At 45.9% G+C, this 72089-nt stretch overlaps 2 protein-coding genes across 2 annotated transcripts; one reads left to right on the plus strand and one right to left on the minus strand.

The window, feature by feature from the left end:
• Window positions 1-8766: 8766 nt before the first annotated feature.
• On the plus strand, window positions 8767-12540 carry LOC142563257 (juvenile hormone acid O-methyltransferase-like). The gene is made up of 3 exons (XM_075673810.1): window positions 8767-8818; window positions 9145-9671; window positions 12331-12540. Exons 1-3 carry the CDS (start codon window positions 8767-8769, stop codon window positions 12538-12540), a joined length of 789 nt encoding a protein of 262 aa, XP_075529925.1.
• Window positions 12541-27910: 15370 nt separating this feature from the next.
• On the minus strand, window positions 27911-57846 carry LOC142564080 (A disintegrin and metalloproteinase with thrombospondin motifs like). Its single transcript, XM_075674922.1, has 9 exons — window positions 57721-57846; window positions 55772-55843; window positions 53846-54006; window positions 40360-40412; window positions 34961-35069; window positions 33649-33816; window positions 33212-33347; window positions 30511-30693; window positions 27911-28147 (listed from the first exon to the last, which is right to left on the minus strand). The coding sequence occupies exons 1-9, from the start codon at window positions 57733-57735 to the stop codon at window positions 28061-28063; spliced, it is 984 nt and encodes a 327-aa protein (XP_075531037.1). The 5' UTR covers window positions 57736-57846; the 3' UTR covers window positions 27911-28060.
• Between the last annotated feature and the right edge of the window lie 14243 nt (window positions 57847-72089).

Below are 72089 nucleotides of genomic sequence, written 5' to 3' on the forward strand. Positions count from 1 at the left end.
TATACAGAAAATAACTAAGCGATGGTAGTGCTATAGTAAAGGCATCGAGCACTACTTGAGCTGATTAGAAAAGGGCTTGCCTCAGGCTACGTTCGGTAGAGCGCTTCCAGGTGCAAACACTTCACCATATTGCAGTCGATCGGTTCTGACAGGCACCTGAAGAGCGTGTATCACCCATAGAAAGCGTCATGTCGCATCCTCATGCTAATGCCCGAGGTAGGTTTTCGATTGAAGCTAAGTATTATGGAGCTTTCCCACCACTGTAAAAAAAATCTTGCCGCAAAACAATAATTGTCGTACATCTTGCTTGTTCTTATTATTTTTAAAAACTCGGCCCCTGTAACTTTCATGTTCAAAAGTGTGCAGGGCTATTTTGAACGCGAGAACTGCGCAGAATTACGGGGATTCCTTTAGCACATAAACGCAATCTTGTGCAAGCGAAGTCATACTAGTCCAAGCGGAGTGTAGTAAACTCGTTTTTTTCGCCACAGTGATATCAGCACTCTCGTACGCTTAAAAAAAACGATTGTTACTGAGTTTTGTGTTCTACACTTAAACGAACCTTCCGATATATAAACGGAACACATATTTAAATTGTTTCGAGTTGTCTTTAAGCGCAGTCCACGGTCTAATTGATGTGAATGTTGACAACTTTGCATCAAATAAATTTATTGCAGGTCTGTAAAGCGCAGACGCTGTGGCATCAAAATCAGGCCAATTTATTTGTGGCATTACAGCTTATGAGAAATTCTTACGTTAACTGTCGAGGCTCTCTGAAATGTCCTACACGCATATTGGTGTGTGTATCTCGAAACCAGGGCCATGCCGAGAAGTCTGTCCGAGTGGTCTTGCCTAGCGTACGCACCGGCTTGCAATTCGTAAATTGATTGTGCCGTAATTAGTTTAGAACTAAATTAGCAATGCTTTTTGTCAATTAGTCAATTAGCGACTATGCATCCCGATTTCTTGCTGATGCGATGTCCGCCACTTGGAGTAACTCAGCTGAAAGATTACAATTATGCTACCTGTCAGGACAGGCTTCTAGAATTTTGCGTGCAGTATGAAAAGGACGCCATATTATAGTCCAACTTGCTGCCTCGTCATAGCTCTGGAACGTCCTACAACCGACACAAAAGAAACGAGAGGGAAACCTAAGGATCAGTCACAGTTTGGAACCCTTTTATTAGGTCAGCGATGATCAAGTCTAGGCACAGATTACAGGTATCGGGGTCATCCATTTGCATCAAATATAAACTTGAGTGCGTCGTAGTCTTCTCACGAGACACTGAGAAACGTTACTATGACGACGGTGCGACGTTTTCAAACACTTCTGCGAGACGTTTTCTTACCTGCAAGGGATGCATTGGCTCCACACATATCTAATTTCTCACATGGCATTCCCCCTACTTAGGATAAATTTGATAACGGCGCAACTTGTAGTTATGTCCGGGCAACTAACTTCTATGGCACTCGTAAAGCACGCGCATGACCTTTCAGAGCGCTTGCATACGTAATTTATGGCAGAGTTGGCATCTAACACACCAACGTACAACTTCCTACACGCCTTGTCCATAACCTGGCCCTTACCTTCAACGAAACATAAGAAAGGTTCATAGTTAAGTTCGCCGAAGGCACCCCGAAATCGTAGTACCAACTTTGTATAACGAATGAAAATACCGAAAAAAACGAGGCTTCAGTATTGTGTTGCAGCGCTCCTTTTTATTCATAGTACATCACATTTATAGTACACATTTATAGCGCACCCTTTGTGAGATTTTTCCTATTTAAAAAAAAATTAAAACAACTTGCCTCGCATAGGTCACCGAGAAGACCGGGGAAAACCGACTAAGCGCATCGTAGAACGCATGATAATTGAAATAAAAGGGAATATTCAGCATTTCTTTTCAAAGCACCATATTGACCTACACACTTCAAACCTTTGGTACATGTCACCGATAAAATGAGAGTGAAGAAAGTGGCCCACAAGTGCAGTAACACACTGCGGCATAATTTATTTATTTATTTATTTATTTATTTATTTATTTATTTATTTATTTATTTCCTTAAAGGTCTCTGTTGAGACATTACAGGAGGGAGTGGAGAGTTGGTGACAAAGGTAGATACTACAAATTATAAAGGGATATTTCCGATGAGTCGCTTGAATGCAAGTGGGTCGATGGTAGTGGCAACTTCGGCGGGCAGGCCATTCCAGTCTCGTGTTGTGCGCAGAAAAAAATTATTGCTGAAAAGTAATGGTATGGGCTTGTGGGGGATATACTGTGTTAGAGTGACTGGTGCGGGCACGGGCAATGCGATGAGCTCTCTTGATGTACGGGTTGTCAAAAGGCAAAGAGTGAAAAAATTTATGAAAAAGGTTAAGACGTGCTATTCTACGGCGTGAGCTAGAGAGGGTAGGTTTATTTGGGCTTTTAGTGCTGAGATGGCTGAATTGGGGCTACTAATAAGTTGACAGGGTAAATCGTGTCGCGCGGTTCTGAACCGACTCGAGGGCATTAATAAGGTTATTGGGGGGGGGGGTCAAAAATAGCATCGCCATACTCCAGCTTGGGCCGCACAAAGGTTAGAAAACCAAGTTGTTTAATAGGGGGAGGAGCGAGGAAAAGGTTACGGCGTAGATAACCTAGAGTACGATTAGCAGAATTTATTATGTGGTTAACATGACAGGTCCAAGTTAAGTCACGCGAGGTATACACACCAAGATATTTGAATGAATCAGTTGTTGCAATCTGCGTGTTATTGATGCTATAATTAGGGATATCGTAATTACGACGACGATGAATAGACATTAACACGGTTTTAGCTACATTTAATGACATGAGCCAAGTGGTACACCAGTTTTGTATGCGCGATAGGTCATTTTGTAACGCCGAATGGTCGCTGGGTTTAGTAACTGCTCGGTAAACCACACAAACATCAGCGAAGAGTCAGATATGAGAAGAAATATTACAAGGTAGGTCATTGATGTATATTAAGAAAAGAAGGGGACCAAGTACGGTACCTTGAGGTATGCCTGAAAGTACGGGCGTTAAGGATGAAGAGTGCGAGTTAGCGTATACGAACTCCTGACGATTAGTTAAAAACTCTCGAATCTAGCTTAGAACACAAGGATGAATGTTAAGACGCGATACCTTTATTAAAAGACGATCATGACGAACCCTATCGAATGCTTTTTCAAAATCTAAAAATATTGTGTCAGTCGGGATGTTACGATCTAGGTTGAAATGCAAGTCGTGCAAGAAAAGAGCAAGTTGAGTGTCACAGGAATAATTTTTGCGGAAACCGTGTTGACTTGGGTGAAAAAAATTGACGGATGTTAGGAAGTTAGCAATATGGGAGTATAAAATATGTTCCATTATTTTACAAGACACGGTTGTTATGGAAATAGGGCGGTAGTTACTCGGTGATAACCGGCTTCCTTTCTGGAAGACTGGGATGAACTTGCCCACCTGCCAGTCATGTGGAATTGAAGCGCTGTTAAGCCATTCCTGGAATATGAGTGATAAAAACAGGCTGCACACATGTTTAGTATTTTTTGGTACTTTGGCATTGATACCGTCTACTCCTGTAGATGACGAGTTCTTCAATGATTGAATTAATCTGACAATGCCGATGGGATCGAATGTAATATTTTGCATGAGCGGATATGCGAAGTATGGTGGATCGGGCAAGCCATCAAGTAATTCCATTAGTAAAAACGGAAATAAATGTGTTAAGAAGATCTACAACCTCAGTCTCAGGGACCGGAAGTCCCGAGCTATTGATAAGTTATATCTTATTCCGTTGAGTAGGATTAATAGTTTTCCAAAATCGCTTCGGGTTAGTTTGTAGCGTAGCCGGCAAAGTGGTAGAAAGAAACTTGTGTTTAGTTTGAGAGGTTAACTTGTCATATTCTTTCTCGACTACGTAATACTTCTGCCATGTGCAAGAAGAATTAGATCGTTTGGCTTATCGAAACAGCCGTTTTTTTTTCTTATTATTTAGTCGTTTGAGGGATCCGTTAAACCATGGTGATGTTGTTCTTTCTGTTATTGTAATGGTGGGGATGTAAAGACGTATAAGGCGATGCATCTCTGCTTTGAAAAGCAGCCAGATCGACTCGAGAGAATTCAGTTGAAAGTTAGCGACGAACGTATCGAAGTACGCAGATAATTCTCGGTTCATGCTGACATAGTCCCCTTTATCATACAGTGTAAGTGTTTTTCGATTTTTTTTGTTTCTTTAGTACGTTGCAATGAAACGAAATATGTACTGTCAGGTGGTCGCTCAGACCGCGCAATAAGGTGACAGGGGTAAAGTTGTCAGGGTGAGTTGTTAATACAAGATCTAAAACGTTGGACGAGTGAGCAGTAACGCGTGTTGAGTCAGTGACGAGCTGCGTTAAGCTAAATGTTATACACGTATTTAAGAAGTCGCTAGCGGGACTGCTTTTAGATAATGTAGAGGCGGGATCGTTCCAATCAATAGTTGTAAAATTAAAATCGCCAAACAGAAAGACAGGACTGTTAGGATATGTTTTTGTTAACGTATTTAAGGCTTCATGAAGTGAAGGCATGAAAAAACTGTCTGTACTAGGAGACCGATAGCAAATACCTATCAGAATGTGCGGGTGTGCAGCAATGGATCGAATCCAAATCATTTCCAGTCATGAAGAGAGGTTCACAAGTGAACAATATAAGTTACGCTTAGTGGCTATTAATACACCCCCACCGCGTGAGTTATCGGGTCTATCTTTCCGAAAAATGCCAGAATGTGAGAGGTAAGGGAGAATTTCGGTATCATCGATTGGTTTTTGAAGCCATGTTTCTGTAAGTAGTAAGACATCGCGAGAAGATGAGCCTATTGGACTGCACAGCGCATCACGCTTGGGAACAACACGTCGAATGTTAGCGAGCAGGAATGACAAAGGCTGACACCTCTGTGGACGCGGTGTACAATTTGGTCTCAATGATGGCTAAAGGCGTTTCTCAATGACCTGGTTAGTAGTGTGGTCGAAGTAGTAGGTTTTTTCACCTACTATACACTTTTCATGTCGCAACTTGTACCGCAGTTTATGGGCCCTTCCAAACTCGACGAGGCGTTTCTGGCCAAGGCGCTTGCTTGAGGCGAGATCTTGTGCAAGGGCATAGTACGAGTCTTTGAATTTACGAGCCGAAGAAAGGACAAGATTTTTGCTTTTAAAGTGAGCGAACCTCACAATTATAGGCCTGCACTTTCCAGTTTGGAAAGACCCAATGCGATGTGCACGCGCAATATCACGCGGTTCTATTTGTACATCTAAATATTGTTTACAATGTGCTATAATGATTTTCTCAGAGTCAGACCATGATTCTTTTGGTTTATCGGCGATGTTGTAAAAAACAAGGTCATTTCTTCTAGATCTATTTTCAGCATCGTTTATCCGGGCAGACAGTGCACCTATCTGGGTCGTATTTTCAGTACTTATATCATAAAGTTTGCATAATTCAATTTGCATGTCGTCGATACCAGCACAGGCTGTCTAAATTTTGTCTAGCCGTGCTTTATTTCACTGAACGTTTTATCCTGATCAACCGTTAAAGAACCCCAGGTGGACAAAATTTCCGGAGTCCTCCACTACGGCGTGCCTCATAATCAGAAAGTGGTTTTGGCACGTAAAACCCCAAATATTATTATTATTATCCTGATCAACTAGTTTTTTTTTTAATAGACTTCAGCTGTTCAAGCATTACCGTCTGCCCAGATTGCAGTTCTTTCAATACATTAGGAATCTCTATGTCGGGGCCGGGGTTAGATTCGATATCGCCAGCTAGCATGAGAAGTTTTAACAGCATATGCGTACATTTACACACAATAGAACAAGAGCGCCGTGGGCACGGCAGCACAAAAAGTGCACGGTGGCTACTAGGCTTTGCGTAAAGGCAATAAGAGTTCGTTACCTGCACCTGGAAGAAGCGTGGAACGTTAGCACGGGCCATCGCTAGCTTGCTGCCGGGCCCACAGAGTTACAGAGTTACAAAAAGGGATGAGGTGCGCAAGAAAGGCTGGAATACGTTTCGATAGGTAGGCTTAACTTCGTAGAAGGCGGGATTGTCATCTTGTCATGCTTATCGAAGGTCTCAAGCACTTGACAAGCAGGGCGAGAAACTTGCGGTGTAGTTCATTCAGTCCGACGCAGTTTCGGAATCGGCGGTTAATTGTCGCGCTGGCGGGTGCCGGTCAAAGGTGTCAGTGGCAGGATCTCACCGGTCGGTTTTTCGTCGGGTGACCCTCTACCTGGGACATTCATTATCCACTTGGCGAGGATGCTATTTTGTACAAGCCGCTGCGGCGCGGGCCTCGAGTATGAGCGCCTGCGCACCTCGTGGTAATCCCGAACGAAATGATACACAAGGGCTGCCCCCGAGCTCCGTCAAGTGACAAAGGTAGTGCTTCTCCGAAGACGCCTTTCCCCTCACAAACCACTGCTGAACTTATAAGCATATTGCTAGCCTCCCGGCTCAACCAGCTTCCGGAAGCACTTCACATAAAGAACAGTACAGCTGGGATTGAACTCCAGATCATGAATACTTACGTGCGATATGCGATCATACCTAGTGCTTGCGATGGTTCACGAACCTGCTTGTCCCAAGCCTCTCGAGTGTTGTGCGTCTAGTCGCGCAACAACAACAACAAATGCGGAAATGTGGAAGTTAAGACGTACACCTAAATCTGGATGCCAAAGTCCTCGCTCGCTGGCTCCACGATAGATGGCGCCACAGCAGAAACAGAGGCGTGTTCAATGCGCATAGCACGTACATCTCACTAGGGCAACTTCGTCAACTTGCACCTGAAGTAGTGCCTGAAAAAGAAATGCAGGTGCGTCAGTGGAACTTTGTACAAGGAAGACATGAAGTTGCTAAGGTAAGTGCGAGTTGCGCTTTAGTTTGCTTTTCTCCAACTGCACACCTTTCCTCTTGAAGAATTTCAAAGGTTTCTCTTTGCAGATTGGCGTTGCTTTTACGTCGACGCTGATTTCATAAACATTCTGTGCTTGCCTTATATTGTGAATATTGAGGCACTGGTGCAAACCACTTAGGTAGCCTCCTTTCTGTTATCCAAAATACACATAACAAAACAAGTGTCGACAACCCATTAACTAGACAGACAACAAAAGGAAGTGTTACATTTCAATGATAATTTCAATTTCTGGAACACCGTACAGACATCTTTCGCAACCCGAATAGCGGTTTGGCACAGCAAGAAAGACGAAAAAACAATAAAATAGACTTGGCGACGCTACCCTAACTTTCCTACTCTAACTCAACAAGACGTCACCGAGTTTGACAACACCATAGCTGAATAATTCCAAATCAATAAGCGCGGATCGCAGCTTATTTTAAAAGGCGCAAACCAGCAGAATCTATGAAGTTACTACCCGCAAAAGAGCATCCAAGACAAGCAAACCTATCCTAATTGTAGGTATGTTGCCCCGAGCTATCCTCGTTGCGGTCTCATCGGTAAATTTATAAAGAAGAAGGACAAATTGCCCATCATTTTCTTGTAACCATGTTCATTCAAAGAGACTGCAGGTTGATCCTAAACGGGGCAATAAAAAGACTGCGTGGAAGCAGGACGAAGTTTTCAGAGAAACGCCCAGAAGTACAGGATATCTAGCCGAAATACAGGACAATTTTTTGTCTTAATAGCTACAGTTATCACCCATGCTTATCACCGGCATCTATCGCTAGGCTATGCGGTAATTTAGAAACTATGCCTATACAGCTAAAGAGAGACCTCCCGGCAGACAAGGTGCCGTATTTGCATAAGTAAAACGCCATTTTTTTTTATATTTCATGCCTCAGAATGTGGCTCACTTTATATTCAGGTGCGTGACTGTATATTTCCAATGCAAAAATATGTAGTTTTTCTGAAAGAAAAAAAGAAAGAAAGAAAGCACTCTGTCTCGTTATAATAGTGGTGGCGGTATTTACATGCAAATACAGCGATGTTCTTCCAACAAATGAGTACGCCTTCTTTAGTCTATGAGATTATCATGTAGGAGATTGCCATGTATTATGGGATTATAACCTTTTACGTAGGTTAGTATATGCAGTTATTATAGGTATTTCAGCTTTTCTGACTGGTTCGCTGTTCGCAATTTTTCTTCCGTTAATCTTAACCATGAGAAACATAATGCTGCATGGCGCGCCTTGTGGTCAATTGCAGGTTACGATTGGCTACATGCTCTTCTTCTTCAGTGCTTAAGTCAACGTTGACAGTTGTATTGAATTTCTCCTTCAAGTAATGCAGTCGTATCGGCTGCTAAACGAAAGTGACCATGCATTCAGAAGCAGCGCCGCAAATCGAAAAATATTGGAGGGTGATTCAATGTGAAGTTGAAGTGAAAAAGAAGCAACGCTGCCTTCCTTCGTGAGTTGGAGGTAAGAATGGGTCGTATGGACAGTACAATTTGTTATCAAAACCACGTAGGAGCAACAATGTTTGATCGACGTCAACTAGACCTTGAATATTTTTCCAAGGTTTTAATCCTCTAGCGTTCTCGGGCCACCCAATGCACTTTCCGGGGTCCAACTATGCATGCTTGTGTGTATGTTTCGCGTAATCCAGGTTTTTATCTATGCAATGTCCCGCCTACCTGGCTCACGACGTTGTCCGCGGTCCAATGTTATAGCACTGGCCTGCTGCGATGAAGGAACAGGGTGCAAAATCAACCATCGGGCCAGCTTGGGTCTATGAGCATGTTGCAATGTGTGTATATGTGCCGCTATGCCACGGGCCTCCTTCACGCCCTCCTGGGCCACAGTGGATGCGGGACTGGGTGGGTACCGCTGTACGAAGAAACTATTTGACGCCGAATTTAGAGCACCGGGTATCTACCAAGTGGCCTGCGCTGGTCTTCACTAACTTCTTTGATATCAGCTAGGGTCAATAGGTATGTATCTGCCAGTATGTGTGTGCCTCTCTTCAATCAACGTCCTTGAGAACATTTTGGATAATTACGTATGCGCCACTGCGAATACGCCCCTATAAAATAAAGATAAATACCATTTTCAAAACAAACTAATTGGCAAGACCGATACAAAGAGACATCGTTAAACATCGTTAACAGCCACATCTATGCTTTCTTTTTGCACGTACCCCAAGGTGGCGCCTGCAACGTCATCACTTTCGCGCCTCACCAATATAACGAAGACAAGCGCATCCCCAGGGAACACACCAGGTTGATGCTTGACTTTTGCCAGAAGGTGTTCCAGCGCGAACCGGACGAGACGCAGCAGTTCCTGGACATTGGCTGCGGCATCGGAGACCTGACGCGAGAGGAGCTGCTTCCTCGATGCCTGCCGTGCCGTCGCATCGTCGCCGTCGACTTGTCGGCCGAGATGGTGGAGCACGCCACTCGACACTATCAACACGACAGGCTTGAGTTCAGGCAGTTGGACATCGAGAGCGACGAAGACGTGGCCGAGTTCATCGAGGAGCACGGTCTCTTTGACAGGGTGTACTCGTTTCACGCTCTCATCTGGGTGCGAGACCAAGCTAAGGCGCTGAAGAACGTGGCCAGGCTTCTGAAGCCTCGCGGAGAGTGTCTTCTGATTTTCCACGCGTCTCTGCGCTCGTTCGACATCAGCCGCAACCTCCTTAAGATGGAGCGTTGGAATAAGTATTCTCACGTGAGTGTTGGACGTCAGCGGTGTTAAGAGTCTAGTTAAGTCGGCTTAGCTGCATAAACCATAAAATAGTAATATTCTTACGGAAAACCGACGCTTGGTAAGATGTTTCCCCGTGGGGAATCTATACAGCCTACAGGGGCGCTCGCAGTAGTGCACATAGCACTGCAATTCATTCTTCAGCGTAGATGTCAGGAAGATTACGCATTCGACAGTTGTGCAGTATCTTTGACAGTACTGCCATGTTTGAGATTTTGTAACAAGATTTAGGGAATGTTGTGCATATATAACAACATTTCTTCGTATTTGTTGACAGGTGGCTCCTTAGGTAGCAGCACGACCGAAGAATGAGTGACACATTAGAGACTTCAAAATCGTAATAGTTGCCTCGAAATTGGCTTTTTAAAAGGCGCGGAATTAGTCACGAGCTACATGTCAGCCGTCGAAATCGGCATTACTGGGCGTGGGGTTCATGACCACGATGAAGAAACGTTGGTCGCCACCAGGATGAAAGCAGGCGTAGTGTTTTCGTCAAGCGGCTGTGTCTCCACCGGCAGAGTTCCCACGCCACGCTTCACTGGGTTGCGGGAAACGCGCTTCCTAGGGATTTCACGACATGCGTTTTTAATTCATGTTCTCTACGAAACCAATTAACGCTGCTGGGCCTGGAGTTTTACTGTATAGGTTCGTTTGGCGGATGCTCGCGAGAGTAACAGTAGATTGAATTTCGAAAACCTATTGCAATATTTTGCATGCTCTGAGAACGCAGCAGGTGAATAATAAATATGATGGATTGCAGTAAAGTGTAACCTGTCGGAGTTTGAAGGGCTGGTTGAATAGCGAGAATCTAAGAGCCCCGGTCTCTTTCTCACCGATTTCGAGGAATTTGGTTCTGCATCGAGCTATCACTTGTACCATGAAAAAGCGGCGTGGTATTTGAACTGCCTTAATGTAACGCAGTTGTAATCGCCATGTAAGCATGATAAACCGCATGTCGCAAGATTTGGTTCTCCTTCACGAGCTTCAAACACAAAAGAATTTTCCGGCATACCATAAACCAAGCGCGTTTTCGGGACAATAGAATCGGGTAAACCATGTACTTTTGATCGGCGTGAGATTGGAAGCGTCATAATTTGAAGGCGAAAGCAGAATTTAGGCTATTGTAATCCGCTGTTTTGTAAACGTATAAATAAAAGCCCACTGCAAACGGTTGATAAGTTCACTATTTATTCCTCCCATGCACGGACACGATAGACGAATGTGAAATGCATAGGTGGTTGCATAACGCAACTTTAGCTTATTTTATAGTGTTTCGAAATACCAAGTTAGCTAAAAACTGATGCGACACGCTTAGTAACGCCTTTATCGGCTTCGTAGCCAAATTTGTAGAAAGTTTAGCGACCCCTTTGAGTGCAGCGACACGCTAAATGTTGTTGGCAAGACAGATAAAGTTATGGGCTTTGACGTGCTAAAACAACTTTCTGATTATGAGGTAGTTATTACTAGTTTAGTTTTGTTAGTTTATTATTAGTTTCTGATTACGCCGTAGTGGAGGACCCCGGACGTGCACCTAAATCTAAGTACACGGGTGTTTTCGCATTTCGCTCCCATCGTAATGCGGTCCCCATGGCCGGGAGCGATCCCTCGACCTCGTGCTTAGCAGTAAAACACCATTGCCACTGAGCAACAACGGTGGGTGGCAAGACTGACGTCTTTGACTATATCAGACGACGTGAAAGACAAACATTCCGTTACAGTTGACAACAGTGCTGCAACCTATTGCAACCAGCCGCCGAGACATTCATAAAGAAAAGAAATCTTAACAAATCTATTCTCAAGCCTTGGCGGAACTAAGGCGCAATACATGTATGGATTATTGGAGATAAAAAAATTACTCCTCTATTGCTTTCTCTTGGTGGAACATGTTTTTGAAGCCGTATTTTTTTTCCTTGGGGCAAAGTGTAGATTGGTGCAAGTGAAAGTTTTGGTCCAGTGGTAGTTTTTTAAGGTTTTAACGACATTTGGAGCATTCTTGTGACGTATGAATTCAAGCGCATGTTGTGATATATGAATCGTATAGGCCAGGAAACATGAAACTTGTTATCCTGAGTCTTTCAGTCTATATATTTTTTGCAAATCCTAATTAACAAACGTTTACTTAAAGTAAGTCCACACTCGAAATGCATGATGTCAGGGAGAATATGCCAGAAGTCCGTGGTGGAATCTTCAGCCATCCTTTGTCCTATCGGCATTTCTTCCGGCTCCCGAAGACTTCTTTTACGGTGCGGACAAATGCAATTTTCGTACGACAAACTTAGTTTACCAGTACAGCTAAATATAACTCTTTAGCGTTCATTTGCCTCAATTAAAATGAGCGAGAACAGTATACTTTGCGAAAGTACTCTGCATAGTATTATTTTGCTCCGATAACTGTTGTCTATTTGCATATGCACGGGTGTGTCGTTTGCTCCCCACGTGTTATCATGTGAAGCAGGGGCCCTTTTCAGACTCATAAATGAGTATCCTTATACAGCACCTAGTAAAACAGTATCTTCATTCCATCCTCCTTTTCGGGAAGAGAGCATACGGCGGTCAAAGTGAAGGAAGATTTGAAACAACGCCATAAGCCCACGTTTCCTGACACTTTCCTCTCACTGTCCAGTTGGGCAACCAGATGGTACCGAAGACGCAAGACATGAACGGCGACGAGCGCATTGAATACATCTCCAGGATCCTGGCAGAAGCTGGACTCTCACCGAGTATATTGGAGCTTCCAGTGAGCACGGTTTTCGACAACATGAGCATCGAAATCGTGGCTGGTATGTTCCTACGCCATGGGCTGCACTGTGGCAGAATAGCAGAACTTGCCTAACCTATGCGTAGTAGCGTTCGGCGAAGTCTCATGCTCGCTTCTCTGCTGCTTCATGACTGAAATACCGTTTTCTTCGGTACATGTGGTGCGTAAGCAAACTTTAGCTAACATATTCCTACTCTTCCTGCACTTACTACGCAACCGCGGTGAGCATATATATATGTATATATATTTCAGATGGTAGCGTCTACTCGTAATCGAGAAGGCAGGTGACGCAGAGCAGGAACAGCTGTTTGCCCGAACGGCTCACACTCCTGCTAAGCGCTGTCTGGCCCACTGGTTGCGCACGCAAGCCTAACCTTTTGTGGCATCAAAAGGGGTAGTCCACTGATCGTTTTGTCCCCTCATTTTCCATCCGTACACTTTCATCCTTTCGTTTACATGTATCACATGGGTGAATAACAGGAACCAAGGCTTAGGATAGGTACCACGGCAGATAAAGAATATACGCAACACCTAAATGAATGGAATATAAAAAAAAAGCTCCGGTAACCTAAATGCTCTGGAAGGCGCCTTATTTCACGGTTTCTAGTACGCAGGTGTTTTTGTTACTTTTGTCCTTGAGAGCGAAAAACAGCATTTTATTTTAAGAAAGAAAAGGACAGCTGAACTAAGAGTTCATTTTTACCGCAAGTCTGTCAGCGCGTGTGTTGTTACTGGTGCACCCTTAGAATAAGTTAGACGCGGACATTCTCCGCAAGCTCACGGACTAGAATCTGAAATTACAATGTGTGTGTAAAAAGAGAAAAGAATTCAGAAGTTTCGCAGCCAAAAGTCTTTTATGTTACATATGCGACGTGCGCAATAATCTCTAGGAAAGGATAAGTTTTATATATGTATTCTCATATAAAACGTAAATAATTGATGGAAAGAATATTTCATAACATTTGAAAAGACAAAATTGTTATATGTGTTCTGATGTCAGTATATGAGATTTCTGGATACGCCTAACAAGTGAAATATCAAATTTTTTTTCACAGGAAGAACTATTGTGTTGAGTATACGATAACGTATATTGATTACACCGGCAAATCATCTCCGACTGTTCGGGAAATTCCGCCCAATGACTATATATATGTATATAGTAAACAAGAGGTGAAAGTCAGGGAGGTTAACTAGATTTAGCACCTGATTGGCTAATATGCGCAGGGGGATGAGGTAAAGGGAGGACAGATGAGAAAACGAGCCAAGATAAAAAAGGCGAATGCATCAGTTCGCACTCACATATAGTTTTTGGACCAGTACCGCTTTTAATAGACCACTAGGCCCTTTAAAGCAGTTAGGGCTGACGTCGGCTGGGATGCAGAGTCCAATAAGTTGGACCTTGCAAGATACGCAGGGTCCAACGGTTGTCGCTCACGTCTAGCACATTGCGTAGGACTTTTCTTTGGGACTTGAAAGCACGACAACAAGTCTCTTAGTACCCATAAACTCCCCATTTCGGACTTGTGGCTATTCCAATGAGGTTGGAGTACGCATTACTGAAAGATACTCAAAGCCATAGACGGCCAAGAAGCGTTACCTCCTGTCCTGCCGCCTAAGCCATGTGGATGATGGAGCTTGAAGTGAGGATTCTGGGAAAAAAGGTGCTCGTTTTAAATGTCCTGCCTGTGCTATTGCGCCAATGACTAGATTGCGTTATCTGCTGCCAGCGGTGTTCTAAACTTCTGTGTGGTTTAAAAAATACGTATGGAATAGTAGCATTAAAGGGGTGGAGACATGAAAATTTTCGTTCATGCGTTCTTCGATTCAAGCGTTGCGTAATGCTTCAGGAAGCACGATACACACCGCGGATTTCCTATATACCCGGTAAATAATTTCATAATAGCATTATTATTTCGAGCAATTTCGGTTTCGGTTTCTGGGCTCTGGATGATGCTATGACGTCGTAGGAGAGGAAACGCAACACGGCTTGGTCACGTGGGTCACAAAAAACAGTGACGTAAAGCTATGCTGTGTCGTCCGCTCGCACATACGCATGCTCTGCCAGCAGAGGTAAACAACTGGCGACTCAAAGTGCATGTCGAGATTAGTAAAATTATTTCGAAGAGCGACTGCAACGGTATGAAAATATTGCTCCTTGTGAGAGTCGGTAATTCGCGAAGCGCCGTCAGCTTTAGCTTTGAAGTGAACCGGAAAAGGCCTAGCGACGATATCAGCGCCGCCGAACGAGACTGCCGTCGGTGCTAGAGTGACCATTCCTCGGTCGCTGATTGACCGCTTCGCCGTACGGCTGCAGCACAAATGGTTCCCGGTCCCATCCTCTCTACGGCAAGGAAATCTCGCCCTTCGTGAGAAAAACCGCAGTTGCCGTGCCCGTAACGTGGACGGGCCTTTACACGTTGAGAAACGCCAAGCGAACGAGAGACCGCTCCGAGCTGCCGACCTATGCGACCCGCAGATGCTACGTCGACTGCTCTCGGGTACAGCGCTGTGCATGTCTGTGTTAGCCAGGGGCCAGGGTTAGCTCAGTTACAGTGTTCTAGAAGCCTGTAGCACAGGGAAAGGATTTTTAGAACGACAGAAAGCTGATCTAGTTGGTAAGAATTCATAACGCAAAGGGAGGGTAAGGCGTTCAAACACGGACACAAGAGGAGAAAAGTGGACACGAATGGGGGGGGGCGCATGTAGTAGTCCCTTTCGGAGCCGGCCGGCTAATGTTACACTCAATGTGGGCAACTCGCCGCACGCCGCTTGCCGTTCGCAGCCCGCCGTGCGGTGTTCGTGTTGTCCACTTCTCTCCTCTTGTGTCCGTGCCTGCACGCCTTACCCCTTCTTTGCATTAAGAAAGGATTTCTGTATGCCTGTAGCTCGGTCATAGTGGAGGCTATCTATGCTCGGTTGTTTGGTTTAGCAGGCTCTGTAATCGGCATTTCATCGCTACTGATCATACGTCGCGTTCTTGCGCTAGTGTGATATGACGTCAATATTTTCGTTCCTCCGCTGTGACGTCATTACAGCCGCATAGCGGTAGGTCTCGACCACGAGAAGGAGCTTTTAGCGACTTTTTGGAGCTGAATTAAAATTATTTTGAAACGTTTGCAGCGTCCAATACCTCGTTGTAGGTGTCCTCGCATACAGAAGCAGCCTGCAACAGGCCTTTTATAGCCCCAAAATTTGGTGTCTCATAGCCTTTAATGCAAAATTCTGCGTTAAGAACCTGAATGGACGGGTTACGACAAGGCGCAAAAAAGACGTTCTCTTATAATAAAACTAAAGAAAAACTTCGTAACCGTTAGTGAGAATTGACGCAGAACCTAGGAATTCGACAGCCAACGTGGCACCTCGACACAGCCTCAGAGACTGGGGAGAGCCCGCAGCACGCCGGTGCTCTCGGAAGCGCTGTACTCGGATCTGCTTTACAGTGTACACGCGCAAAGTATCGTCTGCTAAAATGAAAGTTAGAGCCTGTTGGTAGATAATTAGAAACTTGCTACCCGAGCAGCTTAGCCACGATTGCTTCAGCAGCAGCCTATACTACTCATTTTTGACATCCACTTTAGCCTAAACTAAGCTTCGTTCCAGTTTGTCCTTAAGCAGAAGCTTCTGCTCGGGGCCAACTACAATGCCACCAGTTCCGATACACGTTCAACGCATAGATGCCGCTCTAAAGCAAACCCCAGACAGACTTGAATTAAATTTGTTGGATTTGCGCGAAAAAGATAAGTTCTCCCATGACATCAAGAAAGTCGCGAACAGACAAGGGGTAAAGGCCGTAGTCACAGCTCCACACAAGTTATAACGAATTGGTTCAATCCTCCCCACACAGAAGAAGGCAGAATGCTCAAAGAAGCAGTCAAAAGTTCCTCGGAATGTGTCTCCAGGCTTCTCTCCCCTGTTCTTTTATCATTTGGGATAATGTTACATAGGGTGAACAGCGGGATGCATTAATGATCGCACTCAAGAGCAAAGAAGGCTGTAAGAATCAACGATGATGGACGTTGCATTCCGAGAGCTGTTGCTTCTTGCCGCATTTCAGCCGATTGAAGTTCATGGCAGGACCACGCAATAAACGAGGAAAAGCATTTATTGAAGGTTTCTTGATCACGAAAATTATTCACAACTGTGAAAGCGCGCACTTCAATTTTTCTTTCAGATATGGAAGTTGCCTTTTTCGATGGTGAAGTAGAGAAGCTTTTTGTGCCCTGTAGGTTATTATCACCATCTGCTTCTTGTTTTTATTGGTGTCGGTTGTTATTGTTGTTGTAAGCATCACCACCATTTTTTTTTCGTTTTGAGGTTATTATTGCTAACGCTTATTTTTGTATGTTTCTTGTTTTTTATGTGTGTTTCTTTTGAGCAATGGGCGTGGGAGGTGCTGTGAAAGAAAAAGCTGTGTAACCTGTGAAAGAAAAAGTTGGGCACAGATCTTGTGTTACTCTGCTGTGAAAATGATTGTATGGGTTTCTGCACTTCCTGCACTTTCTGCACTTTCTCTATATAATGGCTTTCTTTCGTTACATACAATACACATATTCCAGTGTGTGCTCTGTCCTATCCTTCCTTCAGCTCTTCTTGTATTTTGCGGAGTGCGTTACTTTTTTCTGCAATAAACTAACTACAGTCCGCACCAAAGTAATTTAGTCAAATTTCTTTATCCATTGTTTTTAGGCAATAGGCAGAACTTTGGAAGCGAGCTTTGCCTCAAGCTGCCTAAAGCTTTGTTTAGAACTAGCACAGACAGTCCTCGTCTGATGTGAAAAATATGTGTACATCCTTTCTGCCATGTGAATCCAACGGGGCGATGAGACTTAGTCTTGTGCAATTGTTCCACCTGCCGTCTGTGTGGCGGTCTTAGGTTATCCGTAAAGTGTACAGGCGTTACATTAAAGTCATGAAATAGCTTTGTTCATATACCTTTATAAATTAACTGCAAGATTTTCTTTCTTTTGTATCTTTGTATATCGCAGAGAAATATGCCTCGATGACTCCGTTAGCGACGGTAGTGTCCGAGGACGAGAAACCGCAGTTACTCGCAGACGTTGCGTGGGAGACGATGAGAATGCACCATCTGGACATCAACCGCACTCGCTACCGGATTTACGTCATCAAGGCGTCGAAAATGAAAAATAGAGCTGCAACCTCAACAGCTGTTCGAAAGACGGCAAAAACCCCTATTTAGTTCGTCCTTACACAGTGCGACCAATTGAAAATAAAGGTGGAAGTCAGTTCGAGTAGGTGTTTTCTGGCCATGAGAATGCAGGTTTAATTTTTCAAATTGTGTCTGCGATGTTTCTCTGGGGATGGGAACTAGGGCGCTCAACGGAGCTAGGTACGCTTTGCACGACCTAGGCACCCCTAGGGCGAAGAGTACCTATATCAGCAGTTGTCCTTGGTGACACGCGGGGATGCTACAGTCGACCGGCTGTACGGGCGGGCGAAAGTAAATGCACGCTTAGGTTATTGTCGACCACCTGGGCTTTTTTAACGTGGACCTAAATCTACGTACACGGACGTCTTTTTTTTTTGTTGTTGTTGTTGTTGTAGCACTTGACTCCGTCAGAGCTCAGCCCCTAAGGAAGGGATCAAACACCCAACGTCAAGCTCGGCGGCACAACGCCATAGCTACTAAGATACCGCGGCCAGTAGAGAAAGTGAGGAAGAGGTCTAGAAATAGGCAAAAAGAAACACACAGCTTGTGCAGCACAACATCGCTATGCTAGTTATAAAGAAGGTGCATCCTATAAATTTTGTTCGTGTTCAGGAAACAAGGTTCAATACCGTGTGCCGTATCCTGTGCCGACTAAAGGGGGGGGGGAGTCAGTAGTAGGGCCAGCGTTTTAAATGTTTCGAGAGCTTTCTGAGTCGACTTCTTCTGAAACAACGAAGGCTTCACAAGCGCTAGTGTTCGTTCTGGTGCACCGACTCTATCTGTTGGATCCGACTGGTTTTACCAGAGGTATCTGTAGACGGAATCTGATCTGCTGCATTACCCGCTATGTCGCATCCTGTTGTCCAGGTCCAAGGTAGGTTCCCCATAATGTCATTTTTCGTGGAATGTGGCTTTTATGGAATGTAGCTTATCTTAAAAGGGGGACATTTTTACACCAGCATAATCTATGAAGTTAACAGACACAGAAATGCATTGATAAACGTAAAACTATCCTAAAAGTAGATACGCTGCCCTGAGCTACCGTCGCTGCGGTGTTATCGCAAAGTTTAAAGAAAGAATGAACTGCCAATCATTTTCTTCTAACCCTTTTCATTGAAAATTATGAGATTACAGGGGATCCTAATGGGAAATTGAAAGTCCTAGGTGAAAGCTGGATGAAGTTTCCAGAGAAACATGCAAAAGTACGAGATATATTTGCCGCAATACAGCACAATTTTATTGCCTCAATAGCTACAGTTATCTGCAACGGTGATCACCATAAAGTAGCGCTGGACTACATGGTAGTGCACAAACGCTTTTTATACAGCTAAAGCGGCTCCTGCCGGCAGGTAATTTGCCGTATTTGCATGAGTAAATCGCGAGTTTCCTTCTTTGTATATTTGGACTTTAGTATAAAATGCTTGACATGTAAAATTGCAACGCACAAATATTCTGTTTTTCCGAAAGACAGAAAGTATCCCGTCGTATTATATTTGTGGTCGCGGTATTTACGCACAAATACGGCAATACTCATCCAATAAGTGAGTACCAACTTTTTTGTCACGCCTTTCTGTGTTCGCCTCTGAAAACCAGCAACTCCCATATACTTTTCGTATTGTGGCTTTATTACCTTTTTAGTAAGTTGTCATATACTGTTGTGGATAAGGCGTACGACACAACGTGGCGTTACGGGATCTTGAGAGACTTGTCGGGAATGGGCATCCGTGGTAATATGCTAAACCTAATAGAAAGCCATTTATCCAATCGTACCTTCCAGGTAAAATTCAGCAATGTACTGTCACGTTCTTTTACACAAGAAACTGGTGTCCCCCAGGGAGGCGTGCTCAGTTGCACGCTCTTTATGGTGAAGATGAACACGCTTCGTGCTTCATTACCACCGGCCATCTTTTATTCTGTCTACGCGGACGACATTCAAATAGCTTTCAAATCCTGTAACCTCGCAGTGTGCGAGAGGCAAGTAAAGCATGGCTTGAACAAAGTGCCAATCCGGGCAGAGAAAAATGGATTTAAAATCAATCCTAACAAACGTTATTGTGTTCTACAAGAAATAGAGGCCTGGTCCCGGATGCTTGCTTAGAACTGTGTGGACAACAAATACCTAACAAAGAGAACAAAATCCTCGATATTATACTTCACTAGAGAAACATTCATCCCACACATTAAATATCTGAAAGCAAAATGTCTAAAAACAATGAACATAATAAAACTTCTATCCCAGACTACATGGGGTAGTGACAGGAAGTCTCTAATGAATCCCTACAAGAGCGTAATTCAGTCACGATTGGGTTATGGTGCCGTAGTGTGTAACTCTGCCGCCCCTAGCGCGCGAAGGATACTGGATCCTATCCACCATCTAGATATCCGCTTAGCCAATGGCGCTTTCAGAACAAGCCCGATCGAAAGCTTATATGCCGAATCGAATGAGTGGTGCGCCACCTACAGAGATCTTACATCAGCTTTCCATATTTCCTTAAATTGCACTCTAATCTTGAACATCCATGTTTTAAAACCATTACCGATATGACGTGTGCTACACTTTTCCGCAATTGTCCCTTTATAAGACAGCCTTTCTCGCTGCGTGTGAAGGAGCTTAGCGATTAGGGAAGCAACTTTAGGGAAGCAACTTAGGGAAGAAATCCAAAAAATAATTTGGAACCCTGTCTTTGAATGTGTAGACGCTAACAAAGCCTACAACATTCTCATTTCTATCCTTACTGAAGCCTACAGAACCTGCTTTAGATTCAAAATGGTAAAGAAATCCAGGAAGATACGCAAGCCCTGGCTCACAGATGAATGTCTCAATATGATAAGAAAAAAATATACGTTGTATTCCGCATTTCTGCAAACAAAAAATCGTGCAGACTTTCTTGCTTATAAAAAACACAGAAACCTGGTGACAAAGTTTTTACGGAATGCTAAAAACAGCTATTTTGAAAACCTCTTGGGTAAACCGGGCGCTCGTGGTAATGAAATCTGGCGCGAATTGAACAAATTATTACAAAGGGGAAGCCGCCACAATGAAGGACTTGAAATAATAATTGATAATGAAGCATTTAAAGGGCAAAATTTGGCGAACAAGTTTAATGAATATTTCATAAATCTGGTTGATAGCGTCCATGATGACACTGCCACGAGCTTCCTGGAAATACAGACTACGAACAGTGCTTTTTTTGAGCCGGTATCTCCGGAGGAAATATTCTTAGTATTTTCATCACTAAAAAACAGTAAAGCGCGTGATATAGATGGACTTCAAATAGGACCTATTAAGTTTGTACTCGATCTCCTAGTACCAGTTTTCACCCATCTGTTTAATACTTGTTTGTCTACAGGTGTTTTTCCAGACAAAATGAAGCTCGCAAAGGTTTTGGTGTTGCATAAGTCTGGAGACAGAAACAATTTATCCAATTACAGACCAGTGGCAATATTGCCTGTTATTTCGAAAGGTCTGGAAAAAGTTATTTGTAATAGAGTGACAACGTTTTGTAATAGGTTTTCGATTATAACGTCTCAGCAATACGGTTTTCGAAAGCAGGTGTCAACCGAACTGGCTCTATTGTCGCAAAAAGAGTACATACTTAATGGATTTGAGGAAAGGAAGTTAACCCTTGGCATATTTGTCGATTTTTCGAAGGCGTTCGACAGGATTAATCATACCACTTTATTATGCAAATTAGCACATTATGGGTTTCGTGGAATACCTTTAGAATTACTAAAATCATATCTCGAACAAAGAAAACAGTTCATCGCTATTTCAGGCGAATATTCATCTTTGCTTCCTGTGAAGGCTGGGGTTCCGCAGGGCAGTATACTGGGACCGATCTTATTCAATCTTTATGTTAATGATTTAATAAGCATTAGTGATCAAGCATATTTTGTCATCTATGCAGATGATACCAGCATTTTCTTTCAGTCCAAGGATATTAAGGAACTCGCAAGCTTAGCAAATACTACCCTTGATAGATTGTTTCAATGGAGCACAGTAAATTCCTTAAAAATAAACGCAGCGAAAACCAAATGTATTTTATTTGCGCCGGTGCAAAAGCAAATAAATCGTTGCTTGGATATCTATTTTGACAAATCTAAAATTGAGCTTGCGAAACAGGTTAAAACACTAGGAGTCGTCTTTAACGAAAATTTAACTTGGGACGCTCATGTTGACCTTGTAGCTAAAAAGTTGGCGAGGGCATGTGGAATGATTTGCAGAATGCGACAGGTGATTCCACCGAAACTCAAGCTTCTTCTATATAATGCCTTATTCCTCCCGCATATAAACTACTGTAACCTTGTTTGGGGGACAACATCTCAAACAAACATTCACAAATTACTTGTAATACAGAAAAAAGTTATTCGCCATATCACAAATGCCCCATACAATTCCCATACGCGGGATTTGTTTCAGTCGCTTAATGTCCTTCCTGTCAAGCATGCGTACATATTTAACCTGTTCTTAAAATACAAGAGCAGCTTAAGACGCACAAATGAGCATTTTCTACGAATGAGCTGCCTCAAAAAATCATTGCAGCTGCCGTACAGCGTAAGGCAAAGAGAAATATGGGATTTGCCATTTTCCCGAACCCAAAATGGTTTTAACAGGTTACAATATCGTGTACCATTCCTGCTAAATAGCCTTGAAAACAGGCATATAGTCCCGAGGGCCATCACTAGAAAACAATGGAAAGAATTTTTAATGGCAAACGACGGTCTTCAACTTTAAAAAAGAAAAGAAAGGGGAAAAAGGCGAAGGGAAAAATGTAATGTAAACGTTTTCTATTGCAGGTCACTTGTTTTCGTATTACCTTTGTATGATTCTTTTATTGTCTGTACGACCTGAGTGAAAATGGTCTAAATTGGACCAGAAGTGCGTATTTTTTTTTCCTTCCATTTCCTCTATGTTTTCAGACATGTTGGCCTGTACGTGGGATGCTATTGTACGTGAATACATTTGTCATACATTCCTTTTCCTGCATATGTTTTCAGACATGTTGGCCTGTACGAGGGATGCTATTGTACGCGAATACATTTCTCTTGCTTTTTTTCTGTGAGATGCAACACATATATGTAAACAATATGTATTTACAATGAGTGTAAAAACCATTTCGCTGCCAGTCAAACAGGGGCAAGGGCCTCGTCAAGCTGCTTGTAGCAGCTTTTTTGCTCTTGTCCTAGCATTCTTTTTTTTTCATACGCGGAAGAATGCTGAATAAAGATTTGATTTGATTTGATTTTGATTTGAAATGCATGTCCCACTCCTCGAGCATCGTCTAATGCGCCTAACCAAGCTATTACCTCCTTGGGACTCTCAGGTGACAGAATGTGACGTATGCTTTCTGAAAGTTTCAAAGCATGCTCCAGAGGTCGAAATCCGAATGCATTTCCAAGAACTTCAGTACAAGCACTCGTGCACAGAGTTCTACACAGACACTTCCAAGTCACATGCCGGAGTGTCCTATGCAGCTCTCGGTCCATCCTTCTCGGAATCCGATGTACTACATCTAGAAACAAACATCATTACGGCAGAGGCCTACGCTATATTGTCGGCTGTAAAGGATATAAAGAAATCAAAACTCCAAAAAGCCGTTATATATACAGACACCCTAAGTGTGGTGAAGGCCTTAATGTCATTCTGTAAGCACAAAATTCCTGTAATTAATGAACTCTATTCCGTCCTGTGTAAAGCATATATATCTAATCAACATGTGATTATATGCTGGGTGCCTGGCCATAGGGGCATCGAAGGTAAATGTGACCAGATGGCCACATCAATTTCACTGCATGCAGTTAATCCTACTGCTTCAGTCCTTGTCGCAGACGTGAAGCCATTCTTAAGAAGGAAACAACCAAACCACTGGCAACGCATGTGGGACGCAGAAATAAATTACAAACTGCAAGTGATAAAGCCACAGTTGGGTTCTTGGCCCTCTGTAACAAAATCATGGTGAACGGATGTCCTATTCTGTCGTATCAGCATAGGATACACATTTGGCAATCATAACTTTTTACTCCCTAGAAATGATCCTCCAACCTGAGGTAGGTGCGGGGAGGGGCTGACCGTCCTCCACGTCCTCCTGGAGTGTGAGAAAGCCAAGTCTGAGAGAAAGAAACATTGTTCCCTAGCATACAGGCAGCACATCCCCTTCGTCCTGTAATGTTACTCGGCCCAGAACCGCTCTTTGACACCAACGCAGTCCTAGGTGGTGGTGGTGGTGCTGAATTGTAGCAACAGGCGGGTTTAGCCTGGCGAACAAGGCCGGCAATTGCTCCGCCCGAGCGTCTCGCACAATACCGCTGAAGGATTTAACCATATGTCCATCAAACCGGTCTCTCTTAAGAAATCGATGAGGAGACGTGATGCGATGAGTCCTAGGTTTCCTGAAAGATGTTGTATTATATGTTATTAGCCCGACACATTCGTAGCATCTCCTCACTTCAGAGGATGCCGCTGTGATAGCTGTTTCGTGTAGCACATGCCTCTAGGCCCTTGTGTTTAAATGGCTCTGGCGACGCAGTAGTGCTCCAGGAATTTTTACCATCTAACATATTTTCTATAGTACATCATTCTTTCACGACGGATATTATTGCACATAGCACATGTCATTTGTCATCGACATAATCTTATTACAGATAGATTTTACGCACTCCAGAGCGACTATTTTTAAGGCACCTTTACAGCCACGTCACACCCATCTCATAGAACTCATAACTACACTGCGAACTCATCACCACGGACCTGGCGCTCTTTGGCCATACCTGGCCCTTGCGCCAATAAACACCATACATTCAATTATTCATTCGGCGTATTTTCAATGCCTAAACGTGTATGCAGCCGGGGGTCCTCTTTCGTGCTTCCGACTGCATGGACTTTGCCATCAGGTTATGATGCAGTGAAGTCTGCGCGCGTCGCGGGTTCGGTTACATCGAACGTCGAATAAATTTTAAAGGACGTTTTAACGGTGCGGGGGGAGGGCTAAGGCTTTATTTGACTTTTCCTTCGACATTTCAACTTCTGCTATCGCTGTCTTGCATGCCACGTTTGGAGGCGCTCGAGAGCACATGGTAGGGAGTGCGGGAGGTGAGACAGGCGCTGTCAAGAAGCGCACCTCGTCTGGAAGGAGCGTGACCACAATGCCTTCTGGAACTGCCTGGGAATCGCCACAATGCCGCTCCTCTCAAAAACATTGATGAAGCTTCAGGGCTGGCATCTGTGCTCGCAGCGCAATAGCCCGGAGAAGGAGCAGAGAGAGGAGATAGGGAAGAGGTACAACCGCATGCCCTAGTCTCCAAGTAATCGAGACGAAACGAGGGAACGACTTCGTCATTCTTCGCTCCTGGCAGCTCGCCAAGACGGAGCGGGAGAGGGGCAATGTGACGTCAGAGATCATGCGTCGTTTGGTGTCTCTTCAATGAAAGAAAAGTCTGCTACTACACGTGGTCAAATTTGAGGAATAAGCGGACCAACGTCAATTGATGTAACGGTTTGGTACGTTTCTGGTATTTGCGAAAAATAAACGTGCAAATATTACCAATGGAGAAGTGACGTTAGGGAAAGCCGCAGTAAAGCACTGCAGCGTCAAGACGGCGCTACGCAAGCGGCTGGCCAGCAAATCAATACTTCTGTAAGCGACGCGTTACCTTAGTGTCTGTGGCGTCGCTCGAGACCGCGGATCCAAGCCCGACCGCGGTGCCCGTATTTCAAAGCGGGCACCGCGGTCGGGCTTGTACTAACATTTGCTTGTACTAAAAATGCTCTTGTACTAACATTTACGCAAACGTTGTACAACTTCATCATCATCATCATCATCATCATCATCATCATCATCAGCCTGGTTACGCCCACTGCAGGGCAAAGGCCTCTCCCATATTTCTCCAACAACCCCGGTACAACCCCTGTACAACCCCAACAACCCCTGTACAACTTCACGAGGTCAAAATTAATCCGGAGTCCTCAACTACGGCGCGCCTGGTAATCAGATTGTAGTTCTGACACGTGAACCCCCATGATTTCCGTATTTACCTTGTTCATAACAATTTATCTTCTAACCCTAAATATTAATCTTCAACGCATATGATACATCACTTGTTCATTATGTAATATGCAATGAGAGTATTGTTCTTGTATTTTCTATGCTAGTGAACTCGCTCTTGCTCTGCATGCCTTATTATGGAATGCCTCTTGGTTCTTATAAGAGATATCTTAATAAATCAATAAATACAATAAATAAATACAATAAATACAATAAATAAATGTATGATAGACAACCGGTCCGAGAAGTCTAAAGAGAGGAGAAGATGATTTTTTCTCATTTTTCTTGTTGTCAGTTAGCTGTCTAAACGCCAGAACAGAAATCATCAGAATTAAGCCATTCCGGCGGGTCTGAATACATTTGCTGCAACAACCACAGCAAGGTTTCCCGGCGACATGGCAAGGACGACGCAAAAGAAGCGACCAATGGACGGATGCAGCAAACCTTGCGCAGAGCTTTGGTCTGTTGTTGTTGTAAAGCAGTCTTCCAGAATGCAGTATCTGGCTTTTTTTTTCTCTCTCTCTCTCCTGGCACAGCTACACATAAGCATCACCAGCCTCACCTGTGCCCTGGAACATTGTTTTGAATGAAGCTGTTCTTCAATGTAGAACGGCCACAAGACTTGTCACCGTATACAAGGCGTAGTGCAAGCTCTAAATATTGTACAGAAGGCTAGAACAAATGACCCTCAATGCAGTCGCTCTTTCTATATCTGTAGTAAATGGGACCATTTCATGCAGAGCACTCGCATGTGATTATGTGTTTTCTCTCAAAGTTGCTATGCCGTGCATTTGGAAACACATTACCTATTGTGTGTACGCCATACATAACATTTCCGTATGCTAGCCTGACTGAAGACTTACGAAACTTACAATAAAGTGCATATGTACCAGCTTCAACATGCCGTACTTCATCACCCTTATAGCAAGGGCTATTGCTCATCACACCCGATAGGTGAAGGGATAATATATTCCTGATCACACACTTACACCCCATTGGTCAAAGGGTAATATGTTGTTCAAAATACCCTCAATGGATAGGGTGTTAATAGAAAATAGAGCAACCATCATAAGGGTGTAAATCCCTATAAAACCCAGCTTTTTCAAGGGTGCTAGGGAGTTATAGACACTAAAAAACCCTTAGGGGTGTAAAATAATACATCGGCATAGCGATGTATTACTTTGCAGACACGAGCGTTATCGCGCAATGTATGCACTGCACTTGCAAGCTCAAAATGGACAGACCTGGTGAGGGTCCTTTAAGCGCGCAAGATCTCGCCTGGTTTCCAACCGCGCCTCGGTAAGGCCAAATCAAAACGTGCCAAGCGTCTCAGCGCGCTCACTTGCTCGCGAATTTGTAACTCGAAGGGCCCCTCAGCCGCGTCCGATTAGGCATTAATGCTTTCGCGTTCACAAATCATCAGAAATACTTCATGGCGGGCCGATATATTTTCCTTTGGCTCCTCTTTATTTTACACTCCTTGCTGTGCGACTTCAGCTCGATGTCGTATTCGTAAATCTAGGTTCCGCCACCGGTAAGGGCCTTCTGCAAGAATTTTTCCCAGACGTCTGAAGGTTTCTAATCAATGCAGCATTTCTTTCATCGCAACGTATGCCCAGCAGTACGCACTTTCGACACCACGTTGGCGGAAACCTTCATTCACTTCGAAAATTTCAGTCAAAGTCGGGTGAACATGGACATTGTGCAACATTTGACAGATTTCTCAACCATTCTCGCCCACTTTCACAAGAAATTTTGCATTGATATTTTGTTCTGTCTGTTCGTCGATATATATTTCGGCAAAGACAAAGTGGGTTTAACAAAAAGTGTGCGCGTAAAGTTATGCATCGTCACACACCACTCTGGCGTGAACCCGGTTCTTTCGAAAGGGCAGAGCGGCGCCGCTACAAACTCTCCCGGTTGTTTGCCGATACACTGCAAGGACTGTTCCAAACTGTCCTCTTTCATCTGCTCAAACACTTCAAAGGAGTGCAACAGTCTGGAACAGACAGCAGAAATGCTGTCTGACAAATATGTTCCTGGAGTGTCCCTACGATTAATTAAACGCGGTACATTTGCAGCGGCTTTATGTACGGTAGCGCGACTCTTACCCATATGCAACATTTTCTTCGAGTGGCATCGTCGTGGTCAAGTTGTCGGCAAGGGCATAAGCAAATAAAGAAATTTATTTATCGAGGCAACTCAATAAATAGGTTATTTTATTTATATTGTTCCGCTGAAGATTTCTGGCATCTTTATTGTCTGGCACTCGACATACTGCGGCACTTGATTCTTTGCGGCTTCTATACACAAAAGCAGAGTTAGTTACTCAATCTTACGTGGTCCATGTGTACATCAACTTGTCCTATTCCTAACGTCACTGAAATTAAAGAGTCTGGAATGTGCGGGAAGTATGCGAACTGTTGTATATCTCTGTCCAGTTGTGTTCTCCACAAACACCTCGCCAGCATGTCTGTAAGAGAGGGGAAAAAAGGCTATGTGTAGGACGACTATGACAACATCAGCATCCTTTCCGAAACATTGTAGTGGCGATGCTACCCAGCTCCTTCTTTACGCCTTTCTTCGCTACGTTAACCTTTAAATACGTGCGCACGTAACTCAATACCCTTACCGTATTGTATGGCAGGGTGCCTCTCGGTGGCCTGCGACGGACTACCGAGCTTTACGGATTCACCATAGCTAGACTGTACAGCCTCTCCGCAAGAGGTAGTAAAAAAGTGACATGCCTGCGAGGCACATGCAGCACAGTAACAGCGTATACGCTGGACGAGCGGCTCCATAGGAGACAGTCTTTTTGCATCGTTTTCCCGAGAACGAAATGAACTCTCTGCACGTCGTCGACGGCTAGCTGCGGCTCGTGCTCGTCTCTGCACAGGCCGACGTTGCCTGGATGCAGCCGCACACATAGCTCTACGATCCGCTTTTTCAGCGGCGGTTCGCATTTTGAGAGGAGGCGTCCTAACGTGTACCGAGGTCTAAACGCAGGTATCGAGACTAATGGGCGCACATGTCACCTCCCTTAACAGCTGGCACGATACGATGCAACTTCTACATGTCGTGACAGACGGTGGAATACAGCGCAACTGCAATTCAAAGTTTGCACGCATCGACGCTACGCGGCGCACATGTCACATCGCGTGACACCTCCCACGCTAGGACGCCTTTATAGGGCATGTTTCCGGAACAGCGAGCAAGCGCTGGCATGGCGCGGTGGTAGAGTAGCTTCTCCGGCGCAGAGGGCCCGTCTTCAATCCCAGCGGGAACTGGGCATGTTTTCTCTCATTCATTGCAATAAGTGCGACGGAGACCGGCGGCGGGGGTGTCGGACAACATCACCAACCGAAATGGCTAATAGGCTTAAAAGCTTACTTTGTAAAACTAGGCTGTTCAGCGTGGTTTCGTTGTTCTGAGGGACACGGCTTATAATTTACACCTAGAACGTGCTTGTTCTGATTAAAATATATGTTGAAGCACGGTTTTGGAACGTACTAGCAGGTATTCCATTGCTATCTTGACTACAGCAAGGCTGATTCCTGGGCTAGTTCGTACGGTTTACTCTTAATGGCGAAGCTTTTAGCACAACTCAAAAAGACAGGGACGTGACACAGACACAGAACAGCGCTGTCCTTTGTCTCTTTCGCGCCCATGTCTCATTGAATTGCTCTAAAGGCTTTGTAAATATGACTAAAGCGCGTACATAGACAATGTAGGCGCTGTAGTCAAGTTTGCAATAAAATATATGTACTAGCTGTGAACCTAGTGTACTCATTACATGAAAAAGTGGCGCAAAGAGAAGTGGATACAGTGCTATTAAACAAGGACGCCAGAAATGCCGGACTAAAGATGTTTGCTTGACCCTACTCATTTCACCTATTTGTTTAGGTTATTTGACTTTCTTGTGTATCTTCTTACTTGACTGCTATAAAGAATCATACAGCCCACTAACCCGTCTATAAGCGCTATCGTGGAGAACTGTTGTCAGCAGATAGCTGTGTGTGAATGGAGAGTGTCATCGGGCATGCACCGGCAAACCAAGACACTTTTGTAAGCCGCACGTTGAACTGCAAAAATATGTTCCACACCTACATGCTAGCAGTTTTTCCACAAATTAGAAATCTCACACCCTGAGTTTTACGACCACGATTGTTCGTTCAACATTTTTCGCAAGTGTCCGGGGCCGGAGGAATGATAATCCTGGAGGTAAAGTGGGGTGTTATTTTCTAAACTCGCTGAGTAGTGGTTGACAGATTGTTGCTGTCCGAAGTGATTGTGTGAACGAGAAAAAAAGTGCCTGTGTCTGCGGGTCCCTCTATTTTTGGATTTCCGCCACTTGTTCGTACTATCTCGCCTCAAAGAGACAGAGAGAGATCATTTGCTCAAGCGGATCGAAGCGTGCGAGAAAAGGAAACGAGCCAAAAAACATCACGAGAGGCGAGGTGCTCGAGGTTTGTGCTTGTTACGGATGGCCTAACAATTCAGATACATTTCCGAATTGGGTATTTGAATCTCGAGTTTCTCCCTTAAGATAGACTAATTCCAGAAACTGCCACACATGGTTCTTGAAAATGCTCTCGCAGTTTCGCGAACGGCGATTCGTTTAACGTGTCGGTCAGTAGTGTCACACAAAGTGGGTCGTCGCACAATGTATGGCGGCGCTGAATGCATACAAATGACAACTGGGAAAGTAATGGTCCTTTTAGTTTCTTGAGAAATTCTGGGCGCTACATTTCTATGCTGACTTTCAATAACCTAATGCCAAACAACAAAAGAAAGCCTCTAAGTAAACTCACGCGGTGAAAATTAAACGATGCCCACCTTGTTACCACTTCCACATGGCATTGCTTCCAGCATGCTGTGCTCCTGACACTCCTTGAGATCTTCGTAATCGTAATCGTCGTAGGCGTCAAAATCAATATCAATTTCACTTCGCATTTCGATACTTAGTTCTAACTTCCAGCAACAGCGAATCTTGCACTGTTCATAGGTATGACTGTGACTCTGTTTCAAGAGAAAAGTAAATAGTGAAAGAATGAAACAGCTTGCAATAGACGTTAGGAATATTGATCAAGCCAACCTTACATTGCTGTGGGGAAGTGAAATGGTATTGGGGGGGGGGTCAAATATGGGTGGTGGAACCGTTAAAAAAACGAGCACTATGTCCCACAGACTTCTCAGCCAATGGCTTCGCTAAGCAGCTCCAACATGACACCATGCGCCTTTTCGCAAACCGTACCAATCCTACTCGTATGACCGAGCGTGATGTTTGCGGAAGCGTTGCTCAGCATGTGTGCGTCGTCGTTGGAACGCCATTTGGCACTGCTTAGTAAATGTCGCTTTTGTACCTTCGAAAGCGGACAAATTCTACCAAGCGGCAGATCAGGCTGTTGGTGGCATGGGGAATTTCAATGTTCTCTGCCACGTCAGATCCGTGAGTCATGAACATCAGCTCTAGCGACGTGTACGTCCATGACGCCCACGTTTAGCCCCATGCTTGATATTTCGTAAACCTATACTATCTTAATAATAGTCCCACCTAGCTATACTTCTGCGTAGGTGTTTCCCCCGTCATTTTGCAGTTTTGCTACTTCGTTCAGTTTTTCGACGTGGCACTTGATATTTCATTGCGGACCTGCTCCTGCGATGTCTTGAAATAAAGGCGTCAGTATCTGTACACGAGATGAAAAAGCATACAGCAGATAGTGCACACAGCACCACATCTTCCGGGAACTTCGCCTTGAAAGAAAGAGCACAATGCCGTTTTATATTAAATCTTCTCCGTCTTAAATATTAAAGGTGCGATCCAATAACAAATTTTGAACCTGAAAATGATGTAATTTTACTTGGGCGGCTGTGCACAATCTCCAGGATCAATCCAGGAAAGAAATTTCAAACATACACGGAGCGCGAAAGTGGTAGCAAAGTCGCCAAGAAAGACAAGAAAGACGTTCGCATTGATAAGTAAACAACAATGAAATTGTCCGATAGCAAGATTCAAGCAGAGGACGCCCAGCACAACAGCTCATTATTACTTAGCTTGCGTTTACTTCAATTCATACTGCCACTACCCCTATGAGGCTTACACATCGTGCAATATTGTAACATCTTGCTATCGCACTCATTGCTCCGTCTTTCCGGCGAAGATGTGAATATTTTTAAGCTGGAAACAACCTTAAGGCTGGATACGTCTTGTGTCCCTTTGGCATAATCATGTCGGAGGATTGGTCAAGAATGCGCACATACCAATATCGCACATGCAGTGCCGGAGTTTTATGTTCGGGCACATACCCAGTAGACGCGCACGAGGTGACCCAACGGGTCTACTGCAGCATACAATAGCCACCACCAGGTTGTACATTCCGCTGCATACCCCTTGGCCCATCTCTGCTTGGCAAGAGAGCAGCCAGCGCATACCTAGTGGTCAAAGCTAGTGGACAACTTGAGCCACTGGGTATGTGAAAGCGGTTAGATACACACAGACATATCGCAGAGTGGATAAAGCTCCCAGCTAATCTCATTACTATGAATAAAATGAAATTTATGACCCACAACTGTTACCGTCTCCGAACTCGTTCCTTTCCCTCTGTTGACCCTCTTTTTTCGCAATGTTATGAGAGAAGTTTGCGTAATCTAGAGCCTGCCGTCAAACATCGGAATTGTGTTTCACAATTACAATGTGCATAGCGCATGTATAATTCTACATAGGAATAAAAGTTGGAATTGTTCCAAGTGAGGTGGGCACAGCATTGGCATCGAAATCAATAAGCATGGGCGATCGCCACGTGAGGACATGCGTCATTCGTTACTTCTGACTGCATTAATGCTTTCACAATGTTGTTGAATAGCTTCGCATACTACATCAATGGGACAATGCTTCCGAGATTCCTTTCTCGTTGTGCAGTGAAAGGAGTTAAAGGGATTCATGCGTTGGCTTTTATTCCCAGCCATGGCAGACACATTTCCAAAGGAGCGATATGCAAAGGAAGAAATAAAATAAACGCACTCGTTCGCTAAGCTTTGGGCGCACGTTAACAATAATAACTTGCAGAACAAATCCGGAGCCCTCACCTATTCCGTGCATTTCGTAGCCCGAGTATTTCTTTCTGCTGTTAATTTGGAAGGTAGCATTTTTAATTAGCTTTTAATAAGGGCAGTGACCTTTGGTTTTATTCACAGCATGGTTGCAGCAGAAAGCACCGAAGTGCGAATAAGACAAACATAAGGTTAGCGGAAAGAAGAGCAGACACAGTGTTATTTCCCTTAACCTCACAGTTGTCCTTGCGCACTCCCGTGCTTCTCGCTGAAGTCACGCCCTAACTTACGACCACCTCGCCCAGAGCGCCATTATAATTCTACTATATTCAAAACGTGAAATTTATGAAAAAGGAAACCTATAGTTCAGCTGGACTAATGCAACTTCGCTCCGATTAGCTCTTTGGTAATTTTCATTGCGAGTCTTACAAGCACGTGATAAAATAATCCCACACTTGTGCTATAAGGCACTGGAATGACCACTTACGTCCGAGACCTGCACGTCAGCATGTTCCGGATGCATTGTTTGACAAAATCGCTCGAACGTCATGTTTTGCCCGGGGTAAAGGCGGTTCGAGTAGTTTGCTTCCGTACGAACTTCCACGCAAGACTGTGGCAGAGACCTGCGGAAGAACGCAACTACATCATTCCACATTCCTCAGAAAAGCAAACTTCTCCTGTAACATTTATGTGAGGTGCCAGTCAATTCTGTCGCGGCCGTAAGGGAACAGATTTATGGTGCGACAAAAGAGCTTTCGCCAGGCGCACACACACACGCACCTACACACATGGAATAACCCGACGAGAAACGCGGCATGCGACACCACACAATACCGATTTATTTGTGAAGAACAAGCCTAAACACACGGTCACTAGAATGTAGCGGTTTGCGCTAGGCAACAATTGAAAGAAGACTTTATATACCTCACAACGAAACGGATCTGGTCCTCAGTGCAGTTGGAAAGCCCATACATGTTCTTGCCCGTTGCCGAAAAGCTCATTAAATATCCATCTTGCCACGAACAGTTAAGCCCTTGGGGATAACCTTTAATCTGGGACGGTGGTAGCTCACCATCGTGACTCGCCCCAAGCCTGAAATCGTCAAAAGATTTGCACATTCAAGGCCTAGAACACTGCGAACGCATTGCAAATAGAAGCATTGGTGAGCACTACTACTTAAAAAAAGCATGGTTGGTGAGGCTGCAGCGGCTATATTTCAGTGAAATGTATGTGTTGGCTTTGGCAGGTTTGGCCCGTTCTTTACGTTCATGCTGCTACTCATCTGTTCTTATTATGGGCGGCCTCAGCTATGGTAAATTCGGCTATTTAAATCTCCGTGCTATCGGACTCAGACTGCAATGATTCGGAGCCCGGTTTGATCGTAGGCAGCGGAAGCGGGCAGTCTCTGACAGTCACTCGTCAGAGTAATCACAGTCCGGAAACAGAAACACGTGAGCCGTTCTTATTGAAAACAAATATGGTGGACAATAAAGCCCATGCGACCGCCACTGCACCTGCTTAACTGCATTTGCAGACGCCGCTCCAACAGAACTTGCAGCACCTATGCGACTGCAAAATCGACAGGTCTCGGTCGGGTTCCCAGGTCGAACGTGAGGGTGCCTCCGAGAGCTCTCAAATAACGGCAAGAAGGGTTTCTATAAAAGTTGGTGCTGGAGTAGTTGGTTAGCTAGTTGGCTGTTGGCTAGTTGGCTACTTCGCTCGCTAGTTGGCTAGCTCTAAAAGAACAAGGAGGTGAATGTGTTCGGAGCGCGCATTGCTAGGGCGTCCCGGCGGGGGTTTTAGTCTGGGCAACGGATCACGTTCCCTCCGCCTATGGGTACAGAGCGTGAGGAATGTTTATGTTTCCGGAGGCTAACACGTAAATAATAATAATAATAATAATAATAATAATAATAATAATAATAATAATAATAATAATAATATTAATAATAATAATAATAATAATAATAAAACTTCGCATTGCACTAGAATAAGACTGCTCTTTGAACACCGGCAAATTCCGCCACACTGTCAATTTTTATAGGCTCAGAAGCTGGCTATGCCCTTTTTGATTGGCTCGGAGCATAAATATGGCGGACATCGACAATGGGATAGTGTTTCGCAGTGTCCACTGTAGCGGGGGAAAAGAATTCTTCTGTGCTCCAATAATTCCGCTTATGTAATTGAGGACGATAATGACCCATGCATTTTATATTCGTATTGGGAACCAACATACGTATGTGCGATCTCATGAGCCACCGTAGATACTCCGCTGAACTTGTGTGGATCGTCTTCTGCCACTGCAACATTATAGTCTGTGCAAACGCCAGCAAGGAAAGCGAGACCTGCAAAACCACTGTGAGTGTCAGCTTTTCGTAGGAGACGTAGTTTATCAGAGCGCACAATCATAGTCGCCAAACATGCTTGCGATTGGAAGAAAACAAAAAGGTTCCTTGTCATTCCTCTTCGTAGTCCAAAGTTCACTGACATTTCGATACGCACCGTATGCATTCCGAAACTTCAATAAACTTTTGACTTGGCAAGTGAGCAGAAATTAGAAATTGAAAGGCAGCTCAAGGTGAGTGAAAACTTCAATTTTCTTTTCACATGCACGTAAGACAGGGAAATATTTTTATTAAGGAACTTCTGGAGCAGCTAGAGGGACATTTGTTAAATTTAGGAGATAGTGTGGTAGTCTACTAATGTGGCATTCTACAAAATGTAGCTAGCAACAGGTTTTGCAAAGATTGCCGAAACTCAGTAATATTAGGATATAGGGAAGCACGAAATTGACAAAGTCGAACTCTGTGCCAAAAACTGGTATCGCCTTTCTATAAACGGCGTCTGTAACAACAACTAAAGCGGACATATTTGATACCTGACCTGTCAGCTTACGTGTTAAGGTTAGTATGTGTTCGAAGGAGCACAAAAAGCACTATACACAAATTAAACAAGTATTTTACGCCTATGTAATATACATCAATTTCCGAGCGCTGTAAATGTATTAATAAGTGCAGTTTACAATAATTTGGTGTTGTTTCTCAATGCCGAGAGACAAAGTTGTAAACTTGATGAGTGAGCTTTCTGAAATTTGGCGAAATTGAAAATTTTTATACAATGCAGGTATAAAAAGGAGGGAATGAGGGAGCCGACGCCTCCACGCGAGATGACGTTCACTCGGGCTTTCTCATAGGACGCGCCAAACAGAAGGGAAGAGTACTCCGATATTCTGCAACACTACAGGCTAGACCGAAATTACCCGCCGCCTCACCCAAGCCTAAGAAAGAGGCAGTAACCCTCAAGAAATTCTACACCAACAGCTACTACGTTCACGACATCCCATTGAACCGAATCTCACCCACTCAATATTCATAATTCTGCCCATATTTTGATGCCATGTGATGGGGGGATGTGGCGGAAAACACGACACCATAGACACCGAAACACTCACCGAGAGGCAGTGGGAGGCCAAGAGAGAGAGAGAGAGAGAGAGAAATATAGGAAGGCAGGCATGTTAACTAGTCAAGGGTCTGGTTGGCTACCCTACGCTAGGGGAAAGGAGAAGGCGAAGCGAGAGAAGGGAGAGAGAAGGTGTAGATACGTGTACGGACAGCACTTGAGTTAAAGACGCTCTCGCCAATCATACGTTCTGAGAAAGCACAAAAGTGGCTTCACTGCCTTCTGAGTCGATGATCGGTGGGGACGGTGCTCTGGCTACCAGACGAGGATTCGAAGAGATAGCGCAGCCCAATCGAACAGGCACGGTAGATGACTATGACTACTAGGAATAAGGAGGCCGCCCAACTGTGGCGGAGACTGCGCTTGGCAACAATGAAAGTTTATTCTCTGTATGACAACTTCGGAGGTCTTTCGACGATGCTTTTTTTCCTTGGTCGTTTGCCCCAACTTGGTCAAGTACGCACATGAATATTCTGGAGGTAGCCCACCAGCAGAACTCCTTTCTCACCTTACAGAAACTGTTGCGATTGGCTTCTGCTGTGACGTTTATACACGGAACTTCTGTTGCCTGGCGGAATTTGTTGGCGTTTATTTCTTGGGCTGTTTTTAGTCTCAGGATCATAACAGTAGATTCATGCCTCATCGCCAGTAACCAGTTTGCCCACAAAACCTCACTATTTTTTTTCAAAACATTGCAGAACGGTCACGATACGTTTCCTGTTTTGCGTAGTTGTCAAAAGTATTGCGATCCACTTTGTTAATACGTTTCTCATCTGCAAGTTGCCGAGGATAATGCCAGCAACTCTCTCCCGCGATATTCCCACATATGTACCAATACTTCTGGCTGATATTCGGCAGCCCTTCGTAATCACGTCGAGGATGGCTTTTGCAGTTGCAGGCACAGGGACAGAAACACGTCTTCTTGTGATGCTTCTGATTTCAAACATCAGATTGGCAAGTTTGAAAATTGGCAACCCAACATTTAACGGTAGCATATGAATGGCCAATGTTGCCCAAAGTTTGTGACATTTCACCATCCATCTGCTTCGCACCTTTTCTTGGGGAAACAAGAACTCGAATATAGTCCTAATACTGTTTTGCAGTGAACTTTTTTAAAGGGCTTGCCATGCTCACTTTGAAACTCAGGAAAAGAACAAGCTAAAAATTTACGTAGCTAAAATTTCCGCCATTGAATGCGCGCAACTTGTCCATTATAAACGGCATTTTTTCGCTAGACTTTTTTTTTTGCAAAGAATAAAACCTCGAATTAGTATTCGACAGTAACATGAAATGACGCGAGAGCATGCTGGCAATAAATAAACTGTCGCAAATGAACGTGGACAGGTAATTGAGCAGGCAGAAATAGCGGCAAAGAAATGACCCGTTCTGCAGTATCCGCGATTCACACAGGTTCTTCACACAGGTTTATTCACACCTGAGTGAATAAAGTACTTATTCGACAGGATGGCTCATAAGTCTGAATGGGACAAGGGGTATCAGGAGTATGAAAATAAATTCGATTCGGCCATAGCGCAAAACAACGATGCGAAACCTGGAGTAGGTGTAGGTGTATTAAGCGTTGCACTATTTCGAGCTGCATCAAACAGCGTGAGCATTAGCAGAAGCACGCGGGCGCATTCTCTGCATAAAAAAACATTTTATTCAGTGATGCGTCTAGTCCAATTCGTCTTCGTCTGTGTAGGTTGCGCTCCTTTTGGTGGGAAGGGGCAAAATGAAGCGGCTCTCTTGGCACGTTTTCTATTCAGCCTTCCGCTTCATGTTATGGGCTTCGTTTTTATCACTCCGTAGTTCGTTTATGCATGAGCTGGGAAATGTGGCGCCTACTGATCGTTTTAACGAGCACTCGAGAGGCCAGGTGAAATATTCTCGAGGCCCAGTTTTCCTTGTCGCAGCATCTGTGGAGTGGCTGAGAAGTAGAGTCTTCGATTGTGAATGGTCAGTCGAGGGTTTGAGTACTTGGCGGCGCACTGCGACATTTTTCTGCATAAAATTCTGGAGCAAAACAAAGTCTGCGGACTACATGCACTGTGGGAATCGGTTTAAGCAAAACCTTCATTGGTGCTTGTGAAGAATGTTGTTGCTGCTCAGCGATCACTTGCAAGTAGAGACTAGACGACCGAGATGGACATTTCCATTGGGGACTTCCTCACGCATCAAAAACTCATTGCGCTTGATGTTGCACCCTACGTGTATGACGAAAAAGGAATGACGATAATTGAACGACCGTGACGACATGACGACGACGGCAGATGACGCAACAACGGGATAAAATGACGGCGATGACGCGACTACGACGACGCTAGAATCACTACAACGAGAGGACCCCGATAGAACTGCCACCCCAGCATAATGACGACAATGCACGAGGACCATGATATGACGAGGAGCGAGAGGAGACAATGGCATTACGATGATGGAGGGATTACGGTGCTGGAGTAACAACTGGTGGTATGGCGACGATGTGGCGATGGTATGATAGGAATTGCTTTCTGACCATGGTATGAAGATAATATAAAGATGACGGCCTGAAGACAGCTTGACCTCGATGCTAAAGTAATGCCTAGGATCTGACGATGACGTTATGACGGTGCTGGTGTGACGAAGAGAATGAGGGAGCTTGAATGACGACGACAACGTGATAATAGACAATGGTATGATGACGACTGTAAGGCGATGCCGGCGCAAGGACGTGTTGATGACAGTGGAATTACCATGACAAAATGATGGCGACGGCATAACGGCATGACGGCGATGACGGCAATGACATGATGGTGATAGCATGATGGCGATGAACTGATTAGGACGCAGATCACGACGGCTCGAAGATGGCGGCGAGACAACGACGAAATGGCAGCGCAGTGACAGCGACAGAGCGAAAACAATGAAAGAATGCCGATGACACGAGAACGAATAAAATGGTCACTCTGGCACGAAATGACGACGATGGCAGCACAACGACGACGTGTCGTCCTTAGAGCTCATATGCGCGCTCGCATGCATACTTGGCGTCACGGGCCAGCTTTATTCCCACTGTACCCGCTGTTTGTTTGCATTAAGTCCCGTAGCGTGGGCGGCGTTAATTTGCACTTATACGGTGTCTGTTTGTACGGTGTCCTCTGTCCGTCAGTCTTGTCGATTTAGTGCTCATTATAACCTATGTTCGTTTGCACTGGGTCCAGCACCGGCCAAATGTGCAACGCTGTAGCGAGCAGCCAGCATGGATGGCAACTGTAAGATGACCACAGTGTCACGACGACATTACTTTCAGAATAATCCACGTACATGGCAAGAGCTTTACGGCGAGACAGCAGCCATCAGCACCGGGAAAGTCGTGGAAAAGGAAAAGAACGCTTTGATTTAGCATAGGTTCCACATTTCAGGGACGGTCATGGGATTAATGGGTGGACATCAAAACGACTATGGAAAGTGAGCCCAAATAAGCTATCAGTGTAAATTATAAAAAGAAGCGCGGTCATTGAGAAAGGTATGGGAGGCGTACATTTACAAAAAAGTAGCAAGAGAGAACCTCAGAAGCCAAGAAGATTAAAGAAGAAAGTGCAAGTTCAAGGAAATGAACAGCATAACACAAGCACGGACACACGCACACAGACAAAGCCGGTGACTTCTCAGCAGAAATGGCTTAAACTTCATGTAGCTACTAAAGGTCGCGCAAGAGGGATAGCACGCTAATTGCGAGAGAAAAAGTGCGATATTACTTTGCTTAAAAAATGGTTTATATTGCTTTTGAAGCAGATATAAGTAACGACCCCTTCCTCCATGGAATGAAGAGCTTTCTATAGTAAGATCATGCAGGACGCTTATATAAACCCAACTGCTCCCATATCGATCTGTCCGATTAATGGAACTACGGGATTTCGAATACGGCTCTTTTCAATGAGGATAATTTTTGCCATTTCTGCATTTCTTGTACACTTACATAGGGTGCGTCCTATTTATACGTACCTCTTACTGTGCAGTCAACTCTCAGTAAGCGGTATTTTCTAGGTTTTTTTGTCTCGTCAATATGTGGTCACCGCTTCTTTGAATCTAGCCTGAGACCTCGTGCTTGCTACCAGGGCACTATATAAGCGCAGAGTTAGAGGAGCGGAGTAGCAGCTATCGTTAGTCTGACATCATAGAAACAGCACCACCTACCATGGATTTTCCTGTTGATGAACGTGTCATTCAATTTCTCCGCCAGGTCTTCGCTAGAAAGAGTGAGCATTTTATATCACCAGTTGCCGTTTTAAAGGCGTCTGCACATTAAGGAAAGACGTTTTACGGAGTTTTCCCACAATGATGCAAACAACTTCCTTTTAACCTCTACAAGCGCTCCACGTTTGCGGACAGACAGACAGACAATGAACTTTTATTCAGGTCCTGAGGGACTAGCCGGTGGAGACCCGTTGGGGCCCCCGGCTCGCCGCTGGCTGCTCCCATGTCGGAATCGGGAGGCCAAGCCTCTCCGCTCTTTCACGGGCCCTCTGGACGGCCATGGACTGGAGCTTAAGGTGCGTGCTAGATATGGCCTCGTCCCAGTCCCGTTCGCTGGTGAGGGACGTATCCCGTAACGCAGGACACTGCCAGAGCATATGAGGTAGAGTGCTAACCTCCCCACAATCCGGGCACTGTCGGTCAATTTCTGGAGAAATCCTGCTTAAGAAACTTCGGGAGGGATATGACCTCGTCTGAAGTATCCTAAGCGTGATCGATTGTGATCTGCATAGATTTGGATGCGGAGGCGGGAAGCGCCTGCGTTCCTCTTTATAATGGGAGACGATCTCGTGAAATGTTAATAACGGGTCGCTGTGGCCGAGCTCCTCCGGATCCAATGTAGCCCCATCGCCGTCGCGGCGCGTTAATTCTCGCGCACGGCGGTGAGCAGTTTCATTGGGGTTCGGGTGGCCCGGCAGCACGTTGTCGCCCATGTGAGCTGGGAACCATATAATATAATGCACGGGGTCACAATTAGTTCTGGACTTGTTTTTCAGAATCACCTCCACCTGTTTCGCAACCATTCCCGTAGCGAATGCCCTGACGGCCGCGCGTGAGTCAGTGTAGATATACGGCCTTTTTGAATCCTGCATCGCCAGCGCCACCGCCACCTGTTCTGCCACGTCGGCCGTCACAGCGCCTACCGAGGCCGCAGATAGGAGCTCGCCCTTTTCGCTTACCGCCGTGACCGTGAATTTACCGGAGCGCCCATATTGAGCTGCGTCCACGAAGGCTTCCATGCCGACCGTTTTCTTCAATATCGCCCTGGCACGAGCTGCTCGCCTGCCCGCATTATGTTGCGGGTGAACGTTTCTAGGGAAGGGACTGACGACGTAGGTCCCTCTGGAGTTCTCGTTCAGCTGAACCACCTCGCTGTGACTGAAACGCGGCTGCAAGCCCGCAGCCTCCAAGAGGCGCCTACCGGCGCTGGAGCCCGAAAGCCTCGTGATCTGCGCCGCTCGTTGCGCCTCTATGAGTTCGAGGGCCGTGTTATGAACGCCGAGCTGTATTAGCCTGTCCGTGCTCGCCGTGATCGGAATACCCAGTACCTTCTTGACGCTTTTCCGCATCAACGTGTCAAGCTTGTCCCTTTCAGTCTTTGTCCACTGCAGGGCCGAGACCACATAGTTGATGTGGCTCATAAGAAAAGCGTGATGCACCCTAAGTAGGTTGTCCTCGCCTAGGCCCCCCTTCTTATTGGAGACTCTCATGATTAATCTGAGAATATTCTCGGTTTTGGCGGTCAGATGCGCAATGGTTTTGGCATTACAGCCCCTGGCATCGAGCAACAATCCTAGAACTCTAATCGAATTCACCCTGGGGATCTTCTGGCCGTCCCGCGTGTATACATCTATGGGGATTTGCTCGAGCGGCACGAGCCCCCGAACCCCCTGCCTTGCCGGTCGGTATAACATGAGCTCTGACTTGGTCGGGGAGAGTTGGAGACCCGTGCCCTCCAGGAAGGACTCGGTCACGTCCAAGGCCTCCTGGAGTGCCTGTTCCACGGCCGCCTCCGAGCCTCCCGGACACCAGATCGTAATGTCAGCGGCGTACAGCGCATGTCCCACGTTTGGCACGGCGGCCAGCCGCTTCGAGAGTCCGTGCATTGCAATGTTAAATAGGAGGGGGGAGATCACCGCCCCTTGTGGCGTGCCTCTGTTTCCTAGCGGGAATGGTTCTGATTTGGTCTGCCCCACCTTGACGACCGCCGTCCTGCCCCTCAGGAAGGACTCCACAAACGCGAAAAATCTACCTCCTAAGTTCAATGCCGAAATCTCATTTAATATGAACTCGTGCGACACGGTGTCGAAGGCTTTGGACAAGTCTAGTGTAAGAATGCCCCTGACGTCTCTAGTCCTGTTGTCAATAACCTGTCTTTTTAGCAGTAGCATGACGTCCTGCGTGGAAAGAGATGGTCTAAACCCTACCATATTGTACGAGAACAACCCCTCCCGCTCTATGTGTTTTGGGATCCTGTTATGTATAACGTGTTCGGCAACCTTACCTAAACATGACGTTAGCGAAATGGGCCGGAGGTTGTACAGGCTTGGGGGCTTTCCAGGCTTAGGAATCAGTACCACCGTCGCCTGCTTCCACAAGTCCGGAACACTACCTTCCTCCCATACCTTGTTGATTTCCTTTGTAATGGTGCTAATGGACCGGTCGTCCAGGTTCCTCAAAACCCGGTTGGTTAAGCCATCCGGCCCAGGGGCCGACCTACCATTGAGATCGTAGAGCACCTCCCTGATATCTGCCTCAGAAAACGGATCATCGAGCTTTGGGGCGTCCTCCCCCACGTATTGAGGGCATTGCCGTAGTTCATCCTTTCCTACCGGAAGATACTTTCTTGCCAGGTCTCGGAGAAGGGACGTATCGGAATGACCTTCCTGTTTTTGCTTATGCACAAGTCTATCTACGGAGAGTCTCCGATTACCCTTGGTCTGTTTATCATCGAGCAGGTGCTTAAGAAGGTTCCATTTTCCCCCCGTGCGCATTCGCCCGTCTGCTGCAGAGCAGGCTTCGTTCCATTGTTGCCTGTTGAGCTCCAGACAGTGTGCCTCTATACAGCGATTAAGCTGCGCGATCTTCGTTCGCAGCCTGCGGTTTAGCCTTTGCGTTTTCTACCTCTCCAGCACAGACCTCTTGGCCTCCAGGAGATGCGCCAGGCGCGCGTCCATCCTGGGGGTCTTAAGGTCCGTGGATATTTCCTTGGTGGCCCTTTCAACGTCTATCTTGACCTGCGCGAGTAGATCCTCCAGTGCACCGTACTCCGACTCATCTTCGTCCCGTATCTTTCGAAAGAGATCCCAATCAACGTACTTAAATATCCTAAGCGGGGCCGCTCTGATCCTGATTGATAACGCCACAATGTGATGGTCGCTCCCTAAGTTTTCTTGCAAGTTAGTCCAGGCTGCGTCAGTGTTTCTAACAAAAGCCAGATCTGGCACCGTGTCCCTCGAGACCGAGGTGCCTATCCTCGTGGGAAAGCGGGGGTCCGCCACTAGGGTCAACGCGCAGTCTTCTGCCGTGCTCACTAAGTTCACTCCCTTCGCCGTTTGTCTATTATAACCCCAGGCCATGTGCGGGGCATTGAAGTCCCCTGCCACTATCAGAGGGCTGTCACCCGCTATGGCGACTGCCCTGCCTAGGAGTCCGCGAAAACTCTGCCTCTGATCTGTCGGAGGGCTGTACACATTGAGGACGAATATGCTTTGTTTGATCCTACAACTAGGGATTATCTCAACCACCTGCGCCTCCAATCTAGTGCTAGCATCAGCTCTGCCTATTGTGATATCGTGCTCCTGGAAGGAAATTGCCCTCTTAACCATAGTGATTACCCCTCTCCTACCGTCTCCTCTCGTCGAGACAACGCGGTAACCCGAGAAGGTCGCTTCCTCACAAAGGGTCTCCTGTAGGAGCAGGACATGCGGTTTGTCCGCTTGTGCTTTCACGAACTGTTGTAGCGAGGCCTTGCGCCTCTTGAAGCTGGCACAGTTCCATTGCCACACAAATAATTTGCCTGTGTTGTCCGCCATTGTGTCTCTATATAGTTAGCATCCCCTTCAGCGCGGTGCACTTGCCCGACGCCTCGGAATCCTGATGTGCTCTCTTAACTTTACCGGCCACCTTCAGTCTGCTTACGTCAACAAGCTTAGCCTCCATTATCCCCATTCTGCGGTTGAGGGTAGCAATGGCCTCAGACTGTTTCTTGATGGTCTCGGATTGCTGCTCGATAGCTCCGGACTGTGTCTTAATCGCCTCCGCTAATCGATCGAGGAGTTCTGCAAGCGATCCTTTCGCGATGGCCGCGGCGGGCATGGAAGCCGATACGGACGCCTCCTCCATCAGCTCCACCGCAGCCTCGGTCGACTCGGGAGGGGGCGCCTTACGCTTTGCGTGACCCAGCACTGGTTTTTGCGCTGGTGTGGACGACGTGCTGCCATGACCGTGCTGTGCTTTACGAATCGATTCGAGGTCTGCCCTCAACTTACGCATTTCCGCCTTGAGCTGCGCGTTTTCCTGCTTTAAAGCCGCAAGACGCGGATCCTCCATCTGCTCTGGCAGTGTGCCATGCGTTACCTTCTTTCCAGTCGTCGTCTCCGTGACCTTGTCCACCCAGGTAGGTCCCTCCTGGATGCGAACACTGGAGCGCGAGCGTCCCCTAGAACGGGAGCGCGCTCTGCTGACGGGATGCCCGCTAGATCGGGAGCGCGCTCTGCTGTCGGCGTGCTCCCTGGATCGGGAGCGCCCTCTCGTTGCCGAAAGGCCCCGGGAAGGGACCGCGCCTGCCACGCAGGCATCACGTGATCCTGCAGCCACTTGCGCCTCCCGGGCGCGCCGCCGGCGCTGCCGCCTCCGACGCACGATGTACGGCACCTGGAAGCGCTGGCTGCACCTGCGGTCGGCCGTCAGGTGCGCGCCTCCACAGATGGCGCACTTTGGGTCGCACTGATGATCTTCTGGTGGGGAAACCATGGCACAACCGCGGCATTTCCTTTTGTCCTCGCCGTTAGGGCAGACGTCTGCTCTATGGCCGAGCTCTCCACACGTGTAGCAAACGTCTACTTGCCTGCGATACAGGGCGCAAGGCAACATGACCGTCCCGCAGACCACGTGATTCGGCACCCTTTGTCCTTCAAAGAGCACAACGATCGTGGGGGTCTTCTTGATTCTTCTTACTTCTAATGCCTGGGGGTTTCGGTGGTTGACAATGAGCGCCTTTAGATCGGCGTCGCTGATCTCGGGGTCCACCCCCCGCACCACTCCCTTGCAGGTGTCATCCGATGCCGCCACGTATGCTGCCACGTCGAAGGGCCCCTCCTTCGTGTGGATCCTCTGGATCTTGGCGTAGGCGCGCGCGTTCGCTTCATGCGGCGTGGAAATAACTAGGATGTTCTGAATGCCATTGGGGCACACCGTGTCATCCCGCACTTGCGTCGGCGCCAGGGCCGCCGCCATGGCCAGCGCCCGGGCGAGGTGTATCAAATCCGACTTCTTTAAGTCCAGCCCCCCTCGAGGTCGAACGATGATCTTGAATTGCTCCCTCGGTAATCTGGGGAGCCTCGAGGCGTCCACGATACGCTTCAACGCGCTTCGTGGTGCGGCAGTGCGGCTGCCGCGTTTCTCGCCTTTTTTCTTCGCTTCGGGCCCCGGTATCCGCGGCTCGCCCGGCCCGGTCTTCTTCTTCTTTTTGCCCAGCGCTGTTACCCAGCCTGAGCACTCCGCATCCTCCGGACTAATATCCATGCCTTCAACAATCACCACTCTTGGATTGGAGGCCATAGCACCGCGTCTCGCCGCCACTCGCCGAGCGTCTCGAGCGAGCGTCTCGCCGAGCGGCCACCGCTCTGCCGTTAGGCTGAGCGCGTTAGGTTTAGCGGCGCGCCAGCGTGGTCCACCAGAAACAGCTCGGCGAAAAGTCACAAAAGCACCCACCGGTCAAAGTTCGGTGTCCTCCGGTTCCTTGCGACCAACCGCGTCGAATACTGCAATTGTGTAACATCGCAGCCAAAAGAACCTGCCAAAAACATTTAACAAAGCGGGAGCCGATATGCAGCCGTCCGCACTGGTCGGCTCTTCTTCTTCTTCCCCACGTTTGCGGATCTTAATTTTTTCCGGCAATATCGCATGATACAATATTCGACCAAATGCAAATCTTGTGTAGAAAGGGGGCATATGGATCACATTATCTGGGCCTGTTCTCCTGCGCCGAGACAGGAGCAAGAAAATAACGATGGTAAGCAGTGGCAGACCGTGCTGCTCAGCTCGGCTCCCGAAGACCAACTTTCGGCCGTCCAGCAGGCCGAGGATGCCACCAGAGCCCAAGGGCTTCTGGCCGCCGTCTAGGCGGGGTTTTGCAGCGAAGCTCTATACCTTTACCGTCCAAGGCAATTTTCGTGTCGCTGTAGTAAGCAAAAAACTCCTCATACGAGTGCCGATCGCGAAGATAGCGCAATGTCGGGCCGACCCGCGGCGGAGGTGAATCAGACGTTAAGCACTAGACATATGTGGGCTGATCCCGACGATAGTGCAATGCCGGGCCGACCCGCGGCGGAGGTGAACCAGGCGTTAAGCACTACACATATGGGGGCCGATGCCAAAGATGGTGCAATGCCGGCCCGGCCCAAGCCGGAGGTGAAGCTGGCGTTAAGCACTCCCCATACGTGGGCCAATGCCAAAGATGGTGCAATGCCGGGCCGACCCGCGGCGGAGGGGAAGCAGGCGTTAAGCATTCCCCATACGTGGGCCGATCCCAAAGATCATGCGATGCCGGCCCGGCCCAAGGCGGAGAGGAAGCAGGCGTTAAGCACTCCCCATGCGTGGGCCGATCCCAAAGATAGTGCAATGCCGGGCCGACCCGCGGCGGAGGTGAAGCAGGCGTTAAGCATTCCCCATACGTGGGCCGATCCCAAAGATCATGCAATGCCGGCCCGGCCCAAGCCGGAGGTGAAGCTGGCGTTAAGCACTCCCCATACGTGGGCCAATGCCAAAGATGGTGCAATGCCGGGCCGACCCGCGGCGGAGGGGAAGCAGGCGTTAAGCACTCCCCATATGTGGGCCGATCGCCAAGATAGTACAGTGCCCGGCCGACCTGAGGCGCCATTAAGGGGTCCACTTACACAGCTTCGCTGGTCATCCTTCTTCACAGAGTTGAAGGCACTGAGAATTTTTCGTTGACGTTTTCATTAGGCAACTACGTAGGTGCTAGCTAGTTGCGACACGCAGATTTACATCTGCTTGTTATGGCATGCGATGTTCTTGAATTATGTAAACATGCTTTTTACGGGACGCAAGAGATCACATGTTAAGTTTTCTCCTGTATTTCTTTAGTTGTGGTGAATATTTTCTTTATATGATTTGATATTCAAACGTTGTTTTTCTTAAATTTCTTATGATTTCTGATTAAAATTAATCAATGGTGATGAATGTGGTGCTTTGGGGCGCAAGGGCCAAATTTAGCCAAAGAGCGCCAGGCCAGTGCTAATGAGTTCGTAGTGGAGCTATGAATAACGAAGGGCAGATATTACGTGGCTGTAAAGAAGCCTAAAAACAGTCAGTCTAAAGCACATAAAACCTATACGAGATAAAATTATGCCTGTGGTTAATGGGCTGTACAATAGACATGAGAGATACATTGTGAGATAATGATGATATAGTGAAATATCTCATAGATAAACATTTGAAATAAGCATTACTGCCTTAAGAGAGCCCTTGAGATACAAGGGCCTGGAGGCATGTGCTATACAAGACTACCATCAAAGCGGCATCCTCTTTCTAGAGGATGTGCTATGGAAGTTGTGGAGCTAAAAACTTGCAAGTCGACATAGTTCAAGAAACCTATAACTGCTTTGGTGTCAAACAACACTGGAAGTATAGCGCGCAAAGGACGATCCACAAAGACTAGACAGGAGAAGCGCTATCTTCCCGGACACAGGTAAGAAGTTCCGCTGCCTACGTCCTTGGTTGGACAGCGAACTTTGGACCGAGGCTCAGAGTCCTGCTGACGTCCTCCGGGACATCAATGTCGTCGAAGGTGTGGATATGGTTACTGATAGCCGCACGCTTCCCACGAAGCACTAGGGGAAGAAGGTTGTCCAAAACAAGGTGGCAGAAGGCCTCCGTAGAGTGGTCGAGCAGTCCGGAAAACTCTCGCTATTTCTGACGCGCTCGTGTCTGGTTATAATCAGTAAAGATGCTCGCGTGCAACCAACCAGCCCAAGCTTATACTCTTTCAAAGAACGCTTCTGCGCCAAGAAACATTGCAGGATGGAGAGGGATATGCTGGCGATATACAAGAGGAAAATGTTTGTTTCTCTCAGCTTCGGCTTCCCGACACTTCAGGAGGACGTAGAGAACTGTCAGCCTCTCACAACATCTACCACAGGTTGTAGGCTCATTTCCAGTCAGTAAAAAATTGCGGGTGCCACACGTGTGTCCTATGCTCAGCCGACAAGATACAACATCAGTTCGTCGTCTTGTCGTTTTCGGGGGCGAGAAATATAACTTTGGCTTAATCAAGTGAAGATTATTCTTAGTTTTCATGTCCCACAAGCGTTGCCAGTGGCTTCGCAGTTTCTTTCGTAAGAAAGGCTTCTGATCTGTGACAGGGACACCAGCCGTAGGAATAACAGCTTGTGATGTGAGGGATGTGGCCATTTCGTCAGCTAGTACATTACCCTCGATGCCCCTACGGCCAGGTACCCAGCATATAATGACATTCTGGTTATATATATATATATATATATATATATATATATATATATATATACGCTCTACAGAGAATGGAATAGAGCTCAGTAAGTACCGCGTTTTTGTGTTTACAGAGCGACTTCAAGGCTTTTACGACGCTTAAGGTATATGTAAATATAACTGTTTTTTGAAGCTTTCATTTTCTTATGTTTCAAAGGCCGACAATAATGCATGGGCCTCAGCCATAAATATACTTGTTTCAGGATGCAGTACACCGGATTCTGCGAAGGATGGACCAACAGCTGCGTAAGACACCCCGGCATTCGACTTAGAAGCTTCTGTGTAAAACTGGAGTCCTAAGAAATGCGTTTTATTATGTGCCTCTGACGCATGTTTAGTGATCTCTACAAAGATGTGTCACACTCTATCAGCTGCCACTGCCATGGCGATAACAGGTTCGCCGGAGCCATAAGACAATGTTCAAGCACCGGAACACCCATTTCCTAACTAAGGTTCCTTTCACGCAAAGAGAACGGCCTTCTCGCTGCAGGTCGGTTATTGAAGAGTATGACAGCAGTCATATCGTTTATGCATGAATAAGAGGGATGTTCGCAGTTTGAATTTATTTTAAGGAAATATGGAAAACTGCTATATGATCTCTGAAGATTGAGCGACCATACATTTTCTTCTGCATAAAGGTTTTGTACGGGACTTGTCCTGAAGGCTCCGGTCGCGAGGTGGGTTCCGAAATGATGGACAGGGTTCAACATTATTAAAGCGCTTGGTGTAGCGGACTGATATACTATAGCGCCGTAGTCAAGACGTGAGCTGACAAGACACCTGTACAAGTTCAAAAGACATTTCCTATCACTGCCCCATGCTGTACTTGATAGAAGTCTCGATAAGTTCATTGTTTTAAGGCACTTGGCCTTCAAGTATTTATTATGCGGGATGAATGTTAGTTTCGAGCCCAATATGATGCCGAGAAGCTTGTGCTCGGCACTTACAGGCAATCTGGTACCAGAGAGCTCAATAGCAGGATATGGTACTATTCCTCTCTTATTCGTGAAAAGAACTCACGTAGTTTCCTGTGGGCTCAACCAGAAACCGTTTTCCTCACCCCATTTCGCCACTTTATTTAAGGCATGCTGGACATGGCGTTCGCAGACAGCAAAGTTGCATTATTTAAATCCAATCTGCACATAACCCACATGCACAGAGTATGACACTGTCCATGGAATAGCCGTGCGTAAAGAATGCATTTTCAAGATAAAGAGTGTGCAGCTTAGCACACCACGTTGTGGAACACCAGTTTCTTGGGCGAAAGACCTCGACAACGCATAGCCCACCCTTACACGAAATTTGCGGTTAGAAAGTTAACTTTCGATGAGACTCAACATACAGTCGCGGATACCCACAGCGGAAAGATCTCGGATAATACCAAAGTGCCTTGTGGTGTCATATGCTTTCTCCAAATCAAGAAATACAGAGAGAAAAGCTGTTTGTGCATGAAGGCCTCCCTTGGCCTCAATGCGGACAAGGTGGTCTGTGGACGACCTGCCTTCTCTGAAACCACACTGGTAAGGTTCTAGTAGTCCGTTGCTCTCAAGAAGAACTACCAGGTGCCAGTTTATCATCGTTTGAAAGAGCTTGCAGAGACAGCTTCTCAAAGCCATAGGTCTGTCTCTACTAGGTAAGGACGGGTACTTACCTTGTCTGGGTATGGGTACTATTGTAGCTTCTTTCTAAGAAGATGGAACATACTCAGCGGTCCACATGACATTAAAAAGTGAGAGGAGTATTTTCTGTGTTTCAGGGTGAAGGTACTTGATCATTTCATATATGATATGGTCACTACCTGGTGCTGAGCTGTTGCGACAAGCAAGAGAAGTTTTAAGCTCAGCTAAACTGAACGGGCTGTTGTAATTTTCATTTTGGGCGCATTTCCCATCAAGGGCCTGTCACTCTGCGCGTTCTCAGGAATGATTGTGTGTAATGAGATGCACTGGAGATATATTCAAACTGTTCCCCCAGACAGTCTGCCTGATCTTCCAGGCCATCTCCTTGGGTACTTACTAAGGGCACGGGGTTCGTATCTCGGCCTTTTAGTTTATGCACCCTATTCCACACCTTCGCATCGTCTTTGGAAGAATTTATCCCAGAGATGTACTGCTCCCAGCTCTCTCTCTCTCTCTTTTCACGTCGACGTGTTCTCCTGCCTTGTGATGAGACCTGTTTGAAATTAATAAGGTTTTCAGCAGTTGGAGAATTGAGAAACAGTCCCCAAGCTTTGTTTTGATTTTTCTTACGTTTTTCTTTCTTACGTTCGTCATTCCACTATTGGATGAGACGATTCTTTGCCAGTCCGTTAAATTGTTGAATGCATTTTGTTGGAGCGTCAATAATAAAACCAGTGAGGTATGTCACAGCATCGCCTACATTAATATCAGAAATGTCGTCCCCGCCTAAACACGTGAGTTCTCGAAACAGCTCCAATTTCGTTGATTCGAGGTTCCAGCGAGGGAAATGCGACGAGCATGCATCTGGTTTTGCTAGCTGTAATGTAATTGGGAAGTGGTCGCTTCCATAGGGGTACTTGAGGACAGACCGCTCCAGGTACGAAAATAGTGAGCTGCAAACTGTGCTCAAATCTATGGACGAGTATGATTTATGTGTAACATTGTAGTACGTTCGTGCTTTTTTGTTCAATAAACATGCACCTGAAGAAAGCAGAGAATTTTCTATCAGGCGCCTACGCACATCGTAACGCGTGTCGCCCCACAGGGGGCTATGTGCAGTTAGATCACCAACGACAATGTATAAGTTTTGTAAGTTGACAAGAAGAGGAGACGTACATCGAACTAACCTGATTAGCTTACCAAATAGCACAGCTCGTACTGCAACTGCCTCGAGGGGGGTTCGGAGATTAATTTGCTGACATACAACGCTCTCCTCGGCTATTACGGCTACACCCCCCGAGGAGGTGTAGCCGTAATAGCCGAGGAGGTGTAGCCTAAGGAGCGGTCGAGAGATTCTCGCCGCTCCTTAGGCGCTAGAGGTGCCGTTTGACTAAGTGTCGTGTCGACCGCCTCCTGCGAAGCGCTGGACACCCGCTCTTCAGAGCGATTGGTTTGTCGAGAAAGCCTCTTCTCAAGAAATGAGGCCTTTGAGGCCATCAACCGGCTCACTGTGTGTGGGCGGGACAGCCGCCAGAGTCGGTTGCGGCGCTGCCCACTGACGCCACACTTCGGCAAAGCTATTCTTTGGCATGAAGGATACGCACCTGCGTGCCTCTTTGAACGAAATATTCTTTTTGATTTTGATGACCACTATTTCTTTTTTCTTTTTTTCCAACATGGGCAGGACCGCGAGTACGCGGGGTGCTCCCCTTCACAATTCACACAGTGTGGAGTGCTCGTGCACGACTCGGACGGATGTTCATGGTCTCTACATTTGGCACAGGTTAGTTGGCCATGGCAGTTCTGGGAACTGTGGCCCAACCTTTGACACTTAAAGCATGGGAGGGGATTTGGTATATACGGCCTGACGCTCATCTTCACGTAGCCTGCCTCGATTGTTTCGGGTAGAGCACTTGAGCCGAATATGAGAATAAGATGCTTAGTCTGTATTACTTTACCATCGCGCCTCATCTTGATTCGTTTTACACTGATCAAATTCTGGTCACTCCAGCCTTCAAGTAATTCAGCCTCTGTCAGATAACTATCAGGTCACTATTAGATACAACACCACAGCTGGTGGTCATGGTGCGATGCGGTGTCGCATTCCCTGGAACGTCAACAAAAGACACAAGATTCGGCAGCCTTTCATATTGATTTTTATCTCGGAGTTCCTAAAGAAGATTTCCACTTGCCAGTTCGGAAACTTTATAGCCTTGACCAAGAACATCGGTTGGTTATTTCGACACCAGAGAATCAGAGATCATTCTCGCTGACTTTGCGGTTTTCTCGCAGTGTATGACATGTAATTTGGGAAAGTTTTCACTAGGACGGCCACAAAACCTAAATACTTCTTCGGTGCGCCCTCGTTTATGAGGGCGATCAGGAAGGGGAGAAAAGAACTTGCCATAAATATAGGCGGAAATTCGGCAGCACCAGCAGCTAGCCATCATGGAGCCCAACAAGGGGACGCTGCAAGACTGTGAGAAAAAACGTCCTGCAAGCGCCAGCAGTATGGCACTACAATAACCAAATCTGTTATAAACAAGGTTGGCTATCCCACACAAGGTTAAGCCTTGCTGCCTGGAAAAAGTAGAAGTAAAAGGAAGCGGAGAGAAGACAGGCAAGATCGAAAGACAAAAATGAGAGAGGAGGATAGGAAAAGGCAACTACCGATTTCCCCCGGGTGGGCCAGCCCGAGGGTGCCGTCTACGCGAAGCCGAGGCCAAAAGAGGTGTATTGCCACCGCCAAGGGCCCATACCCAGTATTGGCTCAACCCCCAGGATCCCCTTTTCCCCGGACGCGGCTAAGCCACTCATGGTTAAACGCGGGAGGGTCCAACCCTCATGTGCTGGGGTACGTGGTCGTGCAGTATACCAAACGCCTGCTCACGAAGACGCATTTGCAGGGTAAAATTACGCAAAACTATTTCGTTACAACCACGTATAACTCTTTTCAGAAATTGCAAACCCGTAACCGAACATGCCCAGGCGCTGGGCAGGCTGTGCGCGTTAAAGAAAGACACAGGAAAACGAAACATGACATCACCTTCTACAGCCGGCACGCTCCTCTGCGGGCTCCTAAATGTGACAAATTCTAAATTAAAGCCGGTCCGTTGTCATCAGATTACTCATGAAGCAGTATAAACCAACAGCTAGAAAGAAAAAAAAACTAAGACGATGGTGACAGGCTTGCGCAGGGAACACGATCACTTAAGTGTGCTTTCCGGAAACAACACGGCCGAGGATTCTCGCAAATACTTTCAATAGAATTTACATACCTGGTAAGGCGCACCACAACGTCACACTGTGTGAACTGGCATGACTTCGCCAAATGTGTCGTCTTATTCAGTGTATCTTGCATATCCACAGCACAGACGTTCGGTTCTCGAAGCTCATAGAGTGCCTTCCCGCAAATATTTCTTCCAGCGCTGGCTTCGTCCTGTGAGAACGACATACACCAAATTGCAAGCATGAAGAATCATGCGCAGAAATGTGAAAGAAGTTTGGAACGCTTCGTGGACAGACTTACGATTGTGGTTCCACACCATGCCGTGCCATGCGCGGCGTCATGTCGATATTGCACTTTCAAGCGAAGTTTCATATGCGTCTTTATTCGAGTTTGGCGTCGGTGCCTCGCCAGATGAACGGGGCCAACGAAGCCATGTCGTGCAATTTAAGGTTGACATGGTGCGCCTATCCTGATATCGGTAGCCGATACGTGTGTCATCGCTATAGCTTTAGTGTGGCTTATCCAGCGGCGCTAGTATTCACGTTTTTAGTTATGATCATCTAGGAACATATTGTAGGACTTGAGATATCATTGACAGCGCTTTAAAAGTTGAAGCCGCATTCGATTAGCATTCTTTGCATACTACTGGCATTTACAGCCTATCTAGCTACCTAGCCTCTTACTGCTTACCCAGTGGGCCAAGTTGTCTATCAGCTTCGACCACTAGGTATATGCACATGGACATGATGCCGTCGTGGTCGTTAAATCGTCATAATTTCAGCTCTGTGAGCTGAATCTCATCATGCCATCGTCGCAAGGCCTTCTTGTAATGACTTATAATGGTTGGTCTTCTTATAATGGCTTACGCCTATCTAAACCCCGAGCGGGAATTTTGTGAGATAATTGCGATGACCGATCTCAAAGTTTATTCTACCAACTTTAGCAGCTTGAATCGAGGAAGAGAAACAGGGCTTACGTTAAACGAGAGGACCTAGTTTTGGGTGTCACTTGGGGGTTCGGTCTTAAAATGAGGTTTGTTCCTATCCTCCATCGCGAATTGAAAAAGGCTTGCGACGTGGAGTATTGTTAATAAAAAAAACAGATGTTAGTGTCCTTGAAAACAGGTACAAAGTCGTTAAATGTTAGAAATAGTGTCTTCTTAAACTTTATTGGGGGCGTCTGCATCATTTTGTCCACATTTTAAGATGTCTGAAAATATGAGTAACCATCGTCGAGCCCAGGCGTCAATTACAGCTTAAACAGAGAAGAAAAAAAGAAACTGAGTAATGAGTTATAGCAAGGAACAGTTGCCTTATACAGCCTCCTAAAAGTGCCTATAACAACCGCTTTCGAATGTTATCGACCTAGCTTCACCTGTCGTTTTACATGCGTGCGGCTGAGTAATGTACACCTTCAGTATGACGTGTTCAGCTGTGGAGATTGTATGTTCCAGATGTTAAGGTTCCGAATCGGCTATTGTTTTACGTACGTAAATTCGCAGATTATTCGTCGAATGACGCACGAGGATTACAAATGACCAGGAAAGGTTTAGAAACACTTACAAGTGACCGAGAGTTTTATCCCCCATTGTTCCGTGCAGTGTAGTCAGAGCAACAGGTGGTGTCAAACGACCATAAAACGTGGACCGACAGAAGAAAGTTTAGGAAGAGCTCGCCCGCGGTAGACTCCTAATTCGTATGAGACGGCGGGTGCATAAAAGTATAGTGGAAGAAGTGTCGCCGCGCAAATTTAAAGGCCTTCGTAGTTTCCTGAGCTCGAAGTGTACGGCTCGTGTCAGCCAATTTTAGGTCCGACAGAAGCCGTACATTCCAGTAAAACGCAGGCTGGTGCCGAGAGGAAGAAAATAGATGCTACGTATACAAAAGTACCGGTAAAGCATCACAAACCGTGGGAGGTTTAGTGTCGCACGGCGCTTTTAAACAAAAGTGCTGGTTTCTGCTTGAAAATAGCTCACCTCTGTTCGGAGAACTCCATTAAGCTGGAATCGTATAAGTGGATCAGTCATTCCAGTGAAATAAAGGGCAACCTTTACGCCAGAAAAAAGGCAGGAAGAAGAAACAAACATTGTCAGTAGCGCGCATTCGTAAAACGTGTGAACCTGACGTCAGTAATTCCCGCCGCTCTATCGCCGCGTCTAAAAGGGCAAATTTGAGATCGCGTTGTCGTTACCGTGCTACTACACGTGCTGCTGTAAACGCTTTCGCGTTCACAGCCGCGCCTTATAATTTTATATAGGAGGTCTTGGTGTTGCTTGATATGACTTTTTGGTGAAATAGAGAAAGTGTTTTACATGCCAACGCAAAAAAAGATGAGTTGCGTAAAAAATGTATATTCGTACATTTTTCGCTATCGAAGGCTTGGACAAGCTTTTGAAGGTGCCATCCCTTGAAATTTTGAAACGAAGCTATAGACAACTGGACGCCCAGTGTTGTCAGCCTGTCGCACAGCTTTGCCGCGCATTGTTAGTAACTTGCAACAACACTACGCTATGGGCAAATTCAGCTCAGCTTATGCACAATAGATAATATTTGCGGGACATACGTTAAACATACAAGAATTTCATAGAGGAAACGACTTACACTTGTTATTCATGCGATTCTCTAGACACCTTTGTAAATTAGAACTTGCTATGCACAGAGAATTAAAAAAAACTAACGTTATGGGCATACTTCATTTCAAATGAGCAACAAGCTTACGTTCATATACGCCAGAGGACAAAGTTGGGAAAAGGTGGTAGTTAGTTCCTAGAGTCAAAGAAGAAGGTTTCCTACGCTCGCAAATTCAGCTACAAAAATATAATCAATTAACATATGCGAGGCATTGGATATAATTTGCAGCTTCACTTACCGTGCGAATAAAAGGGACGGAGAACACGACACCAGCGCACATGCTTTGTCGTGCTGCCTTTGCGTTCAGTTTTTTTCCTTCCTTCCCGCTGTGTGCAAAGTTGCAATCTTACCGACTCCCCCAACTATCGGCGGTTATTCAGTACCAATGCATTCATCGTACACATCAATATTAATAAGCACATAACCAAATTAGGCATTATGCACCATGTGCCCCACAGTGATAAATATATGGCTAGATGGAGTAAGGTTTCAGTAAGGTTAATTATAAAACTTTTCTATGGATTCACATAGGGAAGTTGCATTTTATATTCGAACCTGTCATTTGATTGCTTTGAAACTTGGTGTCGCCGTTAGCAGGCCTTTAGGTTGAACATGCATGACTTTGTGTTGTGCTGACTCGTGCTACAGCCGAAGACGGGATGCGGTTTTAAAGCCGAAAAAGCCGTACGAACAAACGTAAACAGGACAGCGAGTGTGTTTCTTCTTATTATTTTTAATTTGAAAATGATAGTGCAATAATTAACTTTGCGCTAAGAATTTTGAGGGTGCGAAGGAGCCAGCTCTGGGTAATCTCGCATTTGCCCGCTAAACTGGAGGTGCTCGTATTCTCCGCCGTCTAAGCACAAACATCCTCGAAGAATACAACGGAACCCTTACCATGGAATTGCTATCACATCCCACCACTCCTGCTCTCAGAAAACCAACTCTGGAGCAATATGGCACGGGATGCAAGAAACCGTTGCTATACTTTTATCTCTTATTTATTTGGCTAACTACAACGCGCTCCATCATAATACAACTGTATGTACTTTTGTAAACAGGTTTCATTGTACAGATGAGCCAGCTGAGCGTTGCAATGCGTGCCTCTGAGCGTGAAAAAGGTCGTCTAGGATAATGCCTGCACCGACACAGAGACTGCCAGTAATGGGCTGAGCGATATTAAGCAATTGTATGGCTTCGGCGGCACTAGGACTATGGTCAAGGGAAGCAGAAACAGTAATCTCTCAGCCGCGAAATGGGAAAAAGATTACGGAATGCGTTATTCACAACTTACCGCATTTAGAGACATGGCTAGGTAGATCACGAGATCCCGGGTGTCACAAAATGCTCTTTCATATTGGGCACTTACTACAAAGCAGACTTCGACGACGAATCTATCAGTAAAATTCCACTTCTTTGGTGTTTCTGCAAAAGTTCGTGCAACAAGAAAAAAATATAAGAAAAAAAAACAAGCCTGCCAGTAGTCCAGAACTGCCCGTTCTGCGTATGGTTTATTTTTAAAGCGTTAGCGCCGCAATATGTTGAATACAGTGCACAGGAAATTGGAATAAGTGCCGCATTTACGCTGCACAAAAATCTCACGACATAGGAAACGTATCACCTGGTACACATAAGGCGTTAATATCTACTGAAACGAGACAATCTCGCAGTGGTCTATACCACAATAGACCTCAGACTCTGCCCAGGTGGCACTGCGGAAAAAGCCGTCACCAGCGCCCCCATCGGAGCCTTGGCGCGAACTGATTAGTGGAAGGAGAGCTGTCCGCAAGCGAAGGTCCATAGGCCACAATGGACCCCTCTCTTTCGTTTGTGTTGAGGCACGGTTTCCTAAAGATCAAGGACCTGGAAAGCTTCTTCCGCTCATCCACGCTTCGGAAAGAAAGCTCTGCAGAGCGAAGTACGTGTACAATATAAAATAAAGTAGCAAGTGTTATTTCGGCGTGCTGCAACACGCAAGTACAGATAGCATCAGGTTTGTCTGTATGCATATCAGCATAAAAATCCAAGCATTTCAAATTGGTTCATATTGAATATGTCCTGCACACAAGACTTTAGTATCTCCTACATTTTTATATATTTTATCGTGATGTTTTGTCTCGCAATTATTTAGAGAGAGTATCCTTTCATAACTTTTTCCAGGGCAGCAAACAGAAAACGTTTTCCAAGGCATCAAACAGCGTGAGATCATAGCGAAAGAAGCTTCCTACAGTGCCTACGCGCAGCATCTTTCTTTCTCGCAGGAGCTACAGCATCGCCCATACCTTAATTTGAACTTTTCGCAGACGCTTCGAGCAACAAGCGCGCACAAATAAATGTAAATACACGCGACATTTTTTTTTCTTTACACACGTGCGTTACTTCGCAATTACTCGTCCAGTGCTCCTACAGCAACTTCATTGCTCACATTTGAAAAACGCAGTCGAGCAGGCTCAGCGCATTGCGAAGCGTGCTTGTATCGGCGCAGCACATACAAAATACCGAAAGTAGAAATGTGCTCGCGATAGAACGATGCTCTAGAACAAGATTTTGAGTTCATAAACGAACCAAAATGTTTGGTTAAGCTGACCTGCCAAATCTCTCCGTTCCACTTCTTGAGTCAAGCGGAGGCAGACGTCTGTTAAAAGGTGGAGATATCGATGTCACATAAGCAGGATGGTTCGCAACGTTGTTTTTTATGTTACCAACGAAGTGGCGGCTGCAAATTCTTGAGTTTTCGCTTGGTTACCACGGTCCTCCGTCAGGGCTACGCAACACAATTACAGAAGAACAAAATTGTCGCACTTTCTCATGCGAGCCGATGTGTTGTGGACCCGCCGTGGTTGCTCAGTGGCTATGGTGTTGGGCTGCTGAACACGAGGTCGCGGGATCGAATCCCGGCCACGGCGGCCGCATTTCGATGGGGGCGAAATGCGAAAACACCTGTGTACTTAGATTTAGGTGCACGTTAAAGAACCCCAGGTGGTCGAAATTTCCGGAGTCCTCCACTACGGCGTGCCTAATAATCAGAAAGTGGTTTTGGCACGTAAAACCCCATAATTTAATTTTTTTAATGTGTTGTGGGGAATGCAAGTAATCCGATTACCCAACAGGTTGAACGGCCCGTATCCAGCGCTCTCGCCTTTCCCCTTCATACGATCGCGATGGAAATCGGTAAAACTGAACGTTGTTATTCCGTCCTTCACGTTCATGGCAATTTACAACACAACAGTAGCGTCGATTGCGGCGTTTCTTCGTAGCGCGCGGAGCTATCGCGGTTGCCGTCACTTCTGCCATCAGTCTGAAAAGTGAGCCAGCAAGCGCTTTATGGCAGTCCGGCGGCGCGTCCGACTAGCGTAGAAATTCATAGCTCTCTGTCTGGGTGTTAAATGCGCAAAACACTCGCAATATGGACCAAAATCTAGTTAAATTCTTGTTTCGCCGTCGCTAGCTGCATAGGAAACTTAGCAAGGGAGTCGGGCTTCGCACTACTCAATTACTGCCTCTTCGCACCGGCAGGTGGCACTACGCGTCTTGCAAAACTCCAGAGTCTGACGTCCATATGACGCGGTGCTCAGTTATCTGGGTGGTAGCGTGCACCACCTTTTTTATTTATTTATTTATTAGTAAAAATACAGATAATTGCATGTGCGTAGTATACATAAGGAGGTCCCATAGTCAAAGACTGTATCTGGACCTTGAGGAAATGTACACACGTGCAATGTTATAGCCGAGTGCTCAAGGTTTCCAGCGCGCGTGACAAAAAAAAGCTATTTTCTTCGCTACAAAAGGGAGTACAGCTCGCGGTGTTTCGAGCTTCAGTGCGCAGGCGCAGCTTAACTGTTTTCTTGACTGAACTACCTGCTTCGCTCGTTAAACATGCAAGCCACGTTCTCAACTATTTGCAGCGTCATGAACCAGCCCGTGTCGTCAATTTGCTACTTCACGATCAGACCAACAGCTGAATTGTCCAGTAGAACTAAGCCACAGCGACGTGTTGTCAATGCAGGGCTTATGCAACAGGTAAAACGCTTTTTTTTTCTTGTTCTGTTGCTCGCTGATTTCTCTTTCCTTATGCGCAGCGTTTTCAGCTCACTTCCTCTCATCAGGGTGCGGCAAGCGCAGCCAGTAGCAAGGCTCACTTTTGGACACGTGTGCGAGAATGTGTCGTGTCCGGCAGAAGCGAGAGACGTTGCGGCACTTCCAAGAGATACGAAAAAAAATTGGAGGACGCTTAAGCTTCGCCTTCAAGAGTGGAACGCGACAGCGTTCCCGTCGACCCGCCAAGGGGTGTAAGACAATGGGCTACGGCGCAGTGACTACGCGCCCCGCATCGGACGCGGTGAGCGTCGAGCAACGCAGCGTTCGGCGCGACAACGAAATGTGCGCCTGAGCAAGCGACGCACGCCTGAGCCTTAGAAACAGCTCGTTTCTAAGGCAACACCGCGTTCACTAGAGGCGCTTTTGTACCGCTTTGAAGCATCGAACTCGTGGCTCAGTGGTAACGTCTCCGTCTCACACTCCGGAGACCCTGGTTCGATTCCCACCCAGCCCATCTTTGAAGTTGCTTTTTATTTATGAAGTGCCTGCCGTGATTTATCGCTCACGGCCAACGCCGCGGACGCGGACACCGACACCGACGCCGACGACACCGGCTTTTCTGCGACACGAGCTCCTTAACGCTATCGCGTTAAAAATGCGGCGAGAAATACGGAGCAGGCATGTCGTCCATATCATAGGACACATACAACGGAGTGAGGCCCCACGTACAGGTGCCGGTGACATTCCTATGTCGTCGCGGAATCCAGATTTAGAATGTGAGTTTCAAGAAACATTCGGATGACTAAGCGAGCTCTGTTCTCGCTTTCATATGCCACTGCATGTGCGCATATAACTGGGAGACATTGAACTTTTCGGCAAGTGTTCGCAGATAGCACGTCGCCTTCTCATCGAGAATTCCGGGAAAATATTTCTTGAAGGCCTTTGAGACATATGCAGCCAGACTGAAGCAGTGAAGCTAGCGCATTATGGATTGTCAGGCAGAGTTGTTGCTCAAGACACAAGAAAGCCCTCCTCCTCGGGGCGTTACCCGAAAAAGAAAAGAATAAATAAATGTCCCGAGGAAGCTGGCGAGAGTAGAAGTGGCTTTCAGAAATAAAAAAATGAGGACAATGAGGAAAAAGAAAAGCAAATGTGTTGAACTTCCTGTAAGTTTAACCGACCACGAGAAATCCGTAACTACGTTCAGTGAACAATACACCGATGGCATGGTGTTCTTGTTCCAGTACACCCTAGGTGATTATTATCACTAGCGATTCCATCATGCTCTCGATTTGAATACGTTTCTTATGTCACGTGACCCTTATGTTTGTTGTTCAAAGAAAAGAAACGATCCTACTGACGGACACAGCAACTTTTTTTACCAGCTCTCAGCTGCTGTCGCAGTACAGAGACAGTATGTTGTAAAACCACCACTTGCTGGCACTCGAGCTGCAGATGTCACCTAGGTGATTCAGCGGACCAGCCATTTCTTAGTGCTTCAATGATGCTCTTTTAGTTTCATATTTCATATAAAAACATTTGAAAGTAATAGATATAGGGCGAATACCGCTAATAATGTGTTTGCGTTGCTTGTCTGTGAGGGCGTAAATTTAATAAGATTATATATAAAATTCATGATAACGCCATATTTAAGGTAACGTAAGACATAAGTAATCGGAATTTGTCTTGGTCTACGCTCTCTTGGTTTGATCAGTGCGCAGCACGTCACAAAAGCAGTAACTATACGGCTGCAGAACACCTATATAATTCATAAAGGCCATTTCATACCAAACCATGAACGTTTCACATTGCGTCGATGTCAACTGCGGTTGAGTGTGCTTACATGTTTGTTTAAGAGTGAGTGGTCGCGACCATAAATTGCAAACTGTCTGCGAAATTTTTTACATGAAAAAGCAGTGATCAGCTTTAACTTTACTTTTAAATATGTGCAGTGAAAAACACGCGTATTCATACGATACGTAAAAGTGAAGCGAGGCAGCTGCAAATGTTCGTACCAGGAAGAGCAGTAGGAAGCAACTGGCAGCTCAAGAATTCTAAGGGATATTTGGAAACAACAAGGATAATATACTTGCCGACAGTTGTTGCGTTATTCACTAAGTAGTTTTGCTTTTCGGTGTTGTGGGCTGCATAAGAAAAAAAAGGGCGAAGCAAAACATCAGAAACTGTTATATGTGCCTTGTAACTGTGCAATAATCTATAAATACGCAACGCGTGGCTGATGAAATAAACTATTTGGCAAGTTCTTTCAGGGTGCTGACACTCGCAGCACACGACATAATGAGCGCACAGTAGGAAAGTGGATGCAGTCATCGCAAAGAAAAACACAATACGGCCTTGCTTTAGTAAACCTTAAGCGAAAATAAATGTAACTGGGTTGTTGGGTCGAAAAACAGTAGTTGGGAATTAAAACAAGTTTAAACGCAATCCCGACTTTTGGAAAAAATGCGTTAAAGGAACTTAACTCTTGTAAAGCTTGATCGTGGGAATAAAAAAATAATCCCAAACAAAGTCCACTCTCAGAAGTCCACTTCCGACTCAGTCGTCGGGCTTTTCTTTTTCCTCTCGCCTTTAGGCCATTTGGTTATCGAGTTTTTTCGCCATGCCGAATCAGCTCACTTTTTCTCTTTTGCTGGTCATTTCTTGCTGCGTAATTCTTTGATGTCTCTCCCGCTGCCTAGCCTTGGCTTCAGACATCACTGTTTTGATGACAAAACAGGGAATGTGCAAAATTATGCAAGTGCGTTTAACCACAAATGTAGCTTGACCCACACCAGAGGGCGGACGTTGCCCTAAATATGGGCAGAAAGCAGCAGCGTGCGATTTGTCTCGGATTTCGTAGCCGCATTATTTTCCTATATCTGCCAGGGTGACCCGATGGTACTGTCATCACCCTGCTAAGCTCCAGCTCGCTGGTTTGATTCGGAAAGTTGCGGTGGTATTTCGATACTAGCAAAGTGCAAGAACGCTCGCGTACTTAGATTCAGGTTCACGTTACGGAACCTCAGGTGCTCAAGATTAATCCAGAGTTCCCCACTACGGCATTCCTCATAATGAGATCGTGGTATTAGCCGGAACACCCCATAGTTTCACCTTTTTTTAATCTCTTCCTGCCTACACCCTCGCGCTTTCCAAGCGTAACTCGGCTCTATAGTTCTGCAAACTGGAGGTCGACCACCATGTGTAGGGCAAACTGCACGTAGCAAAAAAGGCTGCTTCTAGTATGTCGCATATCGCTTTTCTTTCTCTTTTCCAAATGATGTCATCAGTACAGCAAGCACTCATGTTCGACGAGAACGCAAGCTGTGTTTAAAATTGAAATGCCATGTGCTTATAATTTACGTTCAGCGTAAAGCCCGGTATCGTAAAATGTCGCCATCCACAGTCGTGGAGGTGATATTTCCACGTGTTGTTGCTTTACCTTTTTGCCGGTGTTCGTATTCACTAGGCTGCCATTGTTACGAAGTTATTTCTCGGCGCATGACGTCTCTATAAGGCCCGAAATTTCCCGATTATTGTCGGCAATTCTACAGCGACCCAAGCGTGTGTAAACAGGTTTGACTAATTTACCTAGTTCACCTAATTGACAAAACAGGTTCGATCTAGTTGACTGGGGCGAACAAAGTACTCGTTCAATCATAGATTGCGTACATGTCGCGAACAGAATCGCAGATTCTCGAAATACACTCAAGCCCCGGCGATTACTCCGTAATGTACGGTGAGGCAAGTGCAGATAGGGGACAAACTGAAACCAAGAGATTAGATTCGATGACTGACGACTGTGCTCGGGGCAATCATTGCCATTTTAGTGTTGCTTGGCTTTCGGGGCACGAGTTTTCTTAATTCAGCGCCAGCTAGAGGCCGTATTGGAGAATTTTTTTCTGCGTAAGTGCTATTTGCCCCTGGAAGTCGACTTCCCTAACAATATATCCTCCATCACGATTGGCTGAAATATTCTTTTATGAGATTGTAGTGTAAAAGGTTTTGTGAATACGGGTCTAGATTCTTACCTCGCCGTCGCTGTTATGAGACTAGATGTGGTTCGACAGAATCGTGCTGATCCCTCGTCACGTAATGTGGCTGCTTTGTTAAATCACTTACACCCTTAACAGTGAATTAGAGCGTAAATCAATCTATAACTCACATCCTTTCACCCTTTTTGGGTGTAAGGGTGTTATCTTTAATGCAGTCAATTATTTTATGGTGCACGATGCCAATGAGATGTACGAAGGGGTGGAACCAAAAATAACCGAACCTTCTTGAAATAAACATTTTTATTCACTTTCAAGGGAAAAACAATTTAGTCACCGTCAAAGTAGTCTCCTTTAGCATCAATTCCCTTGTCAAATCGCTTTTTTTTTCACTGTTCTATGCATCGTAGAAATTTTTCATTAGCGACGCTGTCGATGGCCTCCTGCGAAGCTGCTTTTACGGCCGATTCATCAACGAAACGCGGCTCCTTCAAAATATTTTTCTCCTCTGCAAATCCTCAGCAAAAATTTCTTGACGTGCACTCCAACGAATGCCTGTGTTCTGTTATAACTTGTTGATTATGATTCGGTGACCTTGGTTGACTGTTTGATGAATCAAATCGTAATTTTAGTCTGTCCCAGTGGTTGGAAGGTGACCCCAACGAGGTTCATCTGCAACGCTCATTCAGCCATCATTACATTGGCGATACCAGTCGTAGACTTGTGTTTGGTTCAATGGGTCTTTCTGCAAGGGTTCTTGAAGCATTCGAGGAGATTCCGTGAAAGTTTTTCTTTAACGAAAAATATTGATCGCACACGATGGTTTCGCAGGCGTGTGGTGTTTAACCTATTCAAAACAAAGGGACACACAGAATCACTTGCTTCCGTGATAGCTTCGCTCAAGCCACTGATACCAGAGGGCTATAGCTAAGTACGCCTAGTGGCGGAACATGGAAATACGTCTGTGAAAGGTGTGAAAACACAAGGTCTCTTTTCGGGGGGGGGAGGGGGGTGTCACCCCCTCGTGTAGTATTTCCGTCCCACTGGTTGGAGAGCGACTTGAATGAGGTTCACCTTCAACGCTCATTCTGCCATCATTAAATTGACAGTACCAGTCTTCGACATTTGCACGGTTCAATGGGTCTTTCTGGAAGGCTTCTTGAAATATTCCATTAGCTTCCATGGAAGTTTATTGTTTCAAGAAAAAAATTGATGCAGGCGCTGTGCTCCTTACCATCGCACACGATGGTTTCGCAGGCGTGTGGTTCATAACCTATTCAAAACAAAGTGACGCACAGAATCACTTGCTTCTGTGATGGCTTCGCTCAAGACACTCATACCAGAGCGCTATAGCTAAGTACGCTTTGTGACGCAACATGGAAATACGCGGCTATGAGAGGTCTGAAAACAAAAATTCGTTTCTTTTTGGGGGGGGGGGGGAGGGGGTCACCCCCTCTTGTAGCTTTTCTCGCGGAATGTAATCTTCCTATTACTACTATGGCAAAGAAGTCCGACACGGCTGTGGACGACACGAAGGATGCTGACAGCAAGAAGCAACAGCGTAGGCTTAGCAAGTCACACCAGGAACAGCATCTAGCCCGAGCCCCACTTCAGTCGCGCTGGCGATCCGGCTGCGGGGCTATGCATGGCGCACTTCTTCCTTACACTACACTTTTCCCTCAGAAATACACGACGTGAAACGAGACCCATATTCACAAAAAGTTACTTGTGCTAGAACAGTTCTTAAGACAAAATCGTAGCCAATCCTGACGCTGCACATATTAGCGAAGGCAGCCAGCCGAGGCCAAACAATTCTTACGAACAAAAAACTTTGTAAAATCGGCCCCAGGTTATTCATCATCATCATCATCATCAGCCTGGTTACGCCCACTGCAGGGCAAAAGCCTCTCCCATACTTCTCCAACAACCCCGGTCATGTACTAATTGTGGCCATGTCGTCCCTGCAAACTTCTTAATCTCATCCGCCCACCTAACTTTCTGCCGCCCCCTGCTACGCTTCCCTTCCCTTGGGATCCAGTCCGTAACCCTTAATGACCATCGGTTATCTTCCCTCCTCATTACATGTCCTGCCCATGCCCATTTCTTTTTCTTGATTTCAACTAAGATGTCATTAACTCGCGTTTGTTCCCTCCCCCAATCTGCTCTTTTCTTATCCCTTAACGTTACACCTATCATTCTTCTTTCCATAGCTCGTTGTGTCGTCCTCAATTTGAGTAGAACCCTTTTAGTAAGCCTCCAGGTTTCTGCCCCGTAGGTGAGTGCCCCAGGTTATTGTTCGAGCCTAATTTCAGCAGTTCGTTCATAGTATGTCGTTACAGGCGTTGCTACTGATGACTTCAGCTACCATGTTTCTGCAAAAGGTAACCTCCTTTGTGAGTGCCCTCGTTTTAAGCCGCAAAGAGCAGTCTTGTCAGCCACCTTAGACAAACTGGACAAGCGTCCAATGACAGACAATAACATCCTTGGAAACTGGCCTACGCGAACGTCAGCGCGATCAGCTATGAAGGCGCTGCTGCGGTGCTTAAGAGACGGGACTTTCTGACAAATTGTGACCGTACGATGTGTGACATAGGATTGTACGGTGACACTGCGCAACACTAAAACACCTTTGCAGGCTATGTGCTTGTGCCCACAGAAACAGTTCGTGTGTGTGTGTGTGTGTGTGTGTGTGTGTGTGTGTGTGTGTGTGTGCGTGCGTGTGAGTGTGTGTGTGTGTGTGTGTGCGTGTGCGTGCGTGTGCGTGTGTGTGTGCGTGTGCGTGTGCGTGTGTGTGTGTGTGGGTGCGTACGTGCGTGCGTGCGCGAACGACCTATGACGGGGAAGACATGACGACATTGACGATACTGAAGTAGCGACGATAGTGAAATGTCAGCGTGGCAACGATGGCTTGATGACGACGGCATGACGAGAGTCGCATGTCGAATGAAGGTGAAGGAATGAAGGAATCCTGACAGCGGTATGAAAGCAAATACATGATGACGACTGTATGACGACAATGGCATTTCAACAGACTGAGGACAAAGGGATGACGAGTGTATGATGAAAATGGCATGACGATGACTGTATCACGAAACCTGTATCATAGCAATGGTGTGACGACGGCGGCATGACATGAGTGGGAACACTAAGCTGAAGTGACAACGATGGCATTACCCAGAAGGTATTACAACGATGGTCTCAAAATTGAGGCATGTTAGCAACTGTCTGACGATGACAGTATGACAAGGCCGGCATAATCATGAGCCCAGTATGATTAAAACACAGTGACGAAAAAAGATTAACGTTGACCAAACGCCGAAGCTGGTATGACCACAACAGCATGGCGGCAATTGGGTGACGTTACTGAAGTGATGACAGCGATAAGACGGCAGCGTGACGACGACGGAATGACGACTACTGCGTGACGACGACAGCGCGATGACGACGGCTTGACGAAAGTCTGATCGCGAAGCTGGAATGACGGCGATGCAATGAGCACGACACCACCACGACCCCGAACACATATTTAGCTGCCCAAGCTAATAAACAACTGTGTTGGAGTAGAAGGCGTGACGATGACAGCATTACGAAAGTCTGGTCATAAGGCTGCAATGGGGACAGTGGAACGACCACGATGGCACGACGCCCAAAAGCACATACCTAGTGGCCCAAGTAGGTGAGCAACTTGGTTGATTGGGTCGGCGTACGAGGATAGATAGATAGATAGATAGATAGATAGATAGATAGATAGATAGATAGATAGATAGATAGATAGATAGATAGATAGATAGATAGATAGATAGATAGATAGATAGATAGATAGATAGATAGATAGATAGATAGATAGATAGATAGATAGATAGATAGATAGATAGATAGATAGATAGATAGATAGGCCCAAACGTATGAAATAGGGAAAGAATGATATTCGCATTATTTAAACGTGAAGTTCAACGAGGGTGAAACACCTTTTTAAAATTGTCTTTAAGTGAGTCGACCCTTGACTAAAGTCAGTGAAATGGATCTGACTCTATTAGTATTTAAGCGCTGCGCATAACCCCCCTGCAGAATTTTTTAAGATTCGAATGGTAATGGGAAATTACAGAGCTATTTACAAAGGGAGCCGAACACCCGGTTAGGAATTGAAGTGAGCACTCTTATTGTAATTTCGCGCTAATCTTGTTTTCGTGCTTATTTTTTACTTGAAGCTTGTAAGAAAACGTAGCATAGCCTCGAATTTGCCTGCTTGCGTCGAAGCGCTGAAAAATTGTAAAGGCCTTCGGTACAGTCTACAGTCTGCGTTCTTTTGTGCGAACAATTATTGAATAGCTGTCAGTGATAATTCGCGCTTACGTGTTTCCAATGGCATCCGTGATCTTTCTTCGATCATAAGCACTTCGTGCGGAATGAGACCTTCATCCGAACGTTGGGCAAAGACAGCTGGGCTAATCCTGAGTTGACCGTTCAAGATTCCTCGCTGAAATACGAGGAATAATTGTAACCACAGTTCCGTTACAAACACAAGCAGATAGATCAGGACAGATCAGGCCTTTACAAGTCACTCACATCTTTTCATTTTCCTCAGGCGTGCAAACGGCCGCACCACTAATAAATCTTAAATATCGCAATAGCATCCGTAGCATCTGTGGTTAGACGAAGTTAATAATCGTGAAGCACAGAACGAAGACCGATTGGCAAAAGCAAAATTCCAACTCTATGTAATCCCTGCTTTCACCGGATGGTGTTACGAATCATTTAAGCGCAAGTTAGGATATGTTTTCTCAGCACACATGAAAAACAGTTTTAGATGTTGCCGTAGCCAAGAGCCATGCGAAAAATAGTTTACTTCGCTGAAAAATGCAGACATTCACTAACCAAAAATATAAATAAAATTTATATTCTATAATAGGGAATTCTATATAGAGAATATATAAAATTTGACATTTTAAAAGAATTTTTCTAAAGCTTGTAAGTCACAAAAAATAGATGCACGAATTTTGCAAATTTGTAGCTCTACACGAAGAACAGATGTCGCAGTTTTTAAACTGCATCCTTTACAGCACGCAAACTCAATATATTTGTTATATCGCTTCATATTTTGCGTGAATTTTTATATTGTTTGCAAGAGTTTTGCAAAACTTTGACTCGAATATTAGTGGGAAATTGAGAATCAGGTGTTATACTGCAATTTTGTCCGCTTTAGATGTGCTATTAGATGCAATTCACAGATTTCTTATACGGTTTTCTCATCGCTGAGTTCCAGAGCTTAAACGTGATAGTCTCGTGTTCTAAAAATTTGCAATTGTCAGCATTTTTATTGAATATTGACGGCCTAAAGCGGAAATTAGATACCAACAGTCACTAGAATTAGGCTTTCCCTTTTAAATGGAGTAAACCTCATAAAATTTGGTGAATTGGATGCCGAGAAAAAGGATTTATCCTTTCGCATGTATTAAGATAGGAGCCCATGAGCTAAACTTTGCTCTTAACCGTGAAGAAAACGGGTCGCCCATAATAAAATGAACGATGCGACAGACACTTTTCCGCCAGTAGACCACTCGAATATTCATTCTGCACAGCTTTGCAGGTAGACTGCAGCAGTGCAGCTTCTTCCCTGGTGACGCCGTGAGCTGTATCCAGTCACAGTGTGACCAGCAGAAACTATCCATGAGAGCGCTTGAATCACCACTGTGCACTGCAACCTCGATAACGAATTTGTGGAAGAACAATCCCACTGTCAGTAGTGCCATATAAAGCGAATGAGTGAAGGGCTCATGATATTGCAATGGTTAAATTAAGTTGGGCCCACACAACAATGTTACCGTAGTTGACCTTCAGCTTCACGAACGCACTCATTCTTGGTAAGAGGGTAGGGTCCCCTGAAGGTACTCGCCGTTAAGAACGCCTGATAAGTGTCACCGTTTGCACAACAGAAATTGACCATGTTCCACAAAGTTCTTTTGAGCAAGATAACAATATTTAGCACCTATTACAAGTCACCACTCACCACCTCTACGCCGTTTTTCCGTGGCATGACTAGAAGGGAAGAATGGTGCTCGCTGTCGTGGTACAAGTGCTCCTCGAGTTCGGATCCGTTGAGCTGAAGAGCAATTGAGACGAGACGAAAGCTACAGGTTTTTCACAATATATCTAGAAGCACGCCGCGCAAACAACGCGATGTTCGCCGTGCGGGCACCGTGCAAAAGTATTGAAGTACTCGTGTAACGTGCAGGTAATCTTTGCTGCTCGGCGTTCAAGGCCAGCCGATTCTCGCTTGACGTCGGGTCCAGAGAACCACAGACACGTTTGCCCCCACGTCGTTCTCCAGTGAACGAGCACTTTGTTGACACCTCTGCACTGCGGACACCACGTTGTTAATGCCACGCGCTTTCTTTGGGATTTCCATGACCGTGGCCTGCTGTTGCGGCCTTGTCAAATAGTCGGCGCATGAACAAAAACTAAATTACATGCACGATGACTGGATCTGAACCTCGGTCGCCCAACACAGGGGCCCGATTCTGTAACCATTACGCCACAATCACATGTATACTTGCATTGTGCCAACGGCCCCCAGCATTTTTGAGATGATCGCCACATGTCTAACATTGCGTATCACGGGTCTGCGAAGGCACAATTGAACGGGTTAGTTTCTTTCGCGCCAAAAGCGCAGGCATAAAATGGACAAATTTATAGCAATTTATTAACTACATGATCAGAGCTTCGCTTCATATTTACGCCAGGATACGCGTTTGGTCTGCGTAATCTTTTTTCCGCATTGTTCCAGATGTAACGTGATACGGTAAAGATGTAGAGCCAAGGGATAAGTACGGAATGAGCTACACTGCTAACAAAATCGGTTTTCGAGAAGCGATAATTGACAAGTTCACTTTGGGCGCACACTTTACGAGGCTGCATAAAGCACCGCGGAATGATAGTTGCTCGTCCGCTAGTAAAGGTTCTGCTCATGTTCAGAGGTGCGAAAGAGGAGGCTGTCGCGACAACCACTGCCCTCTCTCGGTGGGCCTCTGCTTGGCGCAGTAAGACTGACACACCATGGTATCTCCACCCAAACCAGTAAAGTAGGAGGCATGTATCTCGCTTGGCTTTTCTGGTTTACTCAAGAACAGAAACCAGCCTATTCAGCGCAAATGCTCTGGGTATGGGCCGCTTTCCAGAGAACCTCTCGCCAACTTGGGTTCCTGAGCGCGTGCCACTAGGTCTGTGGCAAGCGAGTGAACAATTCTGAGCGCTCGCAGCCATCGGCGCGCCACGCTTCTCGTGTCGGAGGTCATGCGCGGACTTCATGGCAATGCCACTGGGTGGCGCAGTGCGCGAAAAAAGGAGTGCTATAGAGGAGCCCGGTCGCCACATGACGCGTTTCTAAGCGTTCTCACGCACCGGCGCTTCATGCATTTTGGAAGCCACCTGCAGGCTACGCGGCGGCCACAGTAGATGGCGATCGAGTGCCCTCAGAGATGCCCGAAAGACGAGTCCCGCTGTAGTACACGCCTCATATATAAATCGCTTCGGCGGCGGTAACCCGTTTCGTCGCCATATTGACCCAATGGGAAACGGGTTACCGTTGACAGTCATCGTGAGATGGTTTTTGCCGAATTTTCTTAGATATATGTTGCAC

Source organism: Dermacentor variabilis, chromosome 11 (assembly GCF_050947875.1).
Source record: "Dermacentor variabilis isolate Ectoservices chromosome 11, ASM5094787v1, whole genome shotgun sequence".
NCBI lineage: Eukaryota > Metazoa > Arthropoda > Arachnida > Ixodida > Ixodidae > Dermacentor > Dermacentor variabilis.

What these genes read in the sequence shown, in the direction of transcription:
- LOC142563257 (XM_075673810.1), top strand. Translation starts at nt 8,767, where the DNA reads ATGCCACGGGCCTCCTTCACGCCCTCCTGGGCCACAGTGGATGCGGGA. An exon ending in CACAGTGGATGCGGGACTGG is followed by an intron (nt 8,819 to 9,144) that starts GTGGGTACCGCT and finishes ACGTACCCCAAG; the next exon opens with GTGGCGCCTGCAACGTCATC. An exon ending in GTTGGAATAAGTATTCTCAC is followed by an intron (nt 9,672 to 12,330) that starts GTGAGTGTTGGA and finishes CTCACTGTCCAG; the next exon opens with TTGGGCAACCAGATGGTACC.
- LOC142564080 (XM_075674922.1), bottom strand. An exon ending in GCTCATGAGATCGCACATAC is followed by an intron (nt 33,817 to 34,960) that starts GTATGTTGGTTC and finishes TGACGATTTCAG; the next exon opens with GCTTGGGGCGAGTCACGATG. An exon ending in CATGTGGAAGTGGTAACAAG is followed by an intron (nt 28,148 to 30,510) that starts GTGGGCATCGTT and finishes CCTCTCTTACAG; the next exon opens with ACATGCTGGCGAGGTGTTTG.